Source organism: Stenella coeruleoalba (genome assembly GCF_951394435.1).
Source record: "Stenella coeruleoalba genome assembly, chromosome: 1".
NCBI lineage: Eukaryota > Metazoa > Chordata > Mammalia > Artiodactyla > Delphinidae > Stenella > Stenella coeruleoalba.
Genome location: NC_137169.1, coordinates 176952257 through 177017142, shown reverse-complemented (window position 1 = coordinate 177017142; position 64886 = coordinate 176952257). Strand labels below are relative to the sequence as shown.

At 51.4% G+C, this 64886-nt stretch overlaps 1 protein-coding gene across 1 annotated transcript; it reads left to right on the top strand.

Annotated features, from left to right (window-relative positions):
- The first annotated feature begins 21350 nt into the window (after positions 1-21350).
- On the top strand, positions 21351-64081 carry LHX4 (LIM homeobox 4). Its single transcript, XM_079915262.1, has 6 exons — positions 21351-21468; positions 39154-39325; positions 55845-56047; positions 60653-60807; positions 61209-61380; positions 63522-64081. Exons 1-6 carry the CDS (start codon positions 21393-21395, stop codon positions 63914-63916), a joined length of 1173 nt encoding a protein of 390 aa, XP_079771388.1. The 5' UTR covers positions 21351-21392; the 3' UTR covers positions 63917-64081.
- The last annotated feature ends 805 nt before the right edge of the window (positions 64082-64886 follow it).

The following is a 64886-nucleotide window of genomic DNA, read 5'->3' as shown; positions in this document are numbered from 1 at the left end:
GGTGGCTGTGGGTCCCCTTCGTCACCGCGGCCTCTGGCAGGCAGCCGAGCATCTTTTCACCCTGTCCCAGCCCCTCTGATTGATAAACAGGGGTGGGCCTCCTCCTTAGCAGGACTGCTGCCTTTCACCTTGATTTCCCCAGGGCTCTTAGAAGCATCGATAAACCCGCTTCGCCCACCAGCTGGTCCCCTCCCCCAACCCGGGCTGCCAGCCTGGGAGCTGGGGCTTCTGTGGTTTGAATGCAGCCCGCCTGTCGTTCTAGGTTGTTCTCTGCACCTTAGCAGAGCTCCCATGCAGGAGAGGTTCCTCAGAGGAGCCCTGCAAAGCAAAGGGCCCTTGTTCTGGGGCCCGACAGAGGATTTCACCACTGCCTGGGATGTTACATACTGAGTTCAGGGATGATTTCCGGGAGGAGGAGGGAGCTGGGCTGGGGTTTGAAGGATAAGTGGGTATTAGCAAGGAGAGCAAGGAGGAAAAGACGTCACAGGCAGAGGAGAGAGCACACGCCAAGTCCAACACAAGAAATTCTAAGCAAAAAGCTTCAAAAAAAATTTAAGGATTTTTTTTTCCAATGCTGCACGGGGCTAGAAGCTGGGGATAAACAGAGGAAAGAGACGTGCTGTTATGGAGCTTACGCTCTAGAGGAAAAGACAGACAAGTGAGGAAAAAATGACAGACTGTGGGAAGTGCTCCAAAGGATAAAGAACGGCAGGGGGATGGGGAAGTTTCTCTGAAGCCTGAAGGAAGGAAAGCCAAGAAGGGGTCCCATGGGCAGGGCTGGAGGGACCACCAGCCTGAAGGGCTGCTTCATTCAGAAGCCACCCCTGGGCTGTGGAGGGCCCAGAGCGGGGGCCCACCTCTCGCCTGGCCCCTCCACGGCAGCCTTGGCACAGGATGGGCAAGGCTTGGCAAAGGTGGAGGCACCCCTGCCGAAAGGAGGGGTAAAGCTAAGGGGGACAGCCAGCCCATGGGGGCATAGGCCTTGGGCATGTAGAGGAAGACTCAAGGAGCATCTATTTAGATTCTAGGGTGAGAGCTACCTGGCAGGGCTGGCAAGTTTCCAGGTGCTTCTTTGGCAAGACTTACTCATCTCTACACTGAGAGAGCAAAAGGCCTCTCCCTACCTAGGGCGGCTGGGCTCCGCCAGAGAACAGCGGGCCTCAGTGCTGCCTGTTAACCTCCTTCCTCCACCACCGCAATGGCACGTCCTGCCCTCACCACTGTCTTCCTGGAAGCCTCTGCCACGGCAGAATTGCAGCTTGTGGTTGGAAGGGACCAAAACCTCGTCTAGGTTGACTCTGCTCTACCGTGTCCCCATCAAGTTCTCAACCCTCAGCGCTTCCGATGGTCACAGAGTTTAGCAAATAATGTTAAGAATATTGATCATTTGATAAAAACTCAACTAAGATCCCATTTTTACACCATACACCAGAGTAAATCCCAGTGATGCAAAAATTAAGGCATAGGAAAATATAGCTGAATACTTTACTGTGTTTTAAGCACAAAAACAGTGGAAAAGGTAACTAAGGTGAGAGTTTGAACTACTTGATAACACCAATTTTTAAAAATAAGTTAAAAATAAAATCAAGCTACCTATTAAAAGAAATGGGAAATATATGTGATAAATATCACAAAAGAGGCACTTCCAACTGGTGGTCCAGTGGTAAAGAATCTGCCTTCCAATGCAGAGGATGCAGGTTCAATCCCTGGTCAGGGAACTATGATCCTACATGCCGCGGGGCAACTAAGCCCACGTGCCACAACTACTGAGCCCACGTGCCGTGGAGCCCATGCGCCCTGGAGCCCACACGCCACAACTAGAGAGAGAAAACCTGCACGCCACAACTAGAGAGAAGCCCGAGTGCTGCAGTGAAGAGACCGTGTGCCACAACTAAAAGATCCTGCATGCTGCAACTAAGACCTGACACAGCCAGAAAATAAATTAAAAAAAATATTAAAAAGGAATATGTCCATTATGAAATATGCCATCTTCAGAAAGAGAGCAATTTGCAAGTATTGACCTAAGATGTCCAAGGATACATTTCTGTTAACATAAATATTACTATTTATTACTATCTTTATTAATAAATGTACATATTTAACACTGTAATTATTGAATGTAATTTAATGTAAATGTAAAATTATTAAATGTAATATATCCATCTATGTTAATAATGTAATTTATAGCATTGTTTTATATATATATATATGTTAATGTTTGGCTAGAAAAAGTCTGGAAGAATATACACCAAACTATGACCAGTGCAGTTATATCTAGAAAGTGAGGTTGGGTGGACTTAAAACAGGGCAGGGACTAGAGTGATCAAGGGAGGTATGTAGGGTGCAAAACTTAAGGAGATGCTTATCTTCAGGGTCCCACTATTTCAGGTCAGCCCCTGAGAGTGAGTGCCTCCTTAAATTTGGTGCCAAGGGGCCTCCATAGCCTCACCCTCATCCTGGCTCTGACTTAAACACTTAAGTACGTTTTTGAATTTTTGCAATAAACATTTTTGAAACAAAAAAAATAACAAGGAAAATAAATAGAATTAAAGGATCTTACAGGTCTATTGTAAATAAGAAAAGCACTAAAGCCCTATTAAAAATGATGAGCCAAAGTATTAAAACCAGAAGAGAGATGCCACTTTTGTCTATCCTGTTGGCAAAAATGGAAGGGAAAAAAAAAAAAAAAGATAGTGGTAGCTAGAGTGAGAGGAAATGAGATGCATCAGTTATCTATTGCTGTGTAACAAACCACTCCAAAGCTTAGCAGTTTGAAACAATAACAGTCGTTCATTTTGATCACAAGTCTGCACCTTGAACAGAGTTTAGCCTAAAAGGGCTCATCTCTGCTCCATGCAGTGTATCTGAGTGTGGTCCATCTGGCAAGTTGATGTTGGCTGTCACCTGGAAGCTCAGCTATGCAGTGGGCAGGAGGCCTCAGTTCCTCTCCACGAGGGCCTCTCCATGGGCTGCTTGGGCTTCCTCACAGCATGGTAGCTGATCTCCAAGAGCAAACATCCAAAGAGAACAAGGTGGAAGTGCATGGCATTTTTATGCGCTAGCCTCAAAAGTCAAATAGCATTACTTTTGCCATTCTTCATTGGTTGAGGCAGATTTAAAGGCTCACCCAGGATGCAGATACAACGGGCTTCCCAGGTTCAAGAAGAGGAGTCCCAGGCTCCACCTTTTGATGGGTCAGTGATAAAAAGTTCTGGAAAACTATATAAGATGGAAGAGATTGTTGAGGTCACCTTCGTACAATCTGCCACAGAGCACTCTCAAACACTGCTAGTGGTAGTATAAACTGATACAAATTTGGGGATATATGTAATGTTTAATGTAATGCAACTGGTAATAAGTTTTAAAAGCTTTAAGAAAATATATAACCTTTGATCCAACAATTCTATTTTTGGAATCTATCCTAGGGAAGTAATTGAGGATATTTACTAAGGTTTGCTACATGATGAATATTTATAATACCAAAACAAGATTGACCTAACGTCCAAAATAGGAGATTGATTAAATTCTGGTACATCGTTACAGTGGAATACAATACAGCCAACAGAAATGATTTGAATGTTTTTTTGTTTGTTTGTTTGTTTTTGCGGTACGCGGGCCTCTCACTGTTGTGGCCTCTCCCGTTGAGGAGCACAGGCTCCGGACGCGCAGGCTCAGCGGCCATGGCTCACGGGCCCAGCCGCTCCGCGGCATGTGGGATCTTCCCGGACCGCGGCACGAACCCGCGTCCCCTGCATCGGCAGGCGGACCCTCAACCACTGCGCCACCAGGGAAGCCCTGAATGTGTATTTTTTAACCTGAAAATATTTCCACATCATATTGGTAAGTGAAAATATGAAGTTGCAGAAATAGTATGATCTTGTTTTTGAAAAAAGAAAACACGCATATACTTATGGATACTGGATATAGGAGCAAAAACCTGGGATATATACACCAAAAATGTTAACAGTGGTTAATAGTCAGTGGTGGAGTTATGGGTGTTTGGTTTTCTTTTTATTTATCTGTATTTTCTTATGTTTATTAAATAAATATATATTACTTGTACAATTGAAAACACTTTTTTTTTTTTTTTTTTTGTGGTACGCAGGCCTCTCACTGTTTTGGCCTCTCCCGTTACGGAGCACAGGCTCCGGACGTGCAGGCTCAGCGGCTATGGCTCATGGGCCCAGCCGCTCCGCGGCATGTGGAATCTTCCCAGACCGGGGCATGAACCCATGTCCCCTGCATCGGCAGGCGGACTCTCAACAACTACGCCACCAGGGAAGCCCTGAAAACACTTTTAACAGGCCAAGAATATGAACTGTCAATTCATAAAAGAAGAAATACAAAGATCAATAAATATATGAAACAATATCTTTTCAATAATCAAGGGAGTGAAAGATTAATAAAATATCTTTTTCTATACATCATGCAACAATAAAATCTGATGTTGGTAAGGTGATAATGTAAGTTGGCAGAATATTTCTGAAAAAAATCAATCTTAAAGATGTTTATACTCTTTGATTCAGTAATTTAACTGCTCAAAATCTATCCTAAGGAAGTAATCAGAGATACTGACCAAAACCTGGAAACACCTACATGTCCACCATCAGAAGACCTGCCCCCACGGAGTGCAATGCCCACAGGGCAACTGGGTCCCCCCTTCCCAGGGCCCACCTCTTCCTTTTGCATTCCTGATTTGGAGGCCAAGGGACAAGTTACCTTTATCATCCCATTTGCACTGTTGATTTAGAAGAGGGAAATATTTCCAAGCACTCATATCTCTTAACTACATGAGTCATATTTCAAGAAAAATGAAGAAAGCGTTATCTGTGTGAAGAATATTCCTATATATTTGATAGGCAGAGCATATCTCTGTCTAAGAATGGAGCTAGCTCACCTCATTCCTTACCTCAGCTGCCTGCCTCTTGGGCATATGAGTTGTGACCTGATTTGAGACTCAGCTGAGACCTCACTCCTTCGGCAAAGCCCTCTGAGCCCCTCAAGCCTGAGTCAGGTGCGCCAACCCCGTGAGAGCCAACCCCATTACCACCCGGCAATGAGGTCCCCTGTCTGTGGCCTCCTCCCCCAGCTCCTCTGAGCTCCACGAGGACAGGGACAGTTTTCCACTCTTCCACTGCAGCGCCAGGACTTAACACGGGGCCTGGCACATCAGAGGTGGCCAGCGGATGTCTTTTGAATAAATGGGCATACATCCTAGGTTCTGCATTTCTCAAAGCATGTTGTCCCTTTTCGTACCCCTTTCAGTGCCGCTCAGTGAGTGCCCTGAGCGTCAAAGATGCTTAACGATGTTAGGATGAGGGAATAACAAATTGTTAAGAATTTAAGAAATTATTGGGACTTCCCTGGCGGTCCAGTGGTTAAAACTCCATGCTTCCACTGCAAGGGGTGCAGGTTCCATCGCTGGTCGGGGAACTAAGATCCCACATGCCGCATGGTGTGGCCACAAAAAAAAAGAATTTAAGAAATTATTAAGTGGTATAATTATTATTACCACTGTGGATAAACGATATTTTAGAGTCAAGAGACCTGGTTTCAAATCCTGCTGCTGCTTTTTACCAGCCACATAACCTTGGCAAGTGTTCTCTGAGCCCGAGTTTCTTCATCTGTAAAGAAGCTGGCATGGGGTTAAAGGTGTGTGTGTGACAGGGCCCAGCACATCACAGGATTTCAGACAGAGTCCCATTATCGATAGCTTCAGCCTTCCCTCCTAATCACAGCGGGCCAGGCATCGGGAAGGGCGGTGGACTCCAGAGACCCAAGCAACAAGGGACAACCAGGCAGCCAACACCCCTGGCTGCACGAGGCGCCGAGGCGCCAGGCCCTGGGTGTTGGAACTGGCCTGGAGGCTTGGCCACTCCCTACAGCTGTGGAGCGGCAGAGACAGGGCCCGGCTCAGGACAGTTCCTCAAAGGCAAGAAACACTATGTTCTCAAAGTCTTCTCTCTGAGGCCAGTTTCATTCATGGCCAGCCACAGGTCAGACCATGGGCACCAGCCTGAAACGTGTGTGGTAAAATGGACAAATTATCCTGATGAGTTCCAATTTTCACTCTCCAGGAGCAATTCCCCACAGGCCTGTTCCAGAGCTGCAAGTGTGAAATGCGGCCTTCATGGTGGATTACCCGCCTAAAGGAAGCTGTCATCTCCAGGCCTCGGGGAGAGAGTGGGGCTAATTCTGCTCCTTCCTGGGAGAATTCCTTTCTGTGTCCAGCTCCTGGCCTGAGCAACCCTTCCTGTCACCACTGCCCTGTTTCTGTGACTGAAAAGACTGAATCCACGTTGTGTGTGTGTTTGGGGGACAAGAGAGGACTTGCTACGGCAGGCCACACGCGCTGCAGACTGGGGAACAGTCTCCTACAGAGGGGCTGCCCCTCACGCCTTATCTCCCTTCTAGGGGAGCGTTCTGGGTGGGCTTCTCCTGAGGGGCAGTAACAATCATAGCAGATAGGCATACGGTGCCCTGTCCTCAAGGAGCATGAGTTCCATTATAATTGCGCCACAGGATGGCTGAGGTGCTGAGGAAACCCTGAGCTGTCACCTGCTCTTCAGGAGGGGAAGTGGCGGGGAGGCACACAGGAGAAGCAGGTGTTCACTGGGGAGTTAGCATGGGGGCAGGGTTGGGGGGAAGCACCAGGAGTGAGTGGGAGGGACGTGGCTTAAGCAGGGGTCTGGACGTCGGGACTTGATCGGCAGGGGCGGGTGGGGTGTTTCAGCAGGAGAGGGCACAGTGTCAGGTAGTTTTGAGCAAGATGTGAAAGGTGCCCGCCTGAGGTCCAAGTTCTCCTCAGCCAGTAACATGTAACACCTTGGTGCGGTTGCCCAGCCGTGCTCTGAATGCTTGCCCGCCTCTCCAGCTGCCTCTCTGGCCATACCCACAGGTACCCTCCCCACCCCAGGCTGGACAGTAGGACTTGTGGGCCCCCTAAGTCTCAGGATCTCTCACTCCATGGGCCTCGTATGTGCTCTTCTCCCCACCAGAACTCCTTCCCCACCAAGCTGTCTGGGATCCTAGGTCACCTCCTCTGAGAAGCCTTCTCTGGCCCTCCTTATACACCCTGCCGCCAACCCCACAGTCAGGCTCTTCCTCCCCTCCCCTCTACAGGCACACTAAGCACCCTCCTTTTCCTCTCTTGTTGCTCCTGCATTACTGAAGGTGCGTGCTGACTACACAGCCTCCCCCGTCACACTGAGAACTCTGGGAAGGCAGGGGCTGCATCCTCTCCATGCCTGTATCTCCTTGTTTGTCACCCTCGCTGCTCAACGAGTGGTTGATGAATGAATGTGTGACCTCCACACGCACTGGTAAGTAAAACACTTCCTGACTTTGCTAAGACTCATCTCCTCTCTGTCCCAGGCCAGTTCGGCTCTCTGCCCTGGCTGCACTCAGTACCCTAGGGAGAGCAGAGATGCCAAAAAATGTTTGTTTTTTTTTTTTAATTTAGGTTCTCAGAAGCGCTGTAAGATATGGCCATTGATAGAGTCTTTTTGGCGAGCTTTTGGCACGTGGTCTCTCCGGCAGAGCGGTTGAACATCTTATAAACACAGGGCCGCCAACCCCCGCCAAGTGCCATGCCTTCTTAAAGCTTAATCCCAGAACAGGCCCAGTGAGACATCTGCTGCATTCTATTGGTTGAAGTAAGTCACAGGCCCAGCCCAGATTCAAGGGGAGGGTACCCCACAAAGGCAGATACTAGAGATGTTCATCAGACATCACTTGTGTGACACACGACCATGTGACCTCTTCTGACTAGCATAAACCCCAAAGGTCTACTCCATGGATGAGAATGTGGTGTGGTTGTGTGTGCTCTTTAAGGATGTGGTCATGTAAGTGGCAACCAAATTTTTGAGAGCAACGCGTTTTTGTGTTTTCAGGAAATAGTCAACAATCTAAAATTCAGTTAAAAATCATAGCCCACTTTGAAAAAGCAAAGATCTAATCGTGAATTTTGGAGCTCACCTCTTATCATTGTCATTTCAATACATGGTGGAAAAGCAAGTCACTCCAGATGGTACAGTTATTTTGAGAGAATTTACAATAATTTGGGCGCTAACTCTGACGCATACGTAACATACACATAGCAAAATCACACTTTCAATTAAATTTATTCGAAGGCAAAACTTTGTGGGAAGGAATAGTCCTGGGCAGAACTGCCTGGTAATGGTCCTGGCTGCCTCTGAAGAGGGAGCCCCTGAAACCTGCCGTGTCCACACACAGGCCAGATGCGTGCCGCGCAGGGGTGCACAGACCTAATTCTTTTTTTTTTTTTTTTTTTTTTTTTTTGCGGTACGCAGGCCTCTCACTGTTGTGGCCTCTCCTGTTGCGGAGCATAGGCTCCGGACGCGCAGGCTCAGCGGCCATGGATCATAGGCCCAGCCGCTCCGCGGCATGTGGGATCTTCCTGGACCAGGGCACGAACCCATGTCCCCTGCATCGGCAGGTGGACTCTCAACCACTGCGCCACCAGGGAAGCCCTGCACAGACCTAATTCTGCAGGGCAGGCAGTGGGCTAGAAGTCCTCTCAGATGCTTCCAGCCTGAGGATCCGGTCCTGCGATGCCAGAGGTGGCTTTAAAAAGGGGCCAGAACTTGGAAAGAAGGAAAGAAGCAGTGTGCACCCTGGGCCTGGGGCCGCACCCTGGGGGCTGGTGGGCAGGAATCCCCCAGCCTTGTCCCAGCAAGCAGCGCTGAAGCAGGAGGCTGGTGTAGCTTTTCCTGGGTCTTGGTGTCTGGGTGGTTATCCCAGGCTTTCCCCTTCTTCTTTAACTCTCATCACAGGGATCACGTGGCATATGTAATAAAGTCCAAAGAGTGCCACGGGAGAGCAGGAAGTACATGAAAAGCCAGGGACCATTAAGGGTGAGAGGTAAGTAGGGCCCTGACAGCTGAGTCAGCCTGAGTCCCCAGCCAGCGACCACACTGATAACAGGCCCGGCAGCCTAAACAGGCCCGACAGGGCCGTGTGGCCGCCCGGGGAGCAGCAGCTGAGAGCCTGCTTCTGCCCCTGGGAGGATGCGCTCCTCCCATTCTCGGGCTGCAGCAGCGGATTGCTTACAAACTCACTCGCTCCTTCATTCGTTCGTGTAACATATATTTACAAAGACCCCATAATATGCTGGTCCCTACACTTGGAGCTGGAGACATAATGGCAAACAAGACAGTTTCTTTACTGTCAGCAGAGAGTGTCAAGGACGGGGCCCAAGGCTGTCATAACAACATTTATTACCATCTATACAGCACCTGTTCAGGGCCAGGCCCTGAGCGCAATCATTTCAGGTGTAATCCTGAGGCAGGTGTTGCTCTCTCCGTTTTCCTGTGGTTGAGTAACTTGCCCAAGGTCTCCAGCGCTGAGGCCGCTAGTAAATGAGGTCGCCTTTGGAGAGAACAGCTAGTGAGAATCAACAGTGCTTGAATGCCTTCTCAGAGCCGCCCAAGAGGATCCCCATGACTGAGTGGCTGGGACAAGGTGTGGGCACCCAAGCTAAGGGCAGCAATGTGTGTATTATCATGGATGTTGTTGTCATGACAATGCTGGAACCCCAGGAGGGACCTGCCCCATGTTAGCACAGGGATGAGGGGAGGGCGTTCTCAGGAAGCAGGGGCCTCGTCCACACTAGCTGGTGTGTCTGAGGCCAGAAAGCCTGGACCCTGTGGGACCTGGGCAACCTCCACGGGGAGGGCGCCAGCCGGCTCCTAGGGCTCACCTGTACTTCAGGGGCTAAACCCACACCCTGACAGTTGAGCAGGAGGCAGGGGTGGGTGGGACTCACTGGAGCCCATCCCTGGGCGGGGGTAGCTTCTCTGAGAGAGACCCTGGGCTGGAGAAATGGGCAGAGCAGTCCTGGGTTTCTCCCCGCTGCAATGAACAGCGTGACTATCCTGCACGCGGCCTCGAGACTGGGGACCTCCTGCACTCCGCACAGCACGCACTTCCTTTCTTTCCCTCCCTTTCTGAACACCCCCTCTGCTGCCCTCCCCACAGAACACACATTTCTTGCTATTTGGGCTAGTGCAACCACCCCAGCAATATAAAGAAACGGTTTAACCCTTGGTTTAAAAGTCAAGCTCGCTTGGGGCTGAAATTCTATGTCCTCAAGGCACTTGGGGGAGCCTTAGACGAGCCCTCAAGAGGAGGGTCACATACAATAGAATAATTCCGGCCGCAGGTCAGAGATGCTGCCGCATTATGTGTTCTCAGAACTCATTTTATGTTGCCTGCACTGATGTTTCTGCTCGTTCTGGAAACTACGTACGGGCTCTCCTCATGATACATTTCAGGTGCTTTCGCTAAGCAGATGAAATAATTTTATAGCCAGAAATGGAAGGAAATCAAGCAAACGCTTTCAATACCGAGGAGAGGAGGCCCCACGCCATCTCTTCATGGGCTGATGGCCGGCAGGGTCCAGAGGCTGGTCCAGCCGGTTGACACTGGCCCGTGAATCAGGGACCTAACCCTGGTGAATCAGGTGCCACTGGTGCTAGGAAGTAGGGGGCTGGTAAGTGGGCCTCAGTCACGGGGCCTCAATCTAGACCTTTCTGCCAAAGCTTGGATACAGTGTGGCAGGTATTAACACACAGCCAATAGCTAATAATACTGTCCTGAACTTTTGGTGAACTCAGTATGTGCATTTAGGTAGCACAACAGCCCCGTAAAGTACTTGATATTATTATGATGCCCATTTTACAGATGAATTTATTTTACCAGTTACTGTTCCATTACATTAATTTATCATTACAGTGGACATTCTCCAAGTGTCATCACTTGTATTTCTCTGTACCTTCTCCCTGGTGCCAAATTCTGCCCATTCAAACCCTGCCTCTTTGTCCATGTCCTCACTTTTACTTGCGCCCTTTCGCTCACGGGAACCCCTTCTCTTCCCCCTTCTCCTCCTATCCAGATCCTTCCCATCCTCCAGCCATCTGACCACCCGGTGCCCAGTGGTCTCCTTCATCTGACCTCTGACCTCCCCCATCCCTGCCCCAGGCCTAAGCAGTGGGAATCCCAGCTCGGTCCTCCCTGGCCTTGCCTGTCCTTGTTTTCGGCCTGTGCTCTAGGAGGACAGCCAGGGGCTCACACCCTCTTGGCCACTTTCAAAGAGCCTGGGGGGCCATGAGTGGTGAGAGAAGGGTCCTCCCAGGGTGGGCTGGGGGGCAGGAAAGGGAAGCAGGGGCGGCTGGGCCCCCAGAGGCCACAGGCCCGTCTCCCCAGCTGAGGGAGAGAGCTCACCAGGCTCTGGGGTGGAGGTGCTGGGCTGAGCTAATCACCTAAATGGACGCAGGCTGTTGAGAGACAGGCTCTATTCCCTAATAGAATTTGCCCTCAAGTGCAATTTAATTTTCTCTGAGGCGGTCTCTAGCCCCTCTGCTACCCTCCCCCAGACAGACCCTCATTTCCCCAGCTTCCAAGGGGGAGAAGAGCACCTTTCCTCAGAGGAAAGAGGAGAAGGGCCTCCCCTGGGCTCTGTCCCGATCTGTCCGTTTGGCCTCCTCCTTTGGAACAGCCCCGCCCTTGCCCCCCACGCCCCTCCCCCAGCTCCCACCCTAGATGGGGGTGCCGCTCCCCTCCCAGACACTCTCTGACTTTCCTCTAGAGCCGCCTGCACTCAGCACGCGTTGAGAACAGCAGCTCCAGCCTCCAGTCCTCACCATGAAGGCAGAGTCTTCCCCTGACCTCTGGTAAGTTCACATGCTCCGAGAATGCTTTGTCCTGCTTAGTATCAGAGGCGTGGAAAGGAAACAGTCAGGAGGCGGGTGCGGGAGATACTGAAGTGGGAGGATAAGGGCCCACGTGCACACGTGCCCAGGCCCCGGTGGAGGCGGCAGCAGTCCCCTTGGAGCCCTGTGGTCTGGGGCAGAGCCCAGCTCCCGAGCACCCTGGGGACTTTCCTGCTCCACCACAACCTCTTCTGGGCTGGTTTTCCTTCCCCCGTATGTCCTCGTACCCCCAGATCTCAGACTGCAGTGCCCTGGAACCTGACTCTGGTCGCTGGTGGGATCAGAAGATGTGGGAATCTGGGCTCTGCGCGGTCCTGCTAGTTTCAGAGTGGACGTGGGGAGCATCTTTAGAAGCTGCTTGCCATCTCTTTCTCTAAGACCCCGTCGGGCTGTGACAGGGGCTCAGGGAGGTCTATGCACGTTCATACCTGGCCCGTGCCCATGATCTTGGATTTCTCTCCCATCCCTCCCCCTTCACCCCCCACCCCTCCTAGCAGGGATGGGGTGAAGACCACAGACAGAAGCCTGGGAAAGGAAAGCAGAGGAAAGGGGTGGGGCCCCCAGTGTTAGCTGAGGTGGCTTTCAGGGAAGGCAGGAAGCCTGCGGGGCCCAGACTGGTCCCTGGATTCAGGCGACCCTGTGACCATCTTCTTTATCTGGCGAGCCCTGGGGAGGGAACACTAGAATTCCTTTTTCTTTGCCATCAAAGCCTTGAAAAGAGCAGAGGGTGGGCCGAGGATGACGGAGAATGGATGGGTGGCAGGTCAGGGTCAACTGCAAGGGGGAGATGGCCATTCTTCAGGCAGAGCCACCTGCTCAGCCCCGCTGGCTCCCTGCTGCAGCTGAGGTCTCTTCACCAGCGTGCGGGGCCATCTCTCATGGGGCTCCATTTGTGGGCATCCTCCCCACTCATGCACCAGCAAATGCTTATCAGTCCCCTACTCGAAGCCAGAAAATGTGCTAGGTTCTAAGGGGGAAAAAAAGGACTGCTGTATGCGTGTGTGTGTGTGAGCACAGTACAGCCAGGTCAAAACGCCCAGGAACAGTACGGTCCAACAGAAATATGATGCCAGCCACTTGAGTAATTTTAAGTTTGCTGGTAGCCATGCAACTAGAAAAAAGAAATGAAATTAATAAACGATTTTATTTAACCTAATATAGCCAAAAGATTAGCATTTCAACATGTAATAAAGCTTTCTAAAATCTTAATGAGACACTTTACACTCTTTTCTTTGTATTAAGTCTTAGAATCCAACATGCAATTGACATTTATAGCACATTTCTTTTCCTATCAGCCACATTTCTCAGTAGCCACATGTGACCAGTGGCTTCTATATTGGACAGCGGTGCCCTAGAGCATGCCCACACACAGTGGCGTCCACGGGCCAGCAGGAAGGGCGTGGCCTGGCAACTTGTTAGAAATGTAGACTCTCAGGTCCCAGACCTGCGGAATCAGAATCTGTATTTAAACAAAACTCCCAGGTGAGTTACGCACACTGTAAATCGAGGATCCTGCGTGTGCAGGGACGGGGGAGTAGAATGAACTTTCACGGAGCATTTGCTTCAGGGGCTTTTCATATGATCTCATATGATCCCCAACAACCCCTTCTCAGGAGAACTATCTGAGTATTATCATCCCCAGCTAACACAGGAAAACAGAGGCTGGGACAGTGCAACTTCTCACAGCCACCAAGCTCAGAGGTAGAGCAGAGCCAGGGTTTATGTCTTCTATGGACTGCTTCCTCGGGGAGGTCTTGGGGAAATCCTTTGCCCCCCAGAGCTCTCAGTATTTCTTCTTTGACCATCCAAAATGGCCATAGTCACAGTATGTCTTTGTCCCTTCACTGCAGGCAGAAAGTTTTGGTGATGAAGGGCAGGCCCCTTCCCAGTGAACCAGGGCTGTGAAGAGAGGAGATGGCCGAGCAGTGAGAGAAGTAAAAGAAGTTCCTCGTCCTTATACGCTCACAATAGCGGGCATCTGTGGGGGACTTTCCATGTGCCAGGCCCTGTGCTAACAGCTGGAGCCCTCCTGTGACAATACCAGCACCCTCCACATACCAGTCAGTAAGTGGAGGCTCAGAGTGGGTCACCCTCCAGCAGTCAGCGAAACTGAAGTCCATCTGGTCTCGGGGTCGGGAGTCTGACCCCCGCCTCACCACTTCTCACGTGAACTCCACCCCTCCCCTGGCCTTTCTCCTGTCACCTCTGCCCACATCTGGCACATTCATGTTTTTTTGGTTGTAAGTCAGTTCCTGAGAGGAAACTGCTGAGTTAAGTTCCTCCAGTAAAAATTCTTTCGCCGAGATGATGACAGGGTTGTTTTATAGGTTAGCCTTGACACCTGCAGCTATTTTCAAATGGATCCAGCCTGGACTTCCCACCCCTCTTCCTCCTGCTCCCCATTTATAGCCTCCTTCTTAGAAGCTGAGACAACAGATCATCAGGTTAGAGGCTCTGGGAGTGGGCCCTGGTATGGTAGTGTAGACAGCCCCACATTTTTGCACTGTTTCCTCATCGGTAATGTGGTCGGATTACGATGGGCCCTACCTGGCTTGGGTGAGGAAAGGTGTGGGAAGGCCCTTAACCAGCTATAAAGCACCACAAAAATGTTGGTCACTGAATCATTCTTGGATTCAGGATGCCCCTGAGTCCTGGAGACTGAAGAGGGAAATGGGGTAGGGAGAAAGGGTGTCAGCTGTGCAACATCTGGACTCCAAGTTCTTTCTTTAAATGAACTTGGATATTAGGTCAACTTTAAAAACAAAGGCAAAGAGAGCATAATTGCAGGTTGTGTGGGCAGAGCAGTTCTTCTGAAGAGAAGATATAGCATCGAGTATCTCAGTGTGCCATGGAGAGGCTGTTTGGGGAAGGATGCAGAAAGAGCAGAGCCCAGTTACTGATTACGACTGTGGGTCACCTTCTTAACAACCACCACAATGACATCTGATTGCCTTCTGTGTGTTGAGCACGGGGCTCTGGGCTTTATGTGTACTATCTCTAATCCAACAAGCACCCTGCAATGTAGGGGAGGCATTTCCCAATTTTACAGTTGAGGAAAGAAGTTGGCAAGATTAAGTAACTTGCCCTAGGTGTCAAGTGAGCCCTGATGGTCTGACCCATTGCATCAGAAGGCTATTTTCAGGGAACCCTTCTCCCAGCCACCACCCAGCTGTACCATCCTGTCTCCTTTGCTTGGTACAAAAGTTGCCTGTTTCCATAGTGGAGTGGGAGCTTTTCACAAGATGGTTAAAATTTCACCAAGGAGTAATTTAGGTACCTTGACCTCAGCTTGTAACCATGCTGTAAGAGCAGGGGTCTCCTCCACCTCCAAAAGGGGGAAAAAAAACCAATCATGGGTCTCTCTCCCAACTAACATTTTTAGGAAAGAAGAGCTCCCAAGTTCTAGTCTTTGCTTGAAAGTTCCAAGAGAGTTTCTTGCCTCTCCCATAAATATAAAACAAGAGAAAGAAAAGCAGGCAAAATACTACAGAGGGGGTACAATAATGATGCCAGCCAGCGTTTCTAGGGAAAAGCTCCCTCGGTGCTTCAGGTGACCATCTGTGAGGAGCGTACTGTTGTTATTTAGCCATTGAGAAGGCAAAGCAAGGAAACTTCCAAAGGTTACCCCAATTAGGTTGTACACAAGTTGGGATTTGAATGCAGGTACCCTGAGCCTAGAACCCAAATGTCTGCTAACCCAGTCTCTGAGTCCCTCCCAGCACAAGGAAGGCAGATGCACCTGGGGAACTTTGCTGACACTATGTCACTGGCAGGCTGGGAATCCTGGAGCAGAGTAGGCTACGGGCTATCTGCCCCTGACACCCCGGTCATTGTCTTCCAGGGTCCAGCCAGAAGCTGGCATTCAATAGATGTTCAGTGAATGCATGAATTAAGAAATAACCTAAAATACTCTAGAATTTTGATAGGAAATCAAAAGAATGAACCCTGAGGTTAGAATGAAACCAAGTTCCCCAATTCATTCCTCTGCTCCCCATACACATAGGCCATGGGGTACGATAGCTGCACAGGTGGATCTGAGGATTTGGCCTTGCCAGGTAATGTATTCTGTGTGGACCCACCACCTGGCGATGCCCAGGAACCTTCAAATAAAAGTTACTTTCTGGTGCTGGCAGAAATATAACCAGACTACCTATGACAATACCCTGGCTCCACTTCTTACTACCTGTGCAACCTTGGGCACATCACTTGACCTCTCTGTGCTGACTCAGTTTCTTCATCTGATGGGGATAATAATAGTTCCTGCCTCAGGGGATTTGTGAGGATTGAATGAGTTAACATATACGGAGCACTTAGAGCAGTGCCGGCGACATAAAGGTTAGCTTTTGTCACTTTCCTTCTTTCTCTAAGGATCCCAGTGCCCTTTACTTATTCCGTTTCTCAGACACTTACTGACTCATAATCTCATTTTAAGAGTTAGATGTCCAAGTACAGGACCATCTCTTTTCCATGTCCCTTAAATTCCTGTGTCAAGGACACAGGGCAGGTTTCAGATGAGCAGTAACTAATCGGCATCCCAGCGGGCAGAGATCCCTGGAAGATTCTGGGAAGAGAAGGAGACAAATGACAAAGTGGTGGGCTCACAAAAGGGGCCTGTGACAAATGACTGGGAGGACTGGGTGGACAGATGGAGAAGAGCAAAGGCCCCTGTCCTTTCATTGGAGAACTCCTTGTGGCTCCCCGAACAAGACAGTGACTCCCCAGGGGCTGGGCTTAGGGTTTGTCTCCCTGGTTTTCTCTGCTGGGATGACTAATATGGACCGGGGCAGAGGGTCTATATCAATCTAGCCCAGCAGAAAAATGAATGAAAATTGAATTCCCCAAGGAGAATCGGGGAGCTGTTATCCAGACAGAGATAAATCAAAGGATGCCACAAAGACAAGGGGGAGCAGGATTCCAACAGCAGGAGAATAATTAAGGAAACAGTTTCAAAATGCAAATGATAAAAGAGGGTTTGAGAGGAATAAGGACAGGAGGAAATAATTGGAGATGGGGTGACAAGGAGCAGAGGCAGCGAATTCATCCCTCAGTGGAGAAAGAGACTGGGCCTCAGGATCCCCAGTGTCTGAGGGTGAACTTGCCCACTGTGTGAAGTTCCTAAAGTGCAAGGGTTAGAAGACACACAAGTCTGCTGTGCGGAGTGGACGGAGCACCAGATTGGGAGTCAAAGGCTGGATTTAATTTCCAGTTGACTCTGCAACTTATTAGCAGTGTGACCTTAGGCAAACCACTTAACTTCTCCGTTTCCTGATAATCATACCCAAGCCCAGGCATGATTATGAAGATCAAATGAGATAAAATATGTGGAGGAACTTTGTAAAATGTAAAGACGAATGGAAGCTTTAATCATTTTCTTAAGCTGAATTCTGGAGATTCTTCCCTTAGAACTGGATCCACTGACATGTTGGGTTTGGTTCCCAGAAATGTAATATGTAAATGTCCAGAAAGTACCAGATACTCTTACTGGCTATTGACCGACTGCCCTTACAGAACTTAGACCTGGGGAAAGCCACATCACCACCAGGCCATCCTCTGGTACCCACCCTCCCATTGGGTTGTAGCTGGAAGGCACAGGTCTGAGGAGGCTCTGAGGACCATTGCTCCTGGGACGTCACTGGCCAGCCATGGGCAGCTGTCAGTGGGAAAAGCCCTGAGTCAGCTCAGAGGTTTAAGTCCGAACAGATGCACCCCAATGGTCTTCCTGGGCTATTCCACAGTAGAGATTATCTGCCTTCTGTGGGAATCAGCCGTTCTTCCATTCTGTGGAGGGTAGAGACAAGCTTAGCCCCTGTTAACCTCAGTTTTTTCATCCACCAATACCACTTATTGAACTGTTGTGAATAATAGGTGGAATTATACATGTAGAAGCACTTACCCTGGTGCCTGACACAGTTTTAAACTTTCCATAAGTGTTGGTTATTATTATTACCACCATATGCTGTTATGTTGTTATCATTATCGCTATCTGCAGCAGCAGCAGGCACTAAAAAATACATTTAAGGAAAGATTTTTATTGGGGATTCATTATTAGATGGGAAGGCTAAGGCCCCAGGAAGAAAGTGAAATACCTTGACAGATGTAGATGTTAGTGGAAGACCTTGGGAATGGGACTCAGCTCATACCAGGAGGCAAATACCTCTGGAAAAGTTTAGGAATGTAACAAGGGCATTTATTCGTGGAGCTACATTGCGTGTACATGTGGGAACACAGAGGGGTGCGGGGGGAGCAGTTGCCCACGAGGTCAAGAACTGAGAGCCAAACGGATCTCCCAGGGCTCCTCTGCCATTGGATAGACTTGAAAGTGGCATCCCCTGAACCAGCCCTAGGCACAGGAGAGTCTCCACCACAGTAATGCTGCCCCTCACCCAGTGAATGACTTAGTGACATGCAGTGGGAAGAGGGCAGGACCCAGGCAGGTTCATATCAGGGGAGTAGGAGCCGCAGAGAGCATTTTAAAAATGTAATATTAAATTATAAAAATAATTACCACATATGCTCTATATTTCACTGCATATAAATATTTTATCTTTTACGGATATTACTGAAAACATATAACAACTTTACAGTAAATCTGAAAAAGAGAAGAAAGAAAAAATTTCATAAAATACATCTCCCTAATATACTATTTTCCATAATGTACTTCTGAATAGCATTCTGATATATTTCCTTCCAGTTTGTCCTGTGTTTTTGAAAACAACTTTTATTAGTTTTTTTCCACTTTATAAAATAACGTGCTCATTGAGGAAACTGAAAAAAGCAAAAAGAAGAAAATAAAAATTATAATGTACAGGTAACCACTTTTATATTTATATATATTTCTATTTACGCTTCTTTAAAAAATAATTATCCTAAAGTTCATACTGCTTCATATTCTCTTTTTTCCCTCACTTCCTTATAAATCTCAAACACTTTTCTACATTATTACTCTTGTGTTGTATTTTCTAATGACTGTATCATTCCATTTTATATACTCTAATAATCCCCTGCTGTTGGATATGCAGGTTATTCTCTTTTTTAAACGTCCTTGCAACTATATCATTATAAATATTCTTGATTATTTACTGTGGACAAATTTTTGTATGGATTGGGTCAAATCCATCACACTGTTGGGCTATAAAAGATATTGCCAAAATGCCCTCAGAGGACATTGTCCCTCTTTGCATACCCACCAGGAAACTGTTTTCTAATTTCCCCACACCCTAGCCAACAATGGGATTATCACTGCTTTTATCTTTAACATTTTTACATACTTATAATCATACAATAGTGCATTCTGCTTTTTAAAAAATTTAGTATTTCACAAGCATTTCCATGTTGCTAGGTTTCATAATTAGTTTCAATAATTGTATATTACTTTTCTTTTGTTGGATTTTTAGGTTATTTTTCTCCAAAATGTAATGCTGTAATAAGCATCTTCATGTATGAAACTTGTTTCGAATTTTATTATTTCTGTGGAATAGACACTCAAAAGTGGAATTTCATGAGCTAAAGGGTATGAAAAATTTATGGGTTTGATACATATTGCCTAATTGCTTTCCAAACGAATTTAAGAGCTTATAAGCACACCAACAATATTTGTGAGAGTAGCAGTATCAAATAACCTTCACCAGCACTGAATTCTACCATCCGCCCCCCTTTACTCATTGAACAGACAAAAAAGGTGTAAGTGCTACGATGCTTTGTTTTTCTTGTCTTTGATTCTTAATGAGGCTGGCATTTCCTCGTGTTTGTTTACTAGCTAAATTTTTGTAGAAAACATTTTGGTAAACACTGAAAATGTCACCGGGCTCTTGGCTTTTTTCCTGTGCCCTGGAGTTACCTCGCAGGTAAACAGGGCAAGAGATGATGCCAACCCAGTACTAGGTCACATAGAAGTCACTGTGACTTCACTGAAAACAAATTCTAAGCGCTGACAGCCATGCCATCCGCTCCCACACTCATGCTTGTCCCTCACCAACCCTGGTGTCCCCTTTTTGGGGACAACGCCAGGAGAAAAAGCAGGGGACACGCTGGAAAGTTGGAGAGAGCACACAGTTCCCTTTCCCACCCGGGCTGGACTCCACTATGCTGGGATTACACATATGTCTACATCTCTAGAACGAATTCCGAGTGGCGGTGTCGCGAGCTCTGGGATCCAGAAAGCCGCCGGGTCCGGGGGATGGGTGTTTCGCGTCTGCCGGTCAGGCGGCGTAGAGAATCTGATGAAGCATGAGGAAACCTCGGCGGAGACCTGTCCCAGCGGTGGGCCTTCTGTTTTATTTCCTCCAGGAACTCGCTTTGAGAATTGCTGTGTGTGTGTGTGTGTGTGTGTGTGTGTGTGTTGTAAATACCGTTAACAACACACACGCCTTTGCTGGTTAGCCCCTGGGGTGGTGTGCTCGCTGCCGCCCCGCACACACGAGGTGGGGAATTGTTCAAAACGCCCGCGGTCGCAGCGCTGAGGCAGAGCGGTCTCTGAGGACCGAGGGCAGGACAAGCTGAGAGGACGCAGGCAGAGCAGTCGGGACGGGGCGGGGAAGGACTGAGGAGCCGACTCGGGGCTGCAGGCCGCGGCGTGCGGGGGCGCGCACCGGGGGCCCGCGCCCTGCCACCTCCGTGCGCAGACCCTGGCTGCTCTCCTCGGCCCGCCGCAGCCCGCTGCGTGACTCGCGCGTTCCAGGCTGAGTACTGGCTGTCCCTGGCCCGGCCTCAGCCAGACGCGGGGGAGAGCGAGCAAGGGCTGGGAAGCGCCGGCGGGAAAGGAATTAGCCGGAGGAGAGGAGGAGGAGGAGGAGGAGGAGGATGGAGTCATCTAGTTACGGAGCACGCTCCGTCCGCCCGAGAGAAGCCCGGGACCAAAAGAGCGCGACGGGAAGACACCGCCGTGCGACCCAGGCCTCCGGAGCGCCTGCCCCGCCCTTCCCCGCCCCTTGGTTCGAACGGAGGGGCGGAGAGGACACGAACCGCCGGCTGAGGCCGGAACCCCGAGAGGATCCAGGGAAACCTGCGAGCCCCAGACGCGGCCGTCCGGGACCACCTGCTGCCGCGGCCGAGCCAGCTGCAGTATTTATACACGGGGCGCTAGCCCGCACCGCGGGGAGCAGGGGGAACGGCCCGTGAGGCCCCGCCCCGCTCCATGCGGTCCGGCCCTCCTGCCCGGCCGGCCTCTCTCAGGGCGCTAGCACCACCACTCGGGCCTGGGTCCGCCGCTAGCTGCTGGGTGGGGGGCTTGGCTGAAGGGCGGGCCTCCCTGCGGAAAGCGACGTCACGGCCGTTCCTGCAGTGTGAATGAATCAAAATGCCTGGGTGACCGCGGCCTCCTGGGCGGCCGGCACGCGAAGGGTGGAGGGGGAGGGGGAGAGAAGCGGGCGGGGGGAGGGAGGAGGGGAAAAAAGCCAGAGCTGCAGCAACAGCGTCTCCTCAACCCGGGATGTGCACCAACCCGGGAGAGCGAGATCAAAGGGATTTGAAACAGACTGAGGACTGGCGGGGGGAGGGGGCCAGGCAGCCTGTGGAATCCTCCTGTAGAGGCGGAGGGTCCGGCTTCCACCGTGACTTCGGCGGTCTGGTCGGGTTTTTTATTATTTTCAAATTTCTGAATCCAGCTTGAGCGAGAGAACGAGAAATCTCCGTAGACTGCGACTCGCTGGCTCTCGCTCGGAGATGATGCAGAGCGCAGCTGTCCCCGCGGAGGGGGCTGTCAAGGGGCTCCCGGAGATGCTTGGTGTGCCGATGCAACGTAAGACACCCCCCTTTCTCGCTGACTTAATTTGATAACGAGACGGCCGGCAGCTTTGGCCGGTTTGGGGCGGGCCGGACGCTGCGCGTAGCCTGGACCGGAGAGGACGGGCGGGGCGAGGGGCCGGCGGCCCGGGCGTAGAGGCGGTCACAGGGCAGGGGCACCAGCTAGAGTGCGTTTGAAGGGCCTGGCCCTTGGCTTTTGGGGGCCGAAAGTGAAAGCCTCACGGATGGTGCTTGAGGCGAGCCTAGGGATACCGAACCCCGCATCCCCAGCCCATGTTTTTTCTAGGAGCCTTGGGGAGAGTGCTGTCTGGGGACAGACACCAGAGGAAAGAGCTGCAGGCCAGGCCTAAGCGCTGGGGTGGTCCCCCAAACCCTCCTCCCCCGCCGGGGGAGGGGGCTACGGTCAAAGCTCGCAGTACCGCTAGTGCAACTTCACCCCAGCTGGCGGGAAGTTAGAGAGCGCGTCCCCCGCCGCCGGGGCTGGCGGCGCAGAAGCCCAGGCCACACGCGCTGTCCCCGCGCGCAGGGCGTGCGCGCCTGGTGCGTCCGCAGCCGCTGCTGCCCGCGGCGCCCGCCGCCTGCGCCGCCAGGGACTGCCGGCTCCTGGTGAGGAAGTCCACTCGCCATATTCCAGCTAGCCGAGGAATGAAGGGAGGGAGAAGCACCGGGACGAAGTTGTGAACTCGGGGTACAGCCTTGGCGCACGCGAGAGCAGGCTCTCAGTATGGTTCAGATTCGAAAGGAGAGAGATAAGGGTGTGCGGGCGCTTTCTTTCCCGTCCCCGAAATTAGGAAGGCGGCCGGAGCTCGGGGCTTGTTTATCCTCAGGTGAGTGCGTGTGTGTGTGTGTGTGTGTGTGTGTGTGTGTGTGTGTGCGCGCGCGCGCAGGGATTTTCCCAGTGAGAATTTTCTCTGTTCCTTGCTGGTGAACGAGGTCTTCGGTGGAGAGTCTGTGCGGAGGCCAGAGCAGGTCCCGTGGCGTCGCGCTCGCTTGGCTGGCGCCGCGTGAGCCCTGCCCCGCAGGCTCGCGGGTTCTGCGGAAAGCCCCTGGGCACGGTAGAGAGAAGAGGGGCTCCCTCACTCCGCTCGCCAAGGGGCTGTGCTTCCGCCCGCGACTTCTTCAGTGGACCGGTAGCTACATCCTTGAGGTTTAAGTAAGGACCGGCTCATCCACGGAGGGTGCCTACCTAGGAACTAGGGCGCAGCAGCGCGCCCTCCTGCGCCCCGGCTCTCCATGACATGGTTTCTGCCCCAGCAGTACCTCCAAGGCAGGCTGGCGAGCGTGTCTGTCCCCTCACACCCCTACCCCGCGACTTCCTGGGAAGTTTGTGAGAGGGGACTAGAAGAGGATAGCTTCACTCAAACCTACTTAGGTTGTTCCTTGACTATATACTACAGCTATGTTTTGTATCTTTTTCTGTCAACTGTTGGCAAACAGTTCCAAGTCTGCGCTGTGCCTTGGGGAATTTACCGTTAAGATGTATCTGTGGAAGGCGTTGGGGATTCACTGACTCCTTACTACCCCAGCCCACCGAGGGCAGGAGGGAGTGGATCGTCAGCCCCTGCACGAACACAAACCCTGGCAAAGGTGCTGCAGCTTAAGTTGATTATACCTTTGCGCGAGTGAGGGGAGTGTGTGAGTGGGCGCAGGTGTGTGTGACTCATGTCCTTGTTACCCGATACAGCTGTGCTTTAATAGTTGTGGTCCATAGGTGGCCTCTGTTAGGACCGTAATGTAAGACGGTGGGTTTTGCTCTGACAGCCTTTCTTTGGATGCGCAGGACACACTCTCAGAAGGTCTCACTTTTCGTTTTTCTTACTCAGAGACAGCTTTGATTTTGTCGTCAGGAACTCGATTTCCTAAATTGCCTAGAACTCACCTTCAGAGCTACAGTTCGCCAGGCCTCGGCATCTGGGTTGGAACTGTGGAAAACTTAATGAGGTAGAGAAGGGGACTCTCATCCCAGGGTGGTCCAGTGAGGCAAGGCTGAACCAGGAGGGGTTGGTCTGACCTTCCTTTTGTCTTGCCTGTGGTTCTGTGGCCTGGGTTGGAGGAGGCACTGGCCAAAATTTAGGGGACCAATCCCTGAAGGCTTTGGGATCAGCTTTTTTTTTTTTTCCTTTTGGGGATGTGTGTGGATTTTACCCTCCCCCATTGCAGCAGATCTGGCTTCTGGCTATTAAGCTGTTGGTGCTGGGCACTGGGGGACTGGTCCCCTCTGGCACATATACCCGATCATTCTCTTTCTTGGGGCATCGGACCCAGTAGCCTAAGAATTCCATGGGGGGGTGGTGGACATGCCCTTGGGCCTCAGGGAGGAAGAGGGGTTAATCTCCGGCTGTGGGTGTTTAAACCTGGTAGTGGAGGAGACAACAGAAAGGCTCTCCCGCAGGAATCCCTCCAACCTGCCAACTGGAAGGGTCACCCGCCACCCCACCACCAGGTTCTGCTTCTTCACTCTGGGCCACCACAGATGGGGCACTTGGCAGCGCAGGTCTAGAGATTCCCCAACCTCAGTGCCTCTGGTGCCCTGGCCTCTAGGGGTGTTTTAGGGGTTGGAATCCAGTATAGTCTTTTGCTTTGGAGGGATGGGTGAGGCGCATTCCCTTCAGGAAAACGTTATCAAATTATGTAATCATTTCTCTCTTCTGGTGGCCTTCTTCCTTACACCCTGTACGCCCCCCCCCCACACAGCGCCTCCCGACACTGCTCGCTCCTGGGTGGCCTGGTCTTTGAAGCGATTGTTGGCCTTCTGCTTTTCCGTGCAGAGGTTGCGGAGCGGGTCCCGGCCTTCCCGCTCCGAGAGCCCCTGGGTCGCCCGATCGGGCCGTGCCTGGCTGGGGCTTCTCCGGACAAACTCGGGGGTCTTTATCCGTTTGAGGGGCGTAGGCCTGAGCAAGAAGCTCGGGAGAATCCGGAGGGAGGAGGCTGGGAGCAATCCGAGACCAACTTTGGGTAGAGAAATAGAACACCCCGCGCCCCGCCAAAGCGCGGACTGGTGGGCGGGGCAGCCCCCCTCCCGCCGCCTCAGGTCAGTGTTTTTTAAGGAACTCGAACCCCGGCTCCTTGCTCTGAGTGGTGGGAGTGCTCTGCAGGAGGCAACACCTTCGACACCCTCGGGGTCACATCCAGCACGCGCAGAGTTCCTTGTTTTGTGGGCGCCAGTGGATAGGTTCAAAAAAGGACTTCGTCCTAAACTGATGCGTCCCAGCTACTTGGCCCACGATTTAGGGTGGCTGGTTTCTCTTGTTTCCGGCACACCTGCCTTTGTCCGGGGTCGTCCCCGCTGCCTCCCCCAGGGCTGCCAAGGTCCGAGTTCCCACAGCGCCTAAGCCAGCGCTGGGTGCGCTGGCCTCTTAGCCTCCTCCGAACCTCTCTCCTCCCCGAATCCAGCAGTTCCCCCACGCACCTGGGTCCTGTCGGCCCCTCTTGCTGACCAAGACGTTTGGGAATAGTGAGGGACGTCCAGGGAGGTGGGCGTTTTATCCGCCCCTTGCCCTCGGTTTTGGTCCATCTCACACGTAGTCTCCCGGGGCTCACAGGAAAGGACAACGGACATCCCGGAATGCTGGCTAGGGAGCAGGCCAGCCCCGCGGGAGGAAGGAGTGATTCGCCGGGTCCAGGCTGGGAGTGGTAAATGAGAAGCCAGCCCGGGCGTCTCCCATCCCTTCCTTGTCTCCTAAAAGATCTGTCTTGCGCTCATGTGAACCCCGAAGCTGTGGGGAAAGGGCATTTGATTTTGTATTTGGCAGGATCTGGGCGAAGGACCCCTCAGGACGCCTCACTACCCTTTCTTCCCTTCCTGGCGCTCCTGCGTGGGGTGAGGCTCCCTGCACTGGTCGCGTTAGAATCCTCGTCCCCGACCTTATCCTCTTGCGGGCCATTTCTTAAGGGTGGAGTGAACTCACTTCCCGGTGGGCAGTTCTCTCAAACTATAGAGCAGGGATTTGCTCTTCTTCCCATTCCTGTCTTTTCTCGTGGTGCCAGGAAAAAAAAAAAACACGGAAAAAAATATAGAGATTGAAATTCCATCAGATTCCAGTACAGATATCCAAACAGCAGCCCCCGACGCCACAAACCTCCTTCCCCGCGTCACAAAAATATTGTCAGGGGCGGGCCAACTTTTAAAGGTCAGACTGGCTGTCCCCGTCGGCAGATTCGGGCCTCGCGGGTTGGGGATTCAAATTCTCCAACTGTGAGGATCCCGTCCCAGCGTCGGGCCAGAGCCACGCACCAGCCAGAGGGAGTTTGGAGAAACCCGGGTGACTGCGGCCGTGCCTCGCTTGGGGTGGCGGGAGGCCGAGGGCGCCCGAGGGGCGCGCTGGCTCCGGCCTCCTTCGTTCCCTTGCCTAGATCGGAGAGGGCAGAGAGGGCGGAGGGGAGCCCGCCTGGGAAGCCGCAGACTCAGGGCGCTCAGGGAGAGGAATTAACGATTTAACCAGGACAAAGAGCAGGCAGGTGGGGCGGGTGAGGGGCGAAGATCTGCACTGAGCGGTCCCATGTCCGTGTCTAGGTAAGACGAAAAGTCGGGACTGAAGAGAGGAGACAGGACCTAACTCGAGTGGTTTCCTCGCTCGGTCGCCGTCCATCCTCGCGGAAAACCAGAGCCAGGCGGGGCCGGGCGGGAGCGGCGTCCTCGGGTCTGGGAGCGCGACCTGCGTGACCTTGCCGCCACCAGGGCAGAGCTCCTCCGCCCCGCGGGCAGGCGCCGGCCTGGGTGGCCCGGGGGACTGACGATGAATTGCATCCAAAAGCGTTTGCTGCGCACCTATGGGCGGCGCAAGGTCCTGAGCGAGCCTGCCGCGCGCCCTGGGTTTTTGAGGGCTCGCTAGGGGAGGCAGGTGCGGACAGGGCGGCCCTTCCCGCGGAGCCGGCTTCGCACGCACCGCGTCCAGCCGCCCCGAGTGGAGGTCGCAACTGCGCAGGGGGCAAAAGAGGGACGGCCACCGCGCGGCGCATTAGGCATTTCTGCTCTTTGGCCTTTTCCCACCGTCCACTTTGCCCGTTCCTCTTCCTAGTTTATTATCCCTATTGGTCTGGGATTGGCCAAACCCGGAACCAGTTTCCTACCTGTTTGCAGCCGGGCAGACTTTTTTCGCGCGAAGAGGCGCGGCAGGTGGGAGCGCGGCCAGAGAGCGGAGACAGTAAGCTCTTTTCTTGCGCATACCCATTTCGCACCAAGAATTTGGGAAGACAAAATTAACCCCCTACGCTGGCGGCACAAGTCTTTCTGTGACTTTTTAACCCTTAGAAAGCTGTTCTCACATTTTGGGAGCGGCTCCTCCGGCACAGAGCCTGGAGGCAGCTGGCGGGTCCCTGCGCTGCGCGCGCCCTGCCCGCATTCTCGTCTGGGCTCCCAGCGCTCAGCGGAACTTGAAGAGCGCTTGAAATGTGGCAGGCTCAAGAGAGACGAGGTCTGTACCTGCGCAGCCGTTGTTGTAAATTAAATTCGACATGGGGAGGGAATTGGTAACACTGTGTGCCCGGGGAGGAATGGAGCGGGTCGCGGGTTGTACCCACCATCCTACAGAGGAAGCCGCGGCTGGCCTGGCACTCAGCGCAGGCTTCACTCTTTGGGGCTCAGCGGTTGGCTTCATCACGGATGAGACCTTTTTTTTTTTTTTAAAGAAGCCAGGGCGAATGTCTTTTAAAGGATTCTGAAGGGTGAAACTAATCAGGAAGAAGAATTACTAGCAAAACCCCGGGCGGGATGAAACCAGGAGCGGCGGAAGTTAAAGGAAGGAATACCAAAGCTAGTTGTACCTCCCTCTTGACACGCCGAAAACAAAGCGGGGTTAAGACAAGAATGTAGGCTGAACGCTCTGGGAATTAGAGCAACGTGAGTCCTCAAGACGTCTTGGGGACCGCCTACGCGACCAAATACCAGGGTCGATTTTTAAAAAATCGAGTCCTAGAGGTGAGGTGGGGGTCGAGGCAGGCGGGAAACCGGCAAAGCAATGGCTTTCCATTGAGTAGACAAAACACAGCCCACAGGGGCGTCTTGGATTTTGAACAGTGACCTGATGACCCCGCTGACCAGGTGTAGACAGCCTCAAGTCCTAAATATTTCCATTGTCCTAACACTTCCCTTTTGCCTCGGATTTTAGTGTCCTTTCACTCTGTGCTACAGTCAATTAGTGATTACTTAGCACCGCATTAGCAGACAGAACCCAGAGAGACTCAGGCGCTGGGAGGGCTGCCGCGGAGGCAGGGGAGGGAGACAGTCACACCTGCAGTCATCCGGATTGGGAAATTAGTTAACAGGGACTCACCTTTCTTTCTATCACGTTGTTAAGGAATCTCCTTCGAGCCTCTTGATTTAGTCAGTAATGGTGGCTATCTTGTGGTTTTCCCTGGGAAACTAATCTTCTCCAAATTAAGGAGTTGTGGAGGGGGAGGGTTGGTGGAGTTGGATGGAGGGACCTTGTGCCATTAGGGAAATTTATCAGGATTCGGGCTGAGAAGCTTTGGAATGCAGAGCGACTTGGAACCAGTTTAGCTGCTGAGTGGACGCAAGGAGTAATCTTACCCACTTTGGGAAACCTAAAGGTTGGAGACAGACTGAAACAGCAGTTTGCTGTGGCAGCACCAGATGCATTACTGTATATAGATTGCTGGGTTCCGAGATGGCTGGGGGTGGGGTTACTTTTGTAATGGTTTTCCGCCTTTCCTCCCTTCCTGGGATGTGTTGTTAACAACGCCCGTAACCCAAATGTGAGCGAACAGGGTCTACTGTTTTTAGTAAAATTCCATCGTGGCTTGAATATCTGTATTCCTTCTCTCTCTCTTCTTCCTTTATCCCTTCCTTCCTCTGTCTCTTCCTTCTTTCCTTTGTGAGATCTTTGCGGGGAGGAGCATGGGTTTGTGCAGGAATTCTGAGCACCGGGGTGCCATTGGGGGTTGAGTGCCCAGCAAGCTACAGAGAGGTGAGATCCATCTCTCTCACTGTGTTCCCTGGAGGCCTGGGAGGGAAGAGCAGTTTCTGGGTCCAGAACCAGAAGCAGCCCTGGAGCTGGGCTATTGTTTGCTGTAGGAAGAAAACCTCACATGCCGCTGTGAGGTTTTACCTGTTTTAGTCCTCCGTTTTACGGAACCCTGATCAAAATGGAACACAGATCAACCATTCTGAGGCACTGCAGTTGGGGGTAGGTGGACAGGTTGGGTTTAATTGGCAAAATTGAAATTGATTCTCCCTTGGAAAATGTACTTTGGGTTAACTGTGTTAGTGGCGGACTGGAAAATCATCTTGGGAGGCAACTCCTAACCCCTGTTGTTATTTTGGTGGTTTTCTTTTCTCAGATCGTCCCACTCCCTTTCCCTCTGTCAATCTGGGTCTAGTCACAGATGTTTTACTGCGGCATCTCACGCCCAAATGCCTTTAAAGTATAATTTGTTTTCATTATAATGTTAGGGGGTTAAGGGATTGGTTCTGGGAATAGCTTAATAGAGAGAAAACTTGCGGCCAAATTAATTGAAAGTTTCTTCTTATGAGGGACCGGTTGCCAAACATATGGAATATTGCCACAGAATGAGACATCAGAAAAATACGTTGTGGAGATTTAGCAATGATTAAATGTGAAAAATGGAGTGGAAATAGATGTGTACGGCATTTCCATAGACTGTCATGGATTTGTTTAATGTGATTTTTCTGTTTTATTTGCAATTACTGAGAATATTCAGTATCCTACTGAAGATTACTAATTCCGTGTCAGTATATAATCTAGAAGATAATTCTATACCTGCAAATATATGTTTACATTTCTTATTTTATTGACTATGGGACTCCTCCTATTAAAATGTTATTCAGATTCAGCCTTAAAATGGTAACATCAAAATTGTCTCCAGGATACTTTGGATCTTTTATTGAAGAGGTTACTATTTTTTGAGCTAAGCAGAAGAACAAAGGAGATTTTCAAAGGGTCGTCAAACCACCAAATGAAACAAATAGGACCCGCGGTGGGAAGGCTTCTGGAGGAGAAATGGAGGGAAAAATAGAACGTTAGGCGTGATCATTTCTGATATGAAAAGGATTTTCTGACTTCTTCCTAGTTGTGAGTCATTTGTCAAGACAAATTAGAAAACAAACTAGAAATTAGATAAGATGTAGACTGAAGTATTTTCAAAGTATGTAAGTGAATAGAATTATATTAGAGAATATAATTTACCTTAAATGTGATACCAGTGTTTTTGTTTGTTTGTTGTTTGTTTGTTTTACTTTTCCCAATATTTTTGTGGCTGGCCCAGATTACTACTATATTTAATGCTGCCATCACCATCACAAAGTTCAATAAACCTCTTATCCTTAAGTTTAAAAGAATTAATATTGGAATTTTACGCTTCAGCTGTGTTGTTTATGAGATTATTCTTACTAGGTTATTGAGATCCCTTAAGAGAAAGTTAATGAAAACATTTTGGAAAATTATGTTATGGGCTCTTCAAGATACATTGGTTTAGAATAAGGGAACATATAAATAAGGAAACCCTAAGCTGTTCAATAAAAATGGAGTGTCTTTAATAGGGAAAGAGCAAATAAAGAGCCAGGAGGGGGAAAAAAACCAGACACATCTAGTTATGATTTGTCATATAAACTGCATCCTTGGTCTCAGTCCTCTGTTCCTTCAGTCACAGTTAGCAGGTGATTTAAAAGGGGAGTTGTGACCAGAAAACAGGATTTTATTTTCAATGGTGATGGCAGTGACTTTGATTTGGAAAGTTTTATTTTTAAAATATGTATCGAATAACAGAACTTTTAATTAATTTAATTTAACTGTACCTCTGTTATAATTCTTAGATTTGGATATTCCAGAACTTAGGTATGAGTTTAGGCAGGCCTGGTGTCATACTTATATCCTGTGGCTTTATGTTGACACACTTTAGAATTAGTCATTCCCAGACGAAATCAAGGAGCCCCCACTGAGATTATTTTCCCAACCCGCCTTTTCAAAACCACCTTCCTTCTTACTCAGAGAACCTTAGGTAACAGAGCAGCATTGTCTGCCGTTAATTTTTCTCCCCCTTCTATGTGGGGAAGGACTAGAGAATTCCAAGAAAAACATTTGCATAATATTTCAATTATATGTGTGTTTCCTTAAAGCCCCATTTGGCTTTTTTTGTAGTCAGTAAAAAAAACTTAACAAATAAATAAAATTGTGTAGTTTTGGAAACATACATTGGCCAAATGTTATTTAAGACAGAGTTCAAAAAAACTATTTACCAGCGAAAGGATTTGGGATGAAACCCACCAGACAGAGGTGGCTTTGGTGAACACAGTTGGAAACCTTGGTCTTCAGTCAGCCCCAGAATCTATCCCAGAGAAAAAGAGGGTTCCAGCCCTAGTTTGGCCCCCAACTGTGTACCCTCAGGGAAACCCTTTTAAATGTAGATTAGAGGTTCACTTTTCTCAGGATCTCTAGGAGGAGTAAATGAGCTTGCAGATTTGCAAGTACTTGACAAAGTTCAAAGTGCTGGTAAACTTAAAGAGGAAGATCACAGTTCCGTTTTGCAGAGGGAGTCACCCTCCGCGGGCTGGAGTGCTCCTGGGTGTCTTAAGGGGATGGCCAAGCCAATAGGGAGTATTGTGGGGTCTGCAAACGGGGAACCCTGGAAGCATCTCCCCAGGACCACCTCCCTATCCAGAAAGAAGCAAGGAAGACCTTTTCCTGGGCACTAGGCTGTCAAGCCAAATTGTTTGTGAAACAAAAAGAAGAACTCTATTTGTCCAAAAGGTAGTGAAAAAGCAATCTCTTGCAGGATTCCAAAGCGGCCCATCAAAGTCCAAATTTTACAAAATATTAATCTGTTCTGAACACTATTCCGGCCAGTACAGAATACCTGTCTTTAAAATATTACAGTATTCACTTGCATTATGAGTCCAATGGAAATATCTGAAATTCTAAACCACTTTCCCAGAAAGGTACACTTTCTTAAATACATTTTAGAAGTCATCGTCAAGTATGTTGGTTCTAGTTTTAGTCTCTTTCGTGGAAAAAAATGTTTTTCCTCACGTTGTTCATCTTCTGTGACCAAAGAGACAGAAAGCACACTTTTTCAAAGAATTAAAATCGATCAGACCAACACAAACCATTTCTGAAATGTTTCATGGTGGCCCCTGGTTCCTTGAGAGCAGTTTCTTGGAAATGAAGAAACATTGAGTGGGGAATAAAAATGCACAATAGTTATGCCATATCACCAGAGGGCTGAGGGCAATTTGATCTACCACAGACCACATCAGACCTTTGATCTCTTCCACTTCCCAGCTTTCTGAAACTTCACTAACGGAGGAATTTGGGGATTTAAAACAGAGTCCATTGTTTGATGGGCCACTCTGAAAAACAAGCCCCTTGTACCTCCACTAGGGCACTCAGGTGATTTGAGGGCTGGACATCACGTTGTGTGTTTTATAAGCTTCCTTGATGAAGAAGTAGGTTATGGCTACAGGCAAAGGGTTTTTAGTTATTTCATATCAAATAAGAAATAGTCACTTCACCATTGGGCATTTAGATGTCTCTAAGAAAAATACTAGAAGCCTCAAATGTTAATATGAACTCAGTCCTTTCTTACCTGAATACATTACAGCAAAAGTGAAGTGAGGTCAGGCAGTTGGTGGTCCTAACCGCCCCACTCTCACCATTCACATGTGGGGAGGGGACCAAGGTCTGGCAAATTTGCCCTCATTCTATGGAAGAAAGAATCTGACAGATTTCTTTATTCCAAAAAAACTGAATCTTGTAATGTTGCATTATCTGCTGTTCATACTCTGGGATAATGTTGATTAGAAAGGGTTGTACATTTTCCAGATGCTTTAGAACTAGGGGTGTGGAGGAGAGTTTTGAGTGTTTTGGAGGGGGCGGTGGGAAAATTATATTGGGAAATAAAGAAGCATGAAATAATTTTGATACACTTTAAATATATAAATCCATCTTGCTGGTGGCTAGTCAGGAAAAGGGAGAAGGGAGCTGGCCGTTGAGCTTGGACAAATGTATTATGGGGCTAAGGGTCTTATACTCATTAACTGATATGATCACACAACACCACAACCCCAGAGACTGGTGTTATTATCTCCATTTTGCAGATAAGAAAATTGAGGCTCAAAGAGGTTAAGCAATTTGTCCAAAATCACATACATGGTAGAATCAGAATCTCAAAATCTGGCCTGGGATTTATTGTAAACAATTTGGCAGACCTAAAAATTTGAAGATCTAAACTCTTAACAGAACTGAAAACTTTCAAATTCCCTCAATAGTTTTCCCAAAAGGTCTTTGAGCAAAATTTTCTAGTTCCCCCTAGTTTTCTATTTCACTCACTGCCCACTCTCCCCACCGCCCCAGAGTTGGACAGCTCCCTCATTTCGGAGGTGGCTTCCTTTCCATAGACACAGCTTGACTTCAGAAGAACTGGCTGTTTCCTGGAATCACAATGCCTTAGCCCTTGTATCAGGATATGTGTGTGCATGTGTTTGTGTGCATGTGTGAGTGTGTGTTAGTATCTGTGGTATATGTGTGTGTACATATGCGTATGTGTGTGTGCTAAATATGCATGTCTCAGTAGATGTGAATATGTGCAGGTGCGTTTGTGTCTAAGTGAATGTGGTATGTGTGGGTGCCTTTGTCTATGTATGTGTATGTCTCAGTGTATCTATTTGTGATTATGTTTTCCTCTGTGTGTCTGAGTGTATATGTGATTATGTCTGTGTTGTGTCTTTGTGTATGTTGTAAGCATGTGTGAACGTGTGTACATCTGACTTGTGTATGTGTCTGTGTGAGTGTGTGTGATGGTGTCTGCTTGGATAGCTGTGTACACACAGCTGTTCTCCCTGTGGGCTTAGGTCTGTGCCTTGGGCCGTGTCTCTCCTGGGTGCTGGTGGATGGCCCTGCAGATGGGAGTGTATTGTACTGTGTGGTCCAGCATCTCCACAGATTCCTTGCCTGTTCAAGGGATGTTGCTGTCTTTTCATGCCTGGGTTTATCCTCTGCAGAGCCCCAGCGGAGAGCATCACCACAGAACACTTTCCTGCAGATAAGATAAAAATTTTCATTTTAAATGAAACGACTCCTTGGATCAGGAACTGAGTTTTTAGATCAAATGCTGTCTTAGTGACTGCAAGGATCTGCTTAAACTCCAGTTTTTAAAGTAAAATTTCGTGATATCAAATACTGCATGAATAAGTTGAGTTTACTAGGGATTTGGAAATTTTGGTTACGACTTTATTTCTCTTAGGAAACCTATATAACTTCTGTTCAGACTCTAAATTATTTTTTAAAAATCATAATTTATTGTAGGTTAAAAAAAGATTTGTTTTGTTGCTCTTTAAAATTTTCTAGTTCGTTCATATTTCACACATTTCTTTCATCTAAATAATTACATGGAGCACCGTCTCCTAAAGTGTGGGGTTGAGTTCACAGGTCCCCACCCCCTCACAGGCAGGGATGAATCTGAACTTGACAGACGCCATCAACAAGCTGGCACTTTGCAGCTGGGTGGAGGCGATCAGCCGGACAGGGGTTCCCACTGCCAGCCCTCCTTGGGCATTAGGTGTCTGTCTCCTACAACACATGCATACTCTGTGCAAAGGATGGAAATCTGTCCCTCAGACATTTCCATTTGCCTAATTGTTGGGGAGCACCAGAGGCCAGTGGCTCATCTGCTCCTGTCACTGCACACAGAGCAGCTTTGAGCCACCTCCATTTACCCTCCATAAAGTGACAGGGTAGAACCAGCCAGGTGGGGTGATGTCTCAGACCCTCCAGCTCTGGGGTTGGGTGAGCCCATCTCGCACACAGGCCCAGTTGAAATCCTGGTTGCCCCGTTGTGGGACCTTGGACACTTTGCTTGATCTCTCCCAGGCTCAGTTTCCTCATCTGTAAATTGGGGATAATAACACCTCCCTCACCAAGTTGTGCGGATCGAGGAAACATACATTTAGGACCTGGCACAGTTTATAACAGGCTCTTGGAGCCTGGTTTTACTATTACTATAGGTATATTGTGGGTCTCTTAAACCATTTCTACATTATCTCTGTTTTTAAAAATGCTCTCTCTCTCAAAATCTACAGTGGAATACAGTGGGAAAGGTTTTGTTTTCTTTTAACTTAAAAAGCACCCTTAGTATGTCTCTTACATTTTTGCGAGACTCAAGGACCCCCAGTTGGGTCCCAGGGCCTCTCTCTGAGAACCCCTAGTGTGGGCAGCCCAGCCTGTCCCTGCCGGACACATCCCCTGCAAGCTGGAGGTCGAAAGAAATGGCTGTCTGCTGCTTTTAGTGTTGTTCCTAAATATGATGTTGCCTCAGCTTCCAAGCCTCTAAAACTCCCCTGCCCGCCCTTCCCGCATACATTAGCCTTAATGTATTCTCTCTTGAATACTCATCATATTAAGGCTCCCGGTAGATACCTTGCTCGAAATAAATTTTACGGGCATGCATCCTCGCCCTCATCCCCATGCATTTGTGGCCAGGAGGAGAAATAGAACCGCTTTCCTCGGAGGCCAAACAACAATTAGGTGGGAATTGGCGGCCCTCTGGCCCGGGGGGAGGGCGGGGTGCGGGGAAGGAGCGGGCTCGCGCCCCGAGGGTCGTCCCCAGACCCCAACCCCCAACCGTCGGGCTCTCCAGGGGTTAATTTGCCCCCGCTGGCCGGCTGCCTGGCTCCTGGGACAAAGACATCCCTAGCGGGTCGTGTCCCCGGGGCCTATGGTCCACGGCGACACACAGGTCGGGCCGGGCACTCTCGGCTCCGGGGGCAAAGCTTCCTGCAGCTCGGCACCCGCCCGTCGGCGCACCTCTTCCCTGAGCCGGAGGGCTTCTCGTTAGGGCTTCCTTCCCCTCTTCGAAAAAGATGCCTGAGCAATCTTCCTCCACACCTCCTTCCTCAAGCCCCTGGCTCCGCAGCTGCTACAGCTCCGAACGCGAATTCCTGCAGGGGAGATCCACACCCTTTCCCGCTTAATGGCCAGGTTTACCTGTGTTGTCTCCGCCGCTTGCCCAGGCTGGACTTGTCATACCACAGCAGCTCCAGGTTATCCTCCCCTCATTCCCTAGAGTCTCACCTCTTCTTTCCCAACCTCCAGCTGGTAAGGGCCCTGCTCTCGGAACCCTCCCTGGCCGCTCCAGGGATGCCAGTCCCTGATGGTCCCTGGAGAGAGGCAGGCGTGTGGTTGAACGGGCACCTGCCTGGAGGTGCCAAGCACGCCTCCCCACCAACCACGGCATAGTTGCTGTGTGATGTGGGCCCTCTCTGAACCTCCGTGGGGGGATCTTGACATCTTTGCGGAGATTCTCGGTGGGAGTTCAATGAGGTCAAGCCCAGGATCGTGGGCCCCTAACTTTCCTTACTCTCAGTCCAGTGGCACCACCTCGAGCACCTGGTTACTGCAGTTATCTTATCTCCTAATAATAGCAAGCCTTTACTGAGCACCTACTGTATACCAAGTCCCGTCCTACGTATATTGATTCATTTACCTTGACAACAATTCTACCAGGTACTATTGCTATCATCACCCCACTTTTACAGGTGAGAAAACTGAGGCAGAGAGAGGCAATGTAATTTGTTCAATCTTAGAAAGCGGAGCCAGGACACAAAATTAGGCAGTCCGGTTTCAGAATCCGTGGTCTTCATCTGTGTCCTACCTAGCCCTTCTTATTTGATGGAAATTCGTGTAGCTGTCATGTGTTGAGCACTTTTCTGGGACTCCTTGGTAAGTACTTATTGGTTGAACAATTTCTTTGCCAAGGAGGAAATGTTTTGAGATAAAAAGAAAGTCCCATCTGAACTGGGACAGGTACCAAGTGTCCAGGGCTACACGTATCTGGTAGTTTTCATGGGGCATTTTGGTCTGCGAATCAGGTCAAAGGGCAAGGAATCTAGTGAGTATGACTTTCGGGCAAATGGTGGTGGCTACCAAGACCATGAAGGAAACAAGCTGTGCTGGGGTTTAATTGGGTCCAAGATAGACAATTGTGTGTACAGGGCTAATGATGACAGTTAGTGAATGTCCCAACAGTGTGTCTGTAAGTTTTAGATACAGATGACTTAGTACTTGAGAAAGCTTTCTCTCTACATAGGTTTAGATGTGCTTAAAATTTCCCCCTAATGCCTTGAGACTAATTCCTTATTTCAACACTTTAAAATTATATCACAACCAACAAACTTGTTATGAATCAAGAAACACTAGATTCACGAAATCTCACGAGAGATTTGGTTTTAGTACTTTTGTTGACATTTGGGGTGTGCAGGAAAAACTAGTGAAGAACTGTTTCAAGTGAGCTTCTTAGAGAGGATTTGATCAGTAATTTATTTGGTGAAAAATATCTGTGGAGTTACTCTTGTGTGCCAGACATTGTGCTAGGCACGGATGATACAAAACTGAGAAAGAAATGCTGTTCCTGTTCCTTGAGGATCTCACCTTCTGATGGGAAAGATGGTGTGTAAAAAAAACAATTAGCAAAAATGCTATTTATAGTAGAGGTGAGAAACCCCAGGGTTACCAGTCTCATGACATGCTATATCACGAGGCTACCATAGGAGGCCAAATGCTTGCACTTTTATGTTTTTGTTCTTAACATTTGTTACCTTCCCTTTTTTGAGGAAAAGGACCAGGGAAAATGGCTAGAGATGCTAGCACTATTTGTTCATCCAGCTGTGAAAGCCTGACCATTTTGAAACTAATTCAGTGACTCAAAATACTATCAACCCCCTGAGCAATCCCTTGGTAGAGATGGGATGACAGAGAAACAGACCTTGGATAGGAAGTCACCCAGCACAGGAAAAGGGTGCGGTAGTGGTTCAGGTTCAGTTGCAGACAACAGAATCCATTTTCACTATTTAAGTGGAGAGTGATCAATTACCAGATAGGTAGTAGATGACTTTTAACTCAGTGGAGCCAGTTCTGGACCAAGCTGCTGGGAATAACTCCCAGCCCCCAGAATGTTGTTGCTTCTGCCATGATTGCTCAGGACATTAAAGCCAGAGAACCCTGTAGCCTCTGTCATGATCCACACCGGCATAGTGGGAGCCTGCCTCTTGGCAGGCTCCATTCAACTCGGTTCTGAATTCAAGTCTCTTCTAAGTTCACCTGATTGGCAGACTCTAAATCACTTTCGGAACCCAAGCTGCAAGGGAATCTGGAAAAGCAGTTTCTAGTTTTCCTGTCTGCAGTACATGAAGGCATATTAGTTGGGTATGTTGATCGAGTTAATCGATGGTATCTTTTGCATTTCATTAAAATGCTGAGATTCTCTCTCAGGAGACTCTCTCAAAATACTGAGATTCTCCAGTGGACAAAGGATTAATCTCCAAAATATATAAACAGCTCCTGTAGCTCAATATTAAAAAAACAAACAACCCAATCCAAAAATGGGCAGAAGACCTAAATAGACATTTCTCCAGAGAAGACATACAGATGGCCAAGAAGCATGTGAAAAGCTGCTCAACATCACTAATCATTAGAGAAATGCAAATCAAAACTACAATGAGGTATCACCTCACACCAGTTAGAATGGGCATCATCAGAAAATCTACAAACAACAAATGCTGGAGAGGGTGTGGAGAAAAGGGAACCCTCTTGCACTGTTGGTGGGAATGTAAATTGATACAGCCACTATGGAGAACAGTATGGAGGTTCCTTAAAAACCTAAAAATAGAATTACCATATGACCCAGCAATCCCACTACTGGGCATATACCCAGAGAAAACCATAATTCAAAAAGACACATGCACCCCAATGTTCATTGCAGCACTATTTACAATAGCCAGGTCATGGAAGCAACCTAAATGCCCATCAACAGATGAATGGATAAAGAAGATGTGGCACATATATACAATGGAATATTACTCAGCCATAAAAAGGAACGAAATTGGGTCATTTGTAGAGACGTGGATGGATCTAGAGACTGTCATACAGAGTGAAGTAAGTCAGAAAGACAAAAACAAATACCGTATATTAACGCATATATGTGGAACCTCGAGAAATGGTACAGAGGAACTGGTTTGCAGGGCAGAAATAGAGACACAGATATAGAGAACAAACGTATGGACACCAAGGTGGGTGGTGTGATGAATTGGGCGATTGGGATTGACATGTATACACTGATGTGTATAAAATTGATGACTAATAACCTGCTGTATAAAAAAAATAAATAAAATAAAATTAAAAAAAATACTGAGATTCTTTCTCCAGGAATACCTTCAGGCATGGACTTTGGTCACTACCCACCCCCAACATATCATTTCTTTTTTATGCCAGATGACCTCTCAGTCCATGCTTAGGCAGGGCTTACTTTAGAGGCTGAGGTTTTTAGCACAGATTCTACCCAGTAGTGAAAATGTCATAGAAATAAAGGTGAATGTTATTGGGTCTTCCTGGCCATTGGCTGTGGAATTGCAGCTGGCAAAAGTGGAGTTAGCTGATGCTGCTAGCCTTGTGGTGCTCTTAGAAACAGGCAACCCTTTTGGGTCAAAGACACCCAAAGCCAGGCCAGCAAAGCATGGATTGGATTTCAGTCCCAACCTACTCCTTTGACCAGGCACCTTTGTGCAGTGTACAACCTGTACAACTGTATGTGGCAGCCCTGAGGGTTTGGCTCATGTTCTTTCCCAAAACAAGCAGAATGAGAAGACATCCAAACAGCACCTGGTTAGTGGTGTCGTACAGAAGTCTTACATTGCCTCTCTCTCCTCTCTCCACAGAGATCCCCCAGTGTGCTGGCTGCAACCAGCATATCCTGGACAAGTTCATCCTGAAGGTCCTGGACAGACACTGGCACAGCTCCTGCCTCAAGTGTGCAGACTGCCAGATGCAGCTAGCTGACAGGTGCTTCTCCAGGGCCGGGAGCGTCTACTGCAAGGAGGACTTCTTCAAGTAAGTCAGAGCTGGGGGCTGCACCTTGCTCTCCTTGCCCTGATCTAACTGCCTGCCCCATGCAGTGAGGGGGAAGTTCTCAGTAAGGCAGGGTGGGGAGGGCGGGAGTCCACCCTGGGTGGGGTGGGTGAATCCTGGTGCTGAGAGGCTGTTCCTCATTGAGGGCCCCCTTTTGATCACCGGCCCCATCACCCCCTGAGGCCCAGAATCTCGGCCTCACTTGAGCTCTGCAAGGGCCATGGGTGGGGAGCCAGCAGGAGGCAAGAGCCAGACTTCTCCAGGGTGGCTGACAAAGGATCCCTGCAAATCCTCGAACGAGTTGCTCTTTCTGTTTTGGTGAGTTGGTGCCCCAGGGCACTTGGCTGTATCATTCCTGCGGCTTTCAGAGTGGTACTTTGAATTTTGTGCCCCAAATCTAGAGGCATCTCTATGGTTGCTCCTAGGGTCTCAGAGAAGTGTTGCTCCTGGTAGGGGTTGAGCCAGGCTCAGACAGTGTCATCAACTTCAATGGAAATATGACAAAGAGACAGTTTTGTGTGACGGTTTAGAGCCCAGACCCTGCCTGGGTTTGAACTCACTTACTAGCAGTGTGCTCTTGGGCAAGTTATCTAACTTCTCTGTGTCTCAGTTTGCTTATCTGTAAAATGGGGCTGATAATCATAGGGTTGTTAGTTTTGAATGAGTCAACATGTGTAAATTCCTTAGGATACTTGCCTGATACATGCGTATCAGCTTTTAAGCCTGTCCTTGATTTTTCATTCTGGGGTTGGGTCCATCAGAAACAAATCATGTTGGAACTTTAGGTCAAAGTGAGGGGATCTCCTAGAATTTATTTTCCATGGCATTTAGTCTGAGACTTCTCTCCAAGAATTTATTACCTGAGGCACTTAGGCTGATGCCTCAAGTGACGTGGGCCAGCTGGTAACAGCAAAGCCAAGAGCAGGAGGTGGGGGGTGTCTGTCAGTGACACAGAGCCCAGTGTGGGTGGCCCACGGGGTGCGTGGAGCGTGGTGGGACTGCCGGGAGGCTCGCCAGCGCCGGGACACACTGGGCACAAACGAACAAGCCCCGGAGAGATGGTGTGTGTCCTTCAGAGGGTGTGTTTTCTGGAGACAGGGAGGAGAAGTAGGGAGAGGTGCCAGTCCTGACACAGAACGTGATCTCTCACAAATCCTCCCCAAGGCTTAACTGCGGGGAATAAGTGATTTGAATTTCCGATTCTCAAATTTGGTTACTCCAATATGAGTCGAAAAGCACTTTAAAGATGATCTTGGTAACCACAGGGGCTGCCTCCGTGGCTTGTGTTCAGAAGGTAGCACTCATTGTCACCATCACACTTTGGTCAAATGAGCACTGCTCTCTCCTTCCTTGGGCGTGTGTGTGTGTGTGTGTGTGTGCGTGCGTGCGTGTGTGCATGTCTGAGCTCCCTGAGGGTGGGGCAGTAGCTAGCACAGGCAAACCCAATGAATCCTTGATGGTTCCAGTTGAGGGATGGGCCTCTGCTTCTTCCTCTAAGTCTTTTTTGTGGACTGTTCCCCATTCTCCCATCTTCCTTTTGCTCTCCCCACCTCTGACCCTCGCCCTGTTGCCTTTATTTTGGCATTTACGTGGTTCCGTCCCCTCTACCCACATCCTTTCTCAGCAGCACGTTTGCCTCTGCCTTCCTCCCTCATGGATGCCGTGGCCGAGCACCATGGCAGCTCTTATGGGCCCCTGGATGGGACGAGTGTCATCGTGCGTGGGGGGAGGACGGCAGGAGGACCTAGGTGGGTGGGCCTGGCCATCGGGGTTTGCTGAGCTGTCCCTGCTTCCAGGGCCGGCGCATCATCCTCCTATTTGGAAATCCTCGGTGAGCTCCAGGATAGGTGCTGAGATGTCCCTGGGTCAGAATTCTGGCTGGGGTTCAGGCAAGACCTGTCAGGACCACAGACCTGGGGCTCTGTCAGCAGAGAAGCTCCTTTGAGCCCCGGCCTTCCCCTAGGGCCCTATCTGATGTTTGCACCTCGACTGGCTGCCTCCGGGTGGGGGAAAGGGAGGTGGCAGCAGCTGAAGTGTAGACTTGGGTTTGGGAGAAGTGGTGGTAAGGAAAGAGGGTCGCTCTAGACCCGGGAGGAGCCCAGGGTATGGGCTAAGGAGGGATTAGCACAGGCCTGTGAGCCGTTAGCCCAAGACCAGAAATACAAGTGACAATTACTCACCCAGGCCGTTGCCCTGGGCCCCTGTCTCCATGGCCTTGCTTATCAGTAATGTCCCTGCTCATCTCCCCACACTTTGCTGCCCACACACCTCCCCACCAGACCAGCGTCCCCCCCACAGCTCAGCTCCTGACACCCCGACCCCAGCTCCTTCGGCAGGGCCCCCTCTGCCTACAGAATATCCCAGAAGCACTGTGCCGCCAGAGCCTTCCACCCTGTGCCCAGCCTCCCATCCAGCTCACTGCTTTCCTTGGGTACCCGATGCCCCCAGCAAGATGCCCCATTTCCCAGCTGTTTCATCGTCCAGGGATGAGGTCCACCCCCTCAAGGTCTCCCCATCCTTCCATGACGGTGAGTCCAGCCCCGCAGTGGCCTGGCCACCTTGCCCCTTGTCTCTTCCGATGACTCAGCACGAGCTGCTTGCTTTGCTCATTCCTCACAAACCTGTTTGATCTTCCCCGTTGGCTTGAGGAAAGGCGTATTAGTCACTCATTTTTCTGTCTTCCCCACGCACCTGGCCCCGAGCCTTGCCCACAGGCCATCGCTGGGTTTGACGCAACAGAGAGTAGATTACATAGTGAATTCACAACGCACTGTGGGGACCAGTTTCTTCCGTACCTGGCTTGGCGTCCTGCGAGTCACAGAGGCCCAGGATGCCTCCGTTATTTAGCCCCAGTTCTTCTCCTTCCGCAGGACTGCTCTGCTTCCTAAAGTAGCCCACTCTCAGGACTGGATCCTCTTGTAAAGCCGGGGAGCTGGCCGCATATTCAGTGCTGAAACCAGGTCATTACCTCTGTGATGGGGCTGCTGGGTGGAGAGAAATTGAAAACTGAAGTGATTCTCCCCACTGCCAATGGAGGGGCAATCAGACACGAAGATTGGGCACCTCTGAGGCCCTATAGGGAGGCCACGTGGATTTACAGGCAGTCAGTCCTCACCCAGCTTTTGGGGACCAGGGCTGTTTGGTACAGGAAGGCACATCTGCAGTACGGTTTGGTATAGCAAGTCACAGTCCTTGGTGAGGACAGAGAAGGAGAATTGTCTACGGTCAGAGCGGCCTCACCTCCCATCCACAGGGGTCTTGGGACCTGCTGCCCGCTTGGGGCTCAGGCTGTGATTTGGTCACAGAATGCGTGGGTCTGCTCCTCACTACAGCTCATTAAAGGTCACCAGGCACCTGCTTTCAGATGGCACACGTGCAGAGGGACACTGGGAGCAGAGAGAACAAGAGGCAGGGCAGGAGGGGAGGGCAGTCCCAGGCAGCCCAGGTCCCTCCCTCGTCTCACACCAGGCTGCAGGTGTCACCACCAGCAGCCTCGAGAGAGAGCCAGCAGGTGCCGTGCACTTGGATTTGCCCGTCGCTTGTGCCCGTGGCACTTGGAAGATGCCTGGTCAGAGGCATCTTCTCTATGCTCCTTGAAGTAAAAGAGAAAAAGAAAAAAGAAAAAGCAGTGTCCTTTTATGATATCTGCCCCAAAGCCTGGCTCGGAGGCAGAGGGCAGGATTCATTGACCTCACCGATCAACACTGTGGTCCTAAGTTCCAGGATCAATATTTTAAATCTCTTTGCCTATAACAAGGGGCAGGGCCACTGCTTTGCACAATTCCAGGGGCATCTTTTATTCTGTGTGAAGCTTTGTGACTCAAGACTGTAATGTGAGGAGTGCCCCGCTGGAGGTGTGCAATACCCCAAAAGTGGGGGAGGGGGACAGAGAGGAAAGCTGGAGGTTGGCTCCCACTAGCTTCCAGCCTGTGAGACATGGTCGTACTGGTGACTGGCAGCAGAGGGCGATGTTGGTGTGTGCACAGGCAGAAAGAAGTACTGTCGGAAGGTTGCACTCTGTGGTTGTTATGTTGTTTGAAGGGCGGGGGCTGGTAAACTCTGTCTTGCTCAGTAACATTGGCTGATTTTTGCTGTTGTTTGTTGTTTTGACTCTTGGGTCCTTGGATCCCCTTCTCCGAAGGAAATAACATTCTGGGGCCTGAGAGCAGAGGCTTAGTTGACTCATACAGCGTGCTTCTAAGATTATTACAATTTGAATCGCAAGCCAGGGGGCCAACAACTCCTTGGGTTGCATTTGCTGAGCAGGTCTTTTCTGGCCTGTGCACCCAGCATGTGGAGGATCCCTGGCTCCTTGCAAAAGGACTAGAGCCTGGGGAGAGCAGGGATCTGGGATTTGGGCTTCCGGGTCCCCCTTTTCATCACTGATTTGGTCCTGGGATGAGCCTGGCAGCTCCCTTACTCTGAGGCGTGGTGAAAACAGGTTTTCTGCTCCAGGAACTGGTTCAAGTGCTGGGGTCCTTAGGCAAGTTCCTTAACATTTCTGAGCTCCAGTGTCCTCTGCAGGAAAAATGGGAACGCTAACGGTGGCTGCTTTAGAAGACCTGGTACACAGTAGCATTTCGCAAAGGGGAGTTATTTTATCAGTGGAGTGGTCTGGTGAACCCAAACGGAGCTTGACCGAATTCCTGTCCTGTGTTTTACAAGCTGTTTGTCAGCAAACAAGTGACTAGGCCTTCCTGAAAACCTCATTCCCTTATCTGTTAAGAGGTGACATTCTAACCCACAGAGTTGCTATGAAATGCAACTCTGTGGGTTAGAATGTCACCTCTTAACAGATAAGGGAATGAGGTTTTGGAACGTTCGGGCTCAGCCGCTCCGCGGCATGTGGGATCTTCCCGGACCGGGGCACGAACCCGCGTCCCCTGCATCGGCAGGCGGACTCTCAACCACTGCGCCACCCATGGAAGAAGATAGTGTGTGAACTGTGTCTAGCACTGCTGGGTGCTTCATGCTAGGTGCTGTATCTCTGGGTTTCTGGCCCTGGATGTGTTCACCTGACCTGCGGCCATGGAGGACCAGCTGGCAGAGTTCTCCCTCGGGCTGGGCCTGAGCTGACCTCTCCTGCCCGCTGCTCCCTCCAGCTTTGAAACCTTCCCACTGAGATGACTTTTAAAGGCCTAGAACTCCTCAGATGGAGGCGGGGGCAGCCTGGCAGGTGGAGAGGGTACATGGCAGTGGGCCGGTGACAAAGATGCCATGCCAATTTACATGAAGACGTGAGAAGCAAACCAGTGATTATTATAACACGAAAACAAACAGCTATAGAATCAAAGAAAGGGCAAGAGTCCGTGTATGTTTTTAAGGCAAAGCACAGCCTTTAAGAACATCCCAGGCTTGAGGGGACCTTCAAGCCACGCCCTGGCCGCCAGATATGTGTGCTGGAATCTGCCTGCCAGAGGGGGCTGTGGGGAAGAGTCGGAGGCGTTCTGGGGTGACTGCCACTCTGGGGGTGTCTCCCTGCCCCTGAGGCCCTCACCTGCCTGACGCTGCAGGGACCCAGCAGGATGGAGGGCTGCTGCGCCGTTGTCACTGGGGAGCTGTGTCCCCTCCCCCAGCCGGTCAGTCTCCAGGCGGCTGTCAGCCAGGGGCAGGTAAGCGGCGTCCTTGGGAGCCCGGGAGCTGCTGATTTATCCCCGCAGTTCAGAACAGCCTGTTTCAGCTCCGGCGCGCTCTGAGTTTGGCCCAGCTGCAGGGTAGTTTTGCTGGCTCTGGCCAGGTCTTCGTTAGTGACCTTGGACCAGTCACTCCGGTGACCAGGGCCTCCATTCCTCAGCTGGGCAGACGCCCACAGGACATCGGGCAATATGGGCCTGATGGGCCCATAAGGGCCCAGAAACCTCTCTCCGAGGTGGACGTTGAAGAGGGACCAGGCGCTGGGTTTGAATCCAGGCTCAGTGTGAATTTGGGGCATCAGACCTCTCTGAGCCTCACTCTCCCATCTCGAAAAAGGGATGGGAATAAAAATGTCTACTTTTCACAAGTTACTATGAGGACTGAGTCAAATGAAGTGTTCAGTAGCCATCATTATCGGCAGCTATCCCTATGAAGGCCGTGGTGGCATATCTATGTAGGGAGGAGAAAAAAAGAGGAAAGGAGGGTCCTGGGGCAGAGGCTACAAAAGGCCTTGGGCCAGACAGGGGTCCTGGGGAGGGAGGTGGGGCCTGTCCAGTGGCAATGGCAGGTCAGGTGATTGGAACAACTGTCCACCTCTTGGTGTGCGGAGCTGCCCTGGGTCTTCCCCACAGGAGACCATCCCTCCCTGTGTGGTCCAGAGCTCTGTGGCAGTGACCGCAGCCCTCAGCCTTCACTTCCCACAGCTGGGTTCCCAGCTCTGGCGGGAGGGTCCCGCCTGTGCCTGTGTGGCCGCCTCTAGCTAGCTTGTACTCTGTTGCCCCAGGAAGAGGCCACTTCAGTTCTGGGGTTGGTTGTGGTCCGATCTGGGGCCAGGTTCTTGCTGAGCCACTTGTTATTTTTGATAACCACACACCTGTTAGGACACACACACACACACACACACACACACACACTCTAGCAAAATGTGCTTGAAGAACTCACAAGGGGAGGGTCTCTTTGACGTGTGACTTTCCATAATTTCCGAATAGTTTATAGTCTAATTCCCTCGCTAAGCAAATTAAACCTCTTAAGGTAACGATCAGATGGTCCAGATAGTAGCCGTGCATGTGGACATTTGTAAGATTCAAACACTGGTGGGACCAGGCCCATAGTCATTTGCAAAGGCCTGTAATCAAGGCAGAAGCAATTACTTAGCTGAGCAGTTCCCCCTGGGACCTGAGGCGGTATATCAGGCGGTGATGAGTCCAGGGATTATCTGTCTGCCTGCCCCGGAGACCTCCCATTCAGCGGTGCCTGCCCCCCCTCCCAGAGCCCAGGCTCTCAGTGAAGGCCTCCTGACATCTCTGGAACCTGCATACTGGAGACCTTTCTGCCTTGGGAGAATCTGTTTGGAAACAAATAGTTGCAAATCAGCCTGGGAGTCAGATGGCATCTGGGCTGTAGGAACATGGTCCCCAGGCAAAGAGGGATGGGGTGACCTGGGAATGGGAGATGGGGGCAGCTTAAAACACACCAGCTGGCAGCAGCAAGTCCCGTTCTCTTCATCACTGGGGCTCAACCTCCTCCCTCCTTTACTTCCCACCCACAGCCATTCAGGTACCGAGACACGGGGTCCCACCTCCAAAGGGCCTCTCTTTCCATTCCCACTGCCTCTCTCCTCTCTCCGTCCTCTGTCACCACACCTCTGCACCGCTGGAAGCTTTTCTAATCGGCTGTCCTTCCCCTCTCGATCCCCTCTCTGCCAGTCTGTGCCTTCCTGCTGCAGCCCATCTTTGGCCATGTTGCCCCCATGGCTCCTGAATCTCCCGAGCCCAGTGCTCAGGAACCCATGGCCTGGCTCCACCACGTTTCCTGCTGTTTCTCTGGCCGAGGTCACACGAAGGTCCAGGGAGAGCCAGTCTCTGACTTGCCGATCTGTCTCCTGGGGTCCGTTGGTGCCCCTGGAAGCGCCGCTTTCGGAGAAGCCACAGACCAGCCTTGGACCCTGCGGCGGGCATCATGGGTCCATGCAGCGGGCTGGCCGGGGGTATGGTGGGAGGGGGTGGGATGGGGCCTCTGTCCCCGAACGTCCATCCTGCTGCCTGTCCCCGTGTCTGCCGCACCACTGTTGAGAATGAGTCCTTAGGTCTTGAAGGGCTCAAGAATCAACAAGCAAGCTGCAGATGCTGTGAGAGGGCCAAGAGCGTCCATTACACAGGGTTTCTCAAAGAATGGTCCATGCCACAGCTGTACTGGGGTCATCCGTGTGGGGCTTGTTAAAAGTGTGGGTTCTGGGCCCAGAATCAGGAGTCTGGGGTGGCAAGCATCCCAGGTGGCCCTTCTGCACAGGGTAATTTGGTGACAGCTGGGCTAACACCTTGGCAGAGAAGAATTAGTCTGGAGTAAGGAGAGCCGATTAGGTGCCTAGAGGAGAGGAGTGGGAAGGAGGGACGATGTTGTTGGGCCAGCTGGCAGCCTGTCCCATCTGTGAAAAGGGAATAATAATAGCTACCGATAAGGGCTGTTGTACGCTTTCAATGAAATAGCTCACGTGAAATCCCCTGGTGCCTACTGACTGCTTAATGCATGTTCACAAAAATTAGGAGAGATGGGCTGCACTCTCGTAGAAGAGGGTCAGATCCTACACGTCCCATTGCCTCTTGGGAAGCAAATCTCCCCCCAGCAGGGAAAGCGGGGAAGGATGGCTGGGGGAAGGGAGAGTTGGGCTGTCGACCTTTTTCTGCCACTAACTGGGCTGTGTGATCTTGGGCAAGCCCCTGACCCTCTCTGGGCTTTCCCAGTTTGCTTCTGTGTTAAATGAGGAGGTTGGACTAGGTCACTGGTTCTAAAGCTTTTCCCGTTGTATTCATCTCAAAGTAATATTGAATGCTTGTTGAAAAGAAGAACATTATATTAAAAACAAAAAGCAGAGCCTGAGGGGCAGTTCTGGTGGGCCTGGGAGCTTTATGTGTGAGTATGTGTATGGGGGAGCTGTGTCCGTATTCTTTAAGGCTCTAACATTCTCCGGTGTCAGGCCTTCTCCAAATATGGCCCCCGTTTATGTCTGGAGAAGGCTGACCGTTCTGGGCCAGAACTCTGTGTGCCGTGACATGGCTGTGGTGGTGATATATGTTGGAAATATTGGTACATACAGTAACAGTAAATATCAGCGACTTACCTGTCAAGTGTGGTGATAGATAAAAGAAATACATGGAGGGAAGTGTCAACTGGGAAAAAAATATACGGCCGGCAGTAAATCACCACCAAGCAATTAAAGCATAAAATTAAGTTGTGTGGTATTTTGTTTCCTCGGGACAGTGCACCGCACTGTGGCAGCTCCTACACATGGGAGGCGGGCGTGGGCCTGGGCTGGCTTCCACTGACTGCTCTCAACGGCCCAGAGAAAGGAAGAACATTGGGTTCAAACCCCAGCACCACGGTCTATGGCTGTGAGGCCCCTGGCACGTTTCTTACCCTCTCTGAACTTGTTTCCTCATCTACAAATGGGGGAATTGTGCATTAATGCATACCATAGGAGTGGGTCATTCACTACGTATGACCAAATAGTCACTGAACACATATCCCGGGCCAGGCACTGCTCCAGGCGCTGGGTCCACTGGTGAACCAAACAGATCCAGCCCCGCTGTCACGGAGCTCGTCTTCTAGAGAGGGGAAAAGACAATACGATAAACGAACGAAATGCACAGTGCATCCATGGGAGATGAGTGCTTTAGAGAAGGGAAAGGAAGTGCTGGGGTGGGGTGCAGGGGAGGTGGTTAAGGACTGCCCCCTGAGAAGGATACATCTGAGGGGAGACCTGTAGAAAATGCAGGGGTGAGCCATGTAGATATCTGGGGAAAGAGCTCCGAGCCTAGGAAGCAGGCCAGATGGTGCAGGATTGTAGAGGCCAGTTAGGGGACTTTGGCTTTTACTCTGAGTGAGAGGGGAGCCCCTGGAAGGTTTTGAGCAGGGGAGTGAGATGGTCCGACTCAGGGTCACTGTGTGGAAGATAGATGGTGGGGCAAGGGCTGTAGCCAGGGGATGCTTTAGGGGAGCTGTGGGCAAGGGGAAAGCGTGGCCTCAGCTGGGGAGGCAGTGGTGGAGACGGCGAGGGGTGGTCCAGTTCTTGGCGTAATTTTGAGTGGTGCCAATGAGATTTGCTGACAGATCAGATGCGGGTGTCTGAGGCTGTCGGCCTGAGCAACTGGAAGAATGAAATCACCCTTCTCTGAGATGGGGAAGGTCACTGGAGGAACAGAAACATTTGCAATAGATGTTTGTTTGAGCAAACATCTGGTTGCCCATGAAATTAGGGTTAAGATTGGCTTTTCAATTCCTGCAAAATGTGCTGTTGGGATTTTGATAGGAATTGCATTAAATCTGTAAATCCCTTTGAATAGTATTGCTATATTAACAATATTAAGTTTTTAAAGCCATGAACATAGAATATCTTTCCATTTGTCTTGGTCTTTTAAAATTTCTTTCAGAAATATTTTGTAGTTTTCAGTGTGCACGTCTTGCACCTGTTTGGTTAAATTTATCCTAAAATATTTGATTCTTTTTGATGCTATTGCAAATGTTCCTGTTCCTGAGGAACAGATGCTGGGATCTGCATCTGGATCAGGAGTTTGGTCTTGGGCGTCCAAGTCGAGATGCTGAGGACGTCATGGGATGTACCCGTCTGGAGTTGGGTGGGGAGGTCTGGGCTTGGAGGTGGAAGTAGAATCCCCAGGGGTGTAGGGGGGGACAGAGAAGAGGTGTGGGAGGTGGAGGAGGGGCTGTCCGAGGAAGGAGCAGACCCAGGAGAGTCGGGTCCTGAGGCCAAGTGAGCACAGCGTTCTAAGGAAGAGGGATGGCCGATGTGGTAGAAGGTCAGGGAAGATTAGGCCTGACCACTGGACTCAGCGATGCCGGGGCCGCGCTTACCTGGTCAAGTGCAGTTGGGGTTGATATGTCGGTGGCACCTTGACTGGAGCGTGTATTACTCAGGGTTTTCCACAGAAATGCAACCAACAGGGTGTGTGTGCGGGGTGTGTGTGTGGGGGTGTGTGTGTGTAAAGAGATTTAATTTAAGGATTGGCTCACATGATTTTGGAGGCTGAGAAGCCCCAAGATCTGCAGTCAGCAGGCTGGAGACCCAGGAGAGTTGATGGTGTAAGTCCCAATCCAAAAGATGGCAGGCTCGAGACCCAGGAAGGGCCAGCATTTCAGTTCGAGTCTAAAGGCAGGAAAAGACCGATGTCCCAGCTCCCGGCAGTCAGGCAAGGGGAGTTCACTCTCACTCTTGGGAGGGCCAGCCTTTCTGTTCTCTTCAGGTCTTCACCTGATTGGATGAGGCCCATCGCATTGAGGAGGGCAATCTGCTTTACTCCGTCACTGATTCAGATGTTAATCTGTCCAAAACCGCTTCCAGACACACCCAGGAAAATGTTTGAGCAAACATCTGGTTGCTTATGAAATTAACCATCGGAGTGGATTCAAGAGAAGACTAGGAGCAGGGGCATTAGAGACCCTGCCTAGAGACCCGTCTTCTGAGGGATTTTGCTCCAAGGGGAGTAGAGAAAGGGCTGGTAGATGCAAGGAGGTGTAGGGTCAAGAGAGGTTTTATTTTTTTAAGTGGCAGGACATTGATAATAGCATGCTGTATGCTGCTGGGTAGATGTGGTAGAGAGGGGAAGTTAATGATGTGGGTGGCAAGGGGGCCAGTTGCTGGGTGAATGATCTTATTAGGCAGGAAGGAGCGGACTCTGCGCCCAGGCGGGCGGTCGGCCTTGACCAGGAGCACAGCCGAGTCAGCTGTAGGAAGCCGAGAGACCTGGGCAAGCGGCGGGGCGGGGGTGGGGGGTGTGTGTGGACGGGACAGTGGGAGGGCCTGGCAGGCCTTTGCTTAGAGCTCTGTTTTTCTCCTGGAAATAGGAGGCCGGGCTGCCAGCTGAGACGGAGGATGAGGGGCCTGAGAGAGAGAAGGTATGGGAAGGTGGGGGGGCTAATGCACTAGGGAAGTGCCCTGTGCTTTCCCGGGCCCTCCTGAGGTCCAGAGCCTGAGTTTAAGGGGAGCCCGGTCAAGGAGGTGGTAGGTTTCCCTTGGCGCTGTCAGACACCCGGTGCTGCATGGAGGAAGCAGAGGACTGAGAGCGGGGCGCAGGTTCGGGGTGTGGGCGTGAGAGCGATTCCTAAGGTGGACCACGGAGTCTTTGCTGGGTAAGGGGGGGACGTGAGGCCACGAGGGGAGGGAGGGGCAGTGAGAGGGGCTGGGTTGCAGGGCTGTAGGCGTCGGGCTACTGCGGGGACTGAGCTGGAAGGACAGGACGGTGCAAAGGTTGGAAGTTATTCCTGGAGGCGCTGCAGTTCCTGGTGACAGGGTCCGGGGCAGACCATGGGCATGAGTGGCTGAGGAACGGGGGAGGCCATGCCTTCCAGGAGAAGAGGTCAAGGAAACGAGAGGGCAGGGGCAGGAGGGACTCTGGGGACACTGATGCCACTGAGAATTACAGCAGCAGGGACGGTGAGAGCGACAGTGAGCCAGGAGGCAAACTCGCCCCGGGGTGGGGTGTGGGCCGGGGTGACAATGACTGCCCCGGGGAGGTAGCGGTGTGCCCTGAGGGCCAGTTGCGAGGATCAAGTGAGGTTATGTACCACGCGGGCACACGGCAGGTGCTTGGTAAACGGGAGCTGCTCTTTAATCGTGTTGGTGACCAGAATATGGTACCTGGCCTGATGGTAGGTCAGAACTTAAAATCAGGAATGTGCTGGAACATCTGCGGTGTAGGATTTACATGCACCTGTTTCTAGAAGATGTGGTGCCTGCCAGGCCTGCCTGTCACCTTTCCTGCAGTATCCAGACACCCTGAAGTGGACAGTAGGCCAGGCAGGCCTGTCGAGAGCAGCCGGGGTGGACAGATGAATGGGCAGAGGGAACTCAGGCTGAGCACGGGAGCAGAAGGCGAGGCCAAGGACACAGGCCTGGCCCTGTTCCCAGGGTCGGGGACAGCCCCTGAACGCCAGCCATGACGTCTGGTGCATTTCCGGAAGCCCAGGCCCCTCACGCCTGAGCTACAGGTGCAGGAAGGTGTGGATAGGACCCGTTGGTGTGTTGAGGTGAACGCCGCGGGGGAAGGCTCTTGGGGCAGCCCCGCATCGCAGGCCTGGGAGCCGCTCAGAGCAGCTGGGGATGCTTGAGGGGCACAGGGCCCCTGGAACCCACTTCCAGTCCAGAATAGAGGCACCACGGCTGGCTGCTCCATGATGTTTTCTGCCTTTGATGCCCCCCCGTGCGCCAGCTGTGCTGTCAGAGGCACCGAGTTCAAATCCTGGTCTTTTTACTCTTTGCCTGTGTGAGCCGAGGCCGGCACCTCCCCCATCTGAGCCTCAGTTTCTCATTTGTCAGAAGGCATCATAATCCCCGCCTTCCAGGTTGGGCACTCAGGAGACATCTGTGGAATGAGTGCAATGATGAGAGCAAAGTGGGGTGGAAAGTTTATGTTTTCGTACACTTCGGGCCTCATTTCACCGGGGGGTTCAGTTCTCTTCTTAGGAGAGCTTTTGCCGGGAGCTGCAGTTATTATGGTGAGTGCTAACCCTTCCCCTCCTGCTTCGGACACGTGCTTGAAGGAGCAGTTCGTGCACCCATTCCTCCCTGCGTGCGTTCATTCACTCCTTCGGTGGGTCTTTGTGGCTTGCCTGCTGCTCGTTGGGCAGAGAGAAGAGCATTGCCAGTGACGTTGCTCTGAGAAACGTTAGCCATGAGCAAGTCCTCCCTTGTGTTTTCTTTGTCTTTTGGATCAGCTCCAGCTGCTTTCCCCGGGGAGACCGGCCGTCCCTGAAGGCCTAGCAGGCAGGGTTGACCAGAGAGAGATTGTCCTTCTGGTGAGCAAGGCCAGTGCAGTTTGCACCCGAGCGGGCAGGGCCCTGCACACGGTAGGGGCTCAGCGATAGGACGAAGGGAATGCTGACTAGAAAATTCCTCGGAAGCCTCTTCCTTGGCCAGTGTCCTGCTCGGCCCCCGCCCCCAGCATCCTGCAGATTTGGTCAGGTTGGTTAGACTATTGGTTCTGTGGAGCAGCCAGGTTCACAGTTTTACCTGGTTTTGGACCCGGGAGTTTTAGCCGCGGTCATCTCATTATTGCTCGTCACAGAACAAGTTGTGTATCCTCTCCAGGCCGTGGCTGCCTCACCTGTGGCTCTGGCTGGTCTGAGATCTGGACACTCAGGACAGTGTCGTCATCACATCTGCAGCCCTACAGGACGGCGCCTTATTCTGGGCTCGCTGGCTCTGACCAGAAGTTGGGGTGGGGAGCCCCTCAGGACTGGGCCATGCTGGGAGAGCCCTGTGGGCCCAGGGGGTGCATGCAGTCCCCTCGCTGAGGGTCCCGCTGGCCGTGCTCCAGGGGAGAGGGGTAATAAGGGGCAACTTCCACTTACCATCGGTATAAATCCCACAATCAGGAAAATTGCTTCAATTGCTAAAAAACACCGGTGGGAAAGTCCATTTATTTTTCATTTTTCTTGTGCACTTGCCACCCTCACGCATGAATCACTGTCGGTATGTAGATTAAATTTATACCCTCGTTATCTTTCATGTCTCTGGGGCTCTGGTGTCAACTAGGTTTCTGGTTACGGAAAGCCACAGCCTGCATTTTAGTGGGGAGAGGATGTGGCCCTGCCTGTGGGCGGGGCCGCTGCAGGGTCTCCACTCTGTTCTGGGGTCTGCTCAGCCCTCCTCCCACCCCCCCCTCCTGCCCCCACCCCCAGTCTCCACCCCGTGACCTGGCCACAAAATAGGACTTGCTTTTTGGAACATTCTAGTTCTTCTCTGGAGCTGCTTCTGCTCCAGCCTTTGCAGCAAAGGATTTGGACCCTTGGGTTTCGGTGGTTTATTTGGGAGGGTTTTGCAGTGAGCAGGATTGTTTCATTTTGAACACCTGCTTTGTGAATTGGCCTGGACTGGATAGCAAACTACAGGCAATTTGAAAACACACTCTAGTAACACATAAACAGGCTTCCTTTCTCTTTGTCCTTCAGACACACACACACACACACACACACACACACACACACACACACGCGCGCGCGCGCGCACACACCACACACACACACACACACACACACACACACGAGCTGGGTGCCTGCCTGCCTTCCTCTCTAATACAGGCGACATGGTTAGACAGCAGCTGTGGAAGCAGCCTGGTTCTCACCTGTGCTCTGGGAGGTTCAGAACCATCTAGGACTGACAGGAGACTTTGTTCTCCATTCTCAGATTTAGCCATCTCCTTGCATAATCTCTAAAATCATGGTTCTTTATTCACTGATTTATTTTTCAACAAACTTGATCTCTACTTTTCTGGGTCCTGGACTTGAAATCTGATGAAACCCTTGAAACCCTTTGAAAATTTGTTGGAAGTCCAGGCCCCCCCTCCTGATGCACAGTTTTGAAAAAACTCAGGGGTAGTTGACAGAGCCCGTCCTGAGTTCTGGGCTGAGAACCCCTGCTCTAAAGAGGCCTTCTTCCATGCATGCCACCGTCCTCACAAAACCGGGGGGCATTCCAGGAGTTCAGAAGCCTGGGGGCCTTCCGAGCCAAACAGCTCAGGCCCTCACACCCCGACACCCTCCTCAGATCTCGTCTCAGAAGAGCAGTCCCTGGGGCCACGCTCCTGGCTCTTTTGGGGTTACCCATCTAGACTTAGAGAACCCCACTTCTCTCTGTGACCCCATGCCCCCGGGATGGGGCTGAAGCCGCAGCTGGCCATGCCTGCTCCAGGCCCCTGCAGCCCCCGGCAGGTATCATTACTGCACAAGAGACCCATCATTCTGCATTAATCTGGGATTCATCATGATAGCCATGACCATAATTAATTTATTTGGTATTAATGGGGATGAAATATGTACTGTCCTTTCAGGGGAAATCAGGCTGCCTATAAGCATTAGTTAAAAGGACCATTAAAATCAAACCTTCCCCAGATCCATTAGGCAAAGTCTTTCATCCTGAAGAAGATAAAGTTCTGCTGTGTGAAATGTCATGAATAATTAGGTTGATTGCTGTTTTAAACTCTGCCCCTTCCTCCCTAACCCTCCCACCTCCCTCCTGCAGCAGAGCCCACCACGCACCCACCGCTTCATCGTCACATCTGCACTGGCCCCCAGTTCCCCTCTGGCCTCTACGACCACTGGTGTGGCTCTGTGTGTATGGCCAGGACAGGGGACGGGGCTTAAATGACCCAGCTGGACTATAGTTGCAATGAGTCTACTTCTCTTCTTTTCCCAACCTTGGGCCCGGGTGGTGGGGCACCTTCCTCTTGCCTCAGTGCTGCTCCAGAAAGGGGTTGATGGGAAGAGGTCTGAGGCAGCATTTTTCAAACTGAGGTCTGCAGGCCCCGCACCTCGACTGGTGGCAGGGGTATAAAAACGCAGATTCCCGGGCTCACATCTCAGGGGCTGTGCGTGGGAAGGGGACGGAGGCTGCTACGGAGGGTTTGGTGTCTGCCGGATGGAGGGGAGAGGCAGGAGAGAGAACCCATCGTGAGAGGCCCGCTCTGCGGCCGACGTGTGATTTCTCCGGAGCCCCGTGTGGGCCCCGGCGTACACGGGCCTCTCCCGTGGGGAGCACGGGAAGAGGCGTTTCACCTGATGCTTTATGCACATGGGTGCACACGGTTGCCCCGTGGGGCTGGTCCTCCAGGCCTCACCATCAAGCTGAAGAAACCAGGAGGCAGAGGGCGAAACTGCCCGCTCAGTGGGACCTGGAAAATCCTACAGCCCTGCGTGAACTGACGAGCTGTTAATCGGACGGTTGGGTGGCCCAGGGGTGGAGGCCCATGGACCCCCCGGAGTGGTGGGGTGGGGGAGGGACAGATGAAAAGTGCGCGCAAGCCAGACCCCGCCTCCCTGCCGCGCGCTCTAATCTTTTCACGCCGCGCTGCCCTTACAGGCGCTTCGGCACAAAATGCACGGCCTGCCAGCAGGGCATCCCCCCGACCCAGGTGGTCAGGAAGGCGCAGGACTTCGTCTACCACCTGCACTGCTTCGCCTGCATCATCTGTAACCGGCAGCTGGCCACGGGGGACGAGTTCTACCTCATGGAGGACGGACGGCTGGTGTGCAAGGAGGACTACGAGACGGCCAAGCAGAACGGTAATCAGCACGGCCCCTCCCCCGGCCTCCGTGCCGGCCGTGCCCCCTGTCCTGCCTGAGTCCGGGCTGCCCACCCCTCGGAGCCCTGCTCGCCCCCTGCCTGCTCTAGAACCTTCCCAGATGCCTGCAGGGAGGGGGAACCCCCAGCCCCCAGCCCTTGGCACTTGCTGCTCCACGGAAGCATCAACCGGTTTCCGGCCGCTGAGCGCCTGCCTGTCTCGCGCGCCAGCACGTTGGCTCGGGAGCTGCTGAGGACCTTGTGCCCATCATCTCGAGGCCCCTTGCTTGGGGCGGGGCTGGGAGGGTGCTCCGTCTGCAGTGGAGCTGCTCATCAGTTTCACATATCGGGGTGCACATCTACCTCTGCACCTCAGAGGCTTCGGTCAGCAGGAGCCCTGGCATTGGCCTAGGTCACCCTTGGAACGGGTCAGCTCGGTTTTCAGTTAACTGTATTGTGTTTCCCCTCTCAGACTGTGGGCTTCTCGAGGGCAGGGCCTTAGGGGTGACGACTCTTGTGTCTCCCAAGCCCCTCATATGGGAGCAGATGCTCAGCCAGTCTCCTCGTTCAGGGAGACCCCACCATCTGAACCATCTGCTCCCGTGCACCCCGCCACCCTTCCCTGGCCACCTCAGGGCCCTGTACACGGTCTGCACAGAAGCGCGCAGCACAGGCTGAGGCTGATGTCGGGCCCCAGCCTTTAGTAACCACCCTGGAAAGCCTGCCTTCGCAGGGGCGGCCTGGGCAGCAGCGGCTCCTGCCCTCCAAGGCCTTGCTCCTGGGCAGCCCTAGGTCTTTCCTGGGCCTTCCCAGGGCCTAGAGAGGGCTCGGACCCCTCCCCGCTATTCCCCGCAGGAAAGCCAAGCCCGACTCCCCACCTCCTGCAGCCTCACCTCAGGCTTCTCACTCACGGCTGTGCCCTCCACCCGAATATGGTATTTGGCCAAAGTCAACCTGGGAATCTCAGGCGCACAAACTCGTGAAACGTCCAAGGTCATTTGCCTTTGACTAGAGTTTATTTCGACTCAGGGTGTTACTGCGGAACACTTTTGTTGACGGCTCTGGGCTTGATGAAAAAACAAAGGAACGACAATTTCATGTATCTCCTTCCAGGTCTTTCGTCGGTCCCCACATATATATTGTATAGATACGATCAATGCATGGAGAAATTAGTCTTTTGCTAACGAATGCAGTTCAAGTGTTTGTGTTGGTGAGGCCGCGGGAACCGAGCTCAGGCTGGGAGGGACAGCGCGGCAGGGCCTCCTCTCTCTTCTGCCCCCACCCCCAGAGTTCTGGCGTTTGACATGGACCGCCCTTTAGTCTCTTCTCCTCTTTCTGGGGCCTCTGCAAGCCTGCTCCCAGGCTCTTTGCCTTAATGTATTAATCTGCTCTGGCCCCTTAAAACTCACTCGGTGCAGTTACTTTGGAGTCACTTATGGTGTCACAGAAGATTAGGGATAAACCCTCAGCGCAGATGGACTCAGAGAGCCCAAGCTGCCTGTGCAACTCTGATGCCCTTCACCAGAGACCCCAAGGATGCAGGCCACCCCCAGGGCCAGCGGCTGCTTCTCGCAGTCAGAGGCCTCCTTTAGACCCTGAGCATGTGCAGCCCGGCGTCCACTGCTGCTGTGGATGGGTCGAGAGAAAGGGGAGACCAGCTGGGGAGGCAAGAATGACCCGGTGGGGCTAACGCTCTTATCGAGGATGCTTTGCCTCGCAGCAGACCTCTGTAGGATGGTGGAAAGACACCGAATTTGGCCCCAGAGGTTGGTGGGCATCTCTGCCGGGTCATGCACTAACTTGGGGGTTCCCCTGGCAAGTTGTGTACCTGGCTGAGCCCCGGCATCTCAGCTCCATAGGGGTGGGTCAGAGCACCTGTCACATAGGGCTGTGTCCTGAGGTTTCCAGAGGCTGACGCTTGTGGAATGGGACGTTCCACGAGGGAGAGACCAACGTGGAAAAGAAATGCAAACGGTAGGTGAGATCTGTTGTAGGTTTGCCAGCAGCTGGGGCTTACACAGTGTTTCCGGTCCGTTCCTCCTGCCTCTGGCTGTCAGTGAGGCAGCGGCCGCTCCATCCCTTGAAATCTGGGTGCTCCTCGGTACAGCAGGGGCCTTGGTCTGCTGTGGGGCATTTGGCTCCCTCTTCTTATGTTTTAATTCCTCCTTGCTAATCTAAACCCTCTTTCAGGCTTAGGTTCCCTCGCTGGTGCTACCCAAAAGACTGAATATCAGCTATTTGTATCTTGGTGTGAATGATTTCGTTCATTTGTTAGTCTCCCTGGATATTTGCATTTTCAATATAATGAGGTGGCATTTTAGGCCAGGGACAAGTGCTAGGAGACCCTGCATAATTCAAAACTAACATATTTTAAGACTAATTTTCCCATAAGAATTAATGTAAAAAGTCGAGGGGCGGGCGTGTATCCTGGGAGCACGTAAATCCATAACCAGTGAAGTGTGTCTTTGCCTTAATGCTACTTTTTATTTTCTCAGCACTATCTCAGTCTCTCCCAGATGCTCTCTCCTAAATTAACAGCCTAGGGTATCATGGTCTTGCTTGGCCTTCCTCATAGCATTTTATCACATTTAACTTCCGTACCAAAGTTATTGATTTTCGGGTACGTTTTTCAGCACGAGCACTGCCACCGCTACTTAATGAATACTTGGATGATATTGTTATAGGATATAAAAAAGATTTTAAATTATAATAACAGTGAATGTTAAAATAACAGCATAATAGTCCCCATAATCACAAGAAGTAAGTTCCGCGTACGTAGCCAGCCATGCGGAACCAAGGGGCCACCAACCCAGGATGACAGGGGTTTGTCCTAGTGGCACTGCCATCTGGCCAACCTAATGCACTAGGCCAACCTATCTTGAAATTAAGCAATTCTCGATGAATTGAAAAAATTTTTGGTGGTTTCATTATTTCAAATTTTGTACGTAAAGACCGTATGGGTATTTTTAAAGTGCACTGTTTCGTATTTGCATCAAGTTCTGTCATGCTCTTATCTCTATAAATACGGGCAGATGGGAGTGATTCCTAACAACAGAATTTAAAGAATTTTGGAGGTTTTCCTCAGTGCATGTGCCTCAGTGGCTCTGGAATCCTTCCTCCTGGTCCTGTGTCCAGGACCCCAGGGAGGGACTTGAGTGGTGGGCTTTGAGGATGACAGTGCTCTGCTGGGGAAGAAAACGGCCCAAGGAGGAGAGAGGACTGGGGGCCTTGTCCCCCCTCCGCTGTGTGCACGATCGATCGTAGTGTGAGCCTGGGCTTCATGTCATTAAGGATGACTTAATCCTACAACGTGCCACCCACCCAGGCTTCAGAGGGGCGAGGGGACTTGCCCATGCACTCACTCAATGAGAATGGTGAACCCAGGTCTTCTGACTCCAAGAAAAACCTTTTAGAATTGTTGTGAGGCTCCTAGGCACATAAAGCTCTCAGGTCAACACCAGGCACACAGTAAGCACTTAATAAACATTAGCTATTTTTATTGTTGTTCCTAAGAGAGGGTTTTCTTAGGTGGAAAGGAAGAAAGGTGGGAAGATAGGCATGGAGCAGACCCCCTTCAAAGTACATATGTGGGAGGGGCACAAAGACCCCAGAGGGCCAGACGCAGCCGCCCGTTCCCTCTTGCTTGACTCCCGGGGGTGCTAGGCAGAGAACGGAAGTAAGTCTGAGTGCTGGGAGAGGAGCAAACCACTTACACCCAGTGCCTCTCTCTGTGCCTGACTCTGACTGAGAATAAACAGCCTTTGACCCACAGGAACTTGATGCTCAAAATCCACTGAAGACAGTTGATCAATCAGCATGTTGTCCTGAACACTCTTCAGACCAGTGTTTTTCCAAAAATGTTGACTATGATCTACAGTAAGAGACTCATTTTATGTTTCAGCTCAGCACACAGATTCATACAGCAAGCATTGATCAAGTTTCATGAAACAATACTCGCTCTCATCTGCCTCGTCCATCCCGTCCCAGCCCATCCCATCTCACTCCATCCCATCCATTTTATTTCCTCTCTTAGTTTGCGATCAACTAAATTGACTTCACAACACACTAGTGGGCTCTGACCCATAATTCATGACCACTGCTTAGGTGAATAGTGAATGTACAGGTCACCCCTGCTATGAGCCCAGGGCTGTGTCAAGGCAGCGAAGCCGTGGGTGGGACCTGGGGGAACGGACCTTCCTGATGGGAGGAGAGGCAGGCATCTGGGGCAGCCCAGAGCACAGACTTCATTCTGACTCCTTCACCTTTGCAGCCTTGGCAGTAACTCACATGGTTGGCCAGTCAGAGTGTTTGTCATGATGGGGAAATGCATGGAATGGTACACCTTCAGTCTGAGGAAAGCCCCTGTGTGGCTGGGCTGGCAGGGGAGAGGCAGGGAGCTGAGGCAAGGAGGACATGGTCCTCACTTTTCAGTGACTCAGAGGGCCTGTGGGCTCCCTGGGGTTTGGGACCACGCCCCTTTGGTATTCCCCCATTTTCCCACACTCTTGCCCATAGCAGGCAAGATTACATGGGGAGAGGAGGAAGGCGGGTTGAGACCCAGCTGCTCCAGATGGGCTGGACCCAGTAAGAAGTGGTTTTCATTGCAGATGACTCAGAGGCCGGAGCTAAGCGACCCCGGACCACCATCACGGCGAAGCAGCTGGAGACATTGAAGAACGCCTACAAGAACTCCCCTAAGCCCGCCCGGCACGTGAGGGAGCAGCTGTCCTCGGAGACAGGCCTGGACATGAGGGTCGTACAGGTGAGACACCAGCCACCCTGGCCCCCGGGCCTCCTTTGCTGACCGGGGATCCCAGGCCCGGCGCCACCCAGGCCGGGCCTGGGGCAGGGGTGGAGGCTGTCCTGCGGGTCCCTGCATCTGTGCCCTCCACGTGAGGGAGGCTTCGGGAGTGGTACCCATGGTACCTCATCAGCGGTGTCGCTGATCCTCTGGGGGAGTTGGGCTCAGGGCCACAAGCCCCGGAAATCTGCCGAATCAGAGGCAGATTTCTGAGGCCCAGGCAGGGGGAGTGGTGGGCACGTCCCATTCCTTGCCCTGAGCTCTGCTGAGGCTTCGGTCTTTGTCTTTTGTCTCGGGGACCCTGGGGGCTTTGGGTTCGTGGTGGACGCCCCCCGAGATTGTCCCTTGTGCTTGTGTGGCAGGTTTGGTTTCAGAACAGAAGGGCCAAGGAAAAGCGGCTGAAGAAGGACGCGGGGCGGCACCGCTGGGGGCAGTTCTATAAGAGCGTCAAGAGGAGCCGGGGAGGCAGCAAACAGGAGAAGGAGAGCTCGGCAGAGGACTGTGGGGTTAGTGACAGTGAGCTGAGCTTCCGAGGTGAGCAGGGCTGCCGGGGCGAGGCCCAGGCCCTAGGAGAGGCCCCTGGGAAACTCATCCCCGATGCTCACGAGGGGTCTTTCTGGAGGCCTGGCCACCTCCCTCTCGAACACAGCTCTCCCTGCAACTTGGGGTAAAGGGCAAGGGGGAAAGGGTAGTGGCCCTTCCAGAGGGGACAGGGCAGAGGAAACCAGAGCTCTGCTGCGGACACATGGAAGCCGGGTTCCCAAGCCCATGGGCCCCAAGGCCTCCCCTCCTTGCCTGCGGCCCGGGGCTCCCTCACCAGCCCAGGCAGCTGTGCAGGACAGCTGTGTCTCTGCCTGCACCCTGAGCCCCCCTCCTGCATTTCTCCCCTCGGCCGGGGCACTGGGCTCCCTCCCGTGACCCCCTAGAGTGAGCCCCCTCCTCTCCTGGCGGTGGGAGGATGTGCTGAACGGGCCCTTTGCCCCGGGAAGTCAGTACTGTGAGCGCACGTGAGGTGGGGACCGGCCTCATTCTGAAATCCCTTCCCCCACCGCTCCTGTCACCCGGTCCAGCGCACGCGCTTTGCTGCATGCGCTATATTCAAATTTGTGCGTCAGCAAAGTTGCAAATGGCTGCATGTTTTGGATCCTTCGGTCGTTTGCAGATAGCCGTAACGGTTCTCATGCAATGAGTCCTCGAATGTGGAAGGTCTTCTGTTGTGGGGCGAAGGGAAGAGTCCTGAGCTGGGGGATCAGAAATCTGGCTTCCGGTTATGGCTCTGTCAAACGGATTCACTTCTCTCGAGCCTCAGTTTCCCCATCTATAAATGGGGAATAACCACATCCTTGCCCACCTCGCAGTGTTCTTGGGGATCCGTGAACACAACTGACTGTGAATGTGTTTGGGGAAAGCTCAGCACATTTTCACACTTGGGAGACACGACCATCCCCTCTAGGGAGCCTGTGGCTCCCACAGAGGGCCCTGGCCGCACGGGATGACAGGTGTAGGCAAAAGGCCAGGTAATGGCCGTTTCACAGTGGAGCTGAGCCTTCAACCCCTGGCCCCTCTAAAGGGCATGACTCCTCTCCCCCTCTTCATTTTTATGGGTGGGGTGAGGGACAGCCTAGGGCAGGTCGTCAGGAGGGATGGGTGTTGAAGTCCACTCTGGGGTGGCCTTGGTAGGAAGGATGCACAGGCCCAGGTGGGAATAGAAAGGAAGTCTGTGGGCTGCCCGCCAGGACCGTGATGTCCTGAGAGGACTGTAGCCCAGCCCAGAGGTCTGCCCGTGGGGCCCTGGGGAGGGTTCAAGGGCCCTATGTTCACCTTCCAGGCCTCTTGGCGGGGGAGGGGGAAAGCCACTTAATCTCCTCTAAGCTGCTGAAATCAACGTCTGGAACATACAGGATTGTTAAGTCTTGTTTCATAGCTCCTTTCTGTTGGGTGCAGGTGGGTCCCCAGGTTGACATATCATTGGTCTCTCCAGGTAATTATATAATCTTCTTTTTCTTAAGACTAAAATTGCTCACTTCGGTCGGAGAGAGGAATTCTTCCCGGTGGCAAAGGTTCCATTAGATCCCCTTAATGAAATTCTTCATAAAACAAGAAGGTCATTTGCCTTAATCAGTCCAATACTTTGTCCCCAGTGAAGAGCTTATTGGTAGACAGAGAAACCAAGTACTTGAATACTGAACCTCTTTCCCAGGTAGACCAGAAGGCTTTCGCACACATCTTAGAGAGGTCCTCAGCCCCCCTGACCGCATGGGCCTGCTTGTTTCCCAACTAACTGAACCAAGCACTTTTCCCAGCTTGAAAACTTTCAGATGAAATCTTGTTAGCACAGAGTTTCTTCCGTTTGTGATGTGGAGGACATATGACCCACCAAACCTCAGGCGTTCGTATTCCTCAGTGTAGCCATCTTCGTACCTGAGCACACGTGGGACCAACAAACTCACCAAACATTTGTCCAGTCTTCTGGGACCTGGGCGTTTGGTCTCTGCAGGTGTGGGTTCTGTTTTTTCCCCTTGATGTGGGTCAGTCTCTGGATGCCAGGCTGACGTGTTGGCGTCTGGCTCATGCTTGGGCTTCTTTCCTGGTCGTGTGTATTCCTAGGTTGTGAAGAACAGGGGACCACCGGAGTCCTGGCGGCTGACAATAAATCTCCGTTCTTTTGTCCACAGAGGATCAAATTCTCTCAGAACTTGGCCACACCAATAGGATTTATGGCAACGTGGGGGACGTTACAGGCGGACAGTTAATGAATGGGAGCTTCTCCATGGATGGGACAGGACAATCCTATCAGGACTTGAGGGATGGGAGCCCCTATGGAATTCCCCAGTCTCCATCCTCCATCTCGTCCCTGCCATCCCACGCTCCTTTGCTCAATGGGCTGGATTACACGGTGGACAGTAATTTGGGCCTCATTGCGCATGCAGGGCAGGGAGTAAGCCAGACGCTGAGAGCCATGGCTGGGGGACCCACCTCTGACATCTCCACAGGAAGCAGTGTAGGCTATCCCGACTTTCCAACTAGCCCAGCCTCTTGGCTCGATGAAATGGATCATCCTCCTTTTTAAGCACCTCTCCTCCCCACCCTACCCGTCCTCTGGCTTGACAGAATATCTTCAAGGATCAAAAGAGACTTGCCTTTTAAGGATCAAAAGCGCGCCAATGTGAATTTCCATTATTTTCAATGGAAGTCCTCTGCCGATCCCGGGGAGGTCGCGGGACCCCACTAGGGCTTGTTTTCCTGGGAAGTGGTGGGAGAGCAGCCTCGTCTCAGAGCACAGCACAGGGGCACAGAGCCCAGAGCGCTAGGGTGCTGGCTTGTTGGCTCCTCCCCCGCCCTGCTTACAGGCTTTGGCTGCACGGTGCTTGGTTGACGGCATGACTGTGTCAGGCCACCTTGCTCTTTGGGAACTCTGCTCCAACCGGAGTGTCTCGTCATGCCCCCCCGAACCACTGCTCTCACCAGAACCAAGATTTCTGAGGTAGAGGCATCACGGCCCTTGAATATTGATAAAAGTGATTTCTGGACCACCTTTATTGAACCCTAATTTTCAAAATAAAAAGTCACTTATTAAAGGTCAGTGGAAAACTTTGATGGCCAGAGTTCGATGTTGAAAACATGCTCCCTCCTCCTTTTTTTTTTGCTGTGAAAAATATGACTTCTTCCCTACCCAGAAATACATGCCGGAGACCATTTGGTCAGTTTTGGTTTTTACGAAATCCCATCTATATCACTGAATCCCTGACGGCAAGAAGTGCTTTTCATTGCAGGTGACTCTGAGGCTGGAGCTGAGTGGCCCTGGACCATCACAGCGACTGCATGACAAGTCCCCCTGGTACACAATGTGCCTTTTTAATTTGCCTGTATTATTTATTCCACAAGACAGGCTGTGGGTTCCAAAATGATCAAAGCTAAAATATGGAGAGAACAGAACGACAATCAGTGAAAACATTTGTAGACGTTTGGATTCCAAATATGCGGTCTGTTTAGCCAAGTCAGCAGATGCCAGTCTCCCAGAGTTCTCATCCGGTAGGGCG

Bases quoted from the DNA above. Each gene is read 5' to 3' on its own strand.
- LHX4 (XM_079915262.1), top strand. From the start codon at position 21,393: ATGATGCAGAGCGCAGCTGTCCCCGCGGAGGGGGCTGTCAAGGGGCTC. The intron at 39,326-55,844 runs GTAAGTCAGAGC...CTGCCCTTACAG, and splicing joins TGCAAGGAGGACTTCTTCAA to GCGCTTCGGCACAAAATGCA. The intron at 56,048-60,652 runs GTAATCAGCACG...TTTTCATTGCAG, and splicing joins CGAGACGGCCAAGCAGAACG to ATGACTCAGAGGCCGGAGCT.